Source organism: Chlorocebus sabaeus, chromosome 2 (assembly GCF_047675955.1).
Source record: "Chlorocebus sabaeus isolate Y175 chromosome 2, mChlSab1.0.hap1, whole genome shotgun sequence".
Classification (NCBI taxonomy): Eukaryota; Metazoa; Chordata; class Mammalia; order Primates; family Cercopithecidae; genus Chlorocebus; species Chlorocebus sabaeus.
The window spans coordinates 53,901,104-53,973,192 of record NC_132905.1 but is presented as its reverse complement, the minus strand read 5'-3'; the positions used below and the strand labels follow the sequence as shown (position 1 = coordinate 53,973,192).

General features: G+C 39.2%; 1 protein-coding gene across 5 annotated transcripts; it reads left to right on the top strand.

Annotated features, from left to right (window-relative positions):
* Nucleotides 1-25,100: 25,100 nt before the first annotated feature.
* On the top strand, nucleotides 25,101-61,276 carry BTBD3 (BTB domain containing 3). 5 transcript variants are annotated; one of them, XM_007960220.3, is made up of 6 exons: nucleotides 25,174-25,254; nucleotides 47,411-47,459; nucleotides 53,013-53,280; nucleotides 53,770-53,860; nucleotides 54,400-54,518; nucleotides 57,308-61,276. In XM_007960220.3, the coding sequence occupies exons 2-6, from the start codon at nucleotides 47,411-47,413 to the stop codon at nucleotides 58,338-58,340; spliced, it is 1,560 nt and encodes a 519-aa protein (XP_007958411.1). In that variant the 5' UTR covers nucleotides 25,174-25,254; the 3' UTR covers nucleotides 58,341-61,276. The 5 variants fall into 5 exon arrangements, with proteins under 5 accessions (XP_007958404.2, XP_007958411.1, XP_072864570.1 ...); XM_007960213.3 differs by lacking the exon at nucleotides 47,411-47,459 and having other exon boundaries at nucleotides 25,101-25,254; XM_073008469.1 differs by lacking the exons at nucleotides 25,174-25,254; nucleotides 47,411-47,459 and adding an exon at nucleotides 25,757-25,773.
* Nucleotides 61,277-72,089: the final 10,813 nt, after the last annotated feature.

Sequence of the window (72,089 nt, the reverse complement as noted above, 5' to 3'; positions counted from 1 at the left end):
AAATTACCCAGTTTGTGATATTTTGCTATGGCAGCAAAAACAGACTAAGACATCAACCAATTCTCCAACTCTGGGGACACCAACTGAGTTTCAATTCTGACACTGACTACCCAGATTTACTGTAGATCCCCCAGGTTAAGGACTCAGTCCCACAGGACTTCTCTCAATTTTATACACCAACTGCAAGTCCCAGGTTGTCATCCTGTACTTGTAACCAACTCACTATAAATTAAGGGTTCCCAGACCTCCCACATCAGGTTAGATAATTTGTTGAATGTCTCACAAAACTCAGGGAAATATTTACTTATGTTTACCAGTTTGTTATGAAAGATATTATCAAGGATCCAGATAAACAGCCAGAAGAAGAAGTCCACAGAGGAAGATCTGAAAAGGTCTTGAAAGTAGGATCTTCTGTCCCTATGGAGTTGGAGTATGCCACTCTCCTGGCATATGGATTCTTGTACAAACTTGAAAGCTCTCCAAAATCCATCCTTCAGGGTTATAGAGTCTTAATTAGCTCTGATGGATTAAGCCAATCTCCAACACCTCTCCCCTCCCCAGAGGTCAGAAAGTAAGGTTAAAATTTCTAACTCTCTAATCATGTCTTTGTCTTTCTGGTGACCAGCCCAGTTCCTAAAGCTATCTAGGAACCTCAGCCATTAGTCATCTCATTAGCATAAAAAAAGGCACTCTCATTTCTCTCTGGAGACTCCAAGAGTCTTAGAAACTATTATGTAAGGGACTAAGATAAAATATTATAACAAAAGATGTTCCTCACCCCCTACCATCTTCTAAAGGATTTTAGAATCTCTGTGCCAGGAATCTGGAAGAGATTAAATATATATTTCTTATTATGTCATACCAAGTCAGCTCTAAATCAAATTATATACAATCAAAGTAGAAGAGCCTAATCCTTTTGACAGCACTTAAATTGGCCTACAAAATATTGCATATGTCTTTGGGTAATATGCAATATTAGGAAAAAATAAGCTGATATTAGTGATATTGATAAATTCATATTAACAAATTTCTCAGTCACAAAACAGATCTCACTGACATCAATTTTGGGAAAGATTTCCATCAGGGGCATGAGAGGTTAGTGGAAATCTATGCAACTCTCACTCCCCATGTTTTATCCATCACTAAGTTCTGTAGCTTGTTTTACTTCCATAGGCTTCTTGCTCCTTAAACTTCCAGCGTGCCTTTTATTCCACTCTCGGCTCATAACTCACTTATTTTAATGACAAAATTGTAGCACCCTAAAACACTCTTTAAGTTCCCACCACCTTAACAAATTTAGAAGCAAAAGGGCCCATGCATCCTGGTTTCTTTTCTGTTAATTAAAGATAAAGTTTCTCCTCCTCCCATCTAAGGTAACTCCTCTCCTTGTGCCTTGGATGTTTGCAATTTCTCTCTCTCTTCTGCATCCTGTCTTTACCCTCCTCACAAATCATTCCCTTCAACATTCAAACATATCATAATTTCTCACAACTTAAAAATGTTTTCTGGGTTCCGATTTCCATTTCAGGTAGTATGTCAGTTTTGTTCCCCTTTGTACTAAAGCTTTGTGGAAAAAAAAAAATTGTCTCCTTTTTCTCTATACTGCCTTTAATTTCTCTTCTTCACCTCTTAGGCCATCAGAATTAGACTTTCAGGTCAGGTGTTGTGGCTCATGCCTGTAATCCAAGCAATTTCGGAGGCCAAGGTGGGCAGATTACTTGAGGTTAGGAGTTTGAGATCAGCCTGGCTAACATGGTGAAAGCCCATCTCTACAAAAAATACAAAAATTAGCCAGGCATGGTGGTGCATGCCTATTTCTAGCTACTTGGAGGCTGAGGCAGGAGAATTGCTTGAACCCTGGAGGTGAAGGTTGCAGTGAGCCAAGATCGCACCACTGCACTTCAGCCTGGGTGACAGAGCAAGACTCTGTCTCAAAAAAAAAAAAAAAAAAAAAAAAAAAATTAGTCATTCAGCCCCATCATGCCAACCAAACTGCTATCTCTAATGTAGAGTTCAGGAAGCAGAGCAACATCCAGCAAAAGAGGCTGAAAAGGGCACGCCAGTGTGATAGGAGGAAATAAGTGTGCTGCCCTGGAAGTCAAGGAACAAAAGTAATTCAAAAGGAAGAAAACGATGGCCTGATTCAAACGCTGCAGAGGATGGAATAAGATGAGGAATGGAAAATGGCCATTGGACTGGGCAATCTGGAGGTCACTATGACCTTGATAAAAGTGAATTCCATAGAGACACTGAAATGAAAAACTTAATAAATGGGCGCAAAAGAGAATGAGAAGTGAGGACTGTAACAGAGTCCCCAAGGTCACAATACTCAGGGAGAACGCACAATGCTCAGCATATCGTTGTGTTTACAGTTATGATTTATTGCAGGAACAGGACACAAAACAAACACAATTGGCAAAAGGAAGACGTGTAAGGAGTGAAGTCTAGGGGAAATCAGGCATGAGCTTCCAAGTGTTCTCTCTCAGTAGAATCACATATTTAATTCCCCCAGCAATGAGTTGTGAGAAATGTTACCAACTAAAGAAGCTCATTAGAGTCTCACAACCCAAAAGTTTTATCGGACACTGGTTGTGTGGGCAGTCTTTAACTGATGCATACCAAAATTCCAAATTCCCAGAGTGACAGCAGGTGTCTGACATGAACCATATTGTTTGTGTAAACAGTTTGTATCCAATGAACCACTCTTATGGTTAATGTTGGTGGGAACTCTCCTGAAATCCAAATTCCATTATAAGCAGGTCATTTAAAGTCAGGCTTCTCATATGAACTCTTTTCTGCACAAGCAGAGAGAGTAAGCAGGCAGAAACTACTCTTCTGATGAATTTTGCTACAAAAGAGTTAAGAGAAATCAGATGGCAGTTGGAAAGAATATAGAATGTTAAAGGATTTTATTTTTTATTTCCTTATTTTTAATATGAGTGAGTTTCCCGGATGTTTGTATGACGACAGTAGAAGAGGAAATTTGGTGAGGCAGGACAGAGGGGGATATTTGAGTGGAAAAGGAGAATGGGATTCAACTCAGCATTAAAACATAAGCCTCGCGGGGTGCGGTGGCTCAGGCCCGTAATACCAGCACTTTGGGAAGCCAAGGCCCCCCGCTCTGATCACGAGGTCAGGAGATGGAGACCATCCTGGCTAACATGGTGAAACCCCGTCTCTACTAAAAATACAAAAAAATTAGCCGGGCGTGGTAGCGGACGCCTGTAGTCCCAGCTACTGGGGAGGTTGAGGCAGGAGAATGACGTGAACCCAGGGGGCAGAGCGTGCAGTGAGCCGAGATCGCACCACTGCCCTCCAGCCTGGGCGACAGAGCGAGACTCCATCTCAAAAGAAAGAAAGAAAGAAGCGTAAGCCTATGAGGCAACAAGGTAAGTTCACCCATCATATGAGTAATTATGATTGTCAATGGATATACTAAATATGTGTCTACTTTAGTTACACATTGTATTAACAAGAGAGTTTTGTATGGTGACAACTAATATGATTAAGTATACAAAATCAATAACTATCCTATTTAAAAAATCTAGTGAGAAAGGAAAGATCACCATTCACGGTATCAGTAGGAAAAATACACTTATTTGGTACATGGAGAGCTTATATGAAAAAATGCTGTAAAATATCACGAACGGGCATAAAATAGACAAGAATAAGTGGAGAAACATATCAATCAATGTTCTTGAAAAGAAAGACTAAATATTGTAAGAGAGTATTTTCTCCTCAGATTAATTTAATCAAATGTACTCATTCAAATCGAAACTAATTTCACAGTGAGGAAGGTTAAAATAACGATTTAAAACTTTTTATTAACTAAATTATCCTCAAGTTATCTGAATCAAATTAGGTTTATTGATTCACATCAAAATTAATTGGATTTTATAGAAGTCAAGCAAGTACTAAATTTTTTCCTCAATATCATTTATTTTGTATTATACAAATAATATATATTGATTGTAGAAAATTTTAAAGTACAAATAAGAATGTTTTAAAAAACACAAAATACAACTATCCGGAAATGTAAGACCCAGGAAACAGCCCCTTCCTCTTTACATTTTATTGCATATTCTTCCAACTTTTTCTTAGGCTTGCAGTCCTTGACATGCATGGTTCTGATATGCAAAACTTTCTGTTATCATAGTTCTGTTGTAAGTCAGTCCCCTGCATCTTAGGTTGGAATTTCAGTCACTGCATTATGTTAACTGAGTAATTGCATAAACTACAAACTTTACTTCCTGCTCTTCTGTCCACCAATCCCTTTGCATATAACATATGCACCTCAAAAATCAGTGACCAAAGATAACACCTCTTTCAAAGTCTGTCAGTAATTAGTCACTGCACATTTGTTATTCAGCTCATACACAGATAGCAAAGCTTATAGCTGTGTTGCCTCTGTGTCTCCCAGTGATAAACCCATGTAACATTTTATAGAAATGGATAATTGAAAGAGAGAATTGACCAATAAAGTGAAAGATCAGCAAAGAAACAAAGAGTCATCATGTTGGAAGTGCAATTCAAATAGAATGTAAATGGAATTACAGAAGAAATAGCTAACTCTGGGAACATAGGCACTGTTGCCACTGGAGAGGAGTTTAGTGGGGGCAAGCGTATACACATGAATGAGGAGTGTAGTTGTGACAGGAAGGATGAAGATGTCCCGGAGAGGATGATGCCAGTAAAAATACTTGCATTAAAGAAGCTCTCAGAAATATTTCAGGATATTGAAAGGGCAAAGGATTTCATGTTGGAAGCCCATCCAAACTTAAAGGGAATATGACAATTGGCCAAGGCATAGAAAAGATGCTTGCTCCATGTCATAAGTTATGTGACTTCAAGGCAGGCACTATTCAAACTACTCTTCATAATTTTTTTTTTTTTTTTTTTTTTTTTTTTTTTGAGACTGCATCTCACTCTGTCACCCAGGCTGGAGTGCAGTGGTGCGATCTCAGCTCACTGCAACCTTCACCTCCTGGGTTCAAGCGATTCTTGTGCCTCAGTCTCTGAGTAGGTGGGATTAAAAGCATTTACCACTATGCCTGGTTAATTTTGTATTTTTAGTAGAGACAGGGTTTCACCATGTTAGCCAGGTTGGTCTTGAACTTCTGCCCTCAAATGATCTTCCCTTCTCTCCCTCCCAAAGTGCTGAGATTACAGGCATGAGCCACCACACCTGGCCTATAATTTTTATTAATCAATAAAACATTTTAATTCCTAATGCTTCTAATGTGTTATATTAGAGGGTATTAAATAGACACGGTCATGCCTTGTGTAATGACATTTTGGTCAGCAATGGACTGCAATGATGGTGGTGCCATAAGATTATAGTGGAACTGAAAAATTCCTGTCATCTAGTGACATCATAGCCATTGTACCATTACCACGTAGTGCAACACACTATATTTTTTATGTTTAGATACACAAATATGCACCATTGGGTTACAACTGCCTACAGTATTCAGTACAGTAACATGCTGTACAGGTTTATAGCACAGGAGCAATAGTCTATATCATACAGCTTAGGTGTATAGTAGGCTATACATTCTAGGTTTGGGTAAGTACACTCCATTATTTTCAAACAATGATGAAATTGCCTAAGGAGGCATTTCTCAGAATGTATTCTCATTGTTAAGCCACACATGACAGTATTTCATTTCTGTATATAACTTAGACAGCAAGAAACAATTTGTGTAGTCATTTTTACAGTTTCACACTACCATACCATGCAAGGTGCACCAGTATATAGGATATTATTTCCTTCTTTCTCTTTCCCTCTCTCTTTCTCTCTTTCTTTTTCTCTCCTTCTCTCTGCTTCATCTCTTGACCATCTCGTAATAGTGTATGTACTTTAACAAAAATGGGGCCATAAGGAAACCATTGTTTTAAATTCTACTTTATTGTTTCACATATAATACATTATTTTCACATTAACAAATATAAATAAACATCATTTTACATTTAGTAAATGCAGAATATTCCACTGATTGACTGTGCCAAAACTCATTCAACTACTCTCTCTAATAAACGTTTAAATTATTGCTTTTGTTTACTAGTATGGGCAGAGCAGCAAAGAGCTTTCTAGAAGCTTAATTGCTGAATCAAACAGTATATGTATGCATTTTTAAATTTGATACATACTGTTGAACATATTACTAAACTGAATTTCCAAAAGTTACCCCAATTTACACTTCCAAGAGTGAAGAAGAATCCAATGCTCAGAATCCGTATCAACAGTAGCTATTTTTAGCCTTTTTAATCATTGATAATCTGAAAAGTAAATTTTTGCATTTTTTAAATTGTTCCACTGAATTAAATTTGTGTGGTGTCATGTTATATATATTGGTTTTTATCCACAGTTCCTGTCTCCTAACTTCTACAGTACTTTTTATACTCTTGAGCCACTTTAGGCCTCAGGAAACATAATCTCTCTCTCTGGCCTTCTCCTGACTTCTTTCACCTGCCCAAGGCAGGACTCTAATCTGATCGTGAGTCAAAAGACCCTCATTTCAGAGAGAGTCCTGCCCATAGTCTGGAGGAGGGAATGCTTCATGGAGAGACCTAGAAGAATCTGAACAGACAGGTCTTTCTGGGTTTAGATCATACTGTTTTTGCCCAATCACATTTTGACACAGTTACTCATGCTTCCATCATGGACAACCGATGAAGTCTCCATAAAAGGCCCAAAGGACAGGATTTGAGGAGCTTCTGGATAGCTGAACATGTGGAGCTTCCTGGAGGGTGTGTACCAATGCATCTCTTCATTTGTATCCTTTGCAATATCCTTAATAATAAACTGGTAAACGTAAGTTCTGTGGGCCATTCCAGCAAATTAATCGAATCCAAAGAGGGGATTGTGGGAACCCCAACTTAAAGTTGGTCGGTCAGAAGTTTTGGAGGCCCAGACTTGAGACTGGGGGGAAAGAGGGGGTGGTCTTGTGGGACCGAGCCCTTAACCTGTAGAATCTGATGCTATCTCTGTCAGAACTGAGTTGAAAGACATTGATGTGGTGTCCACTGCTTGGTGTGTGGGAAAAAGACCCACATCTTTGGTCACAGAGGTCTTCTGTGTTGATGATTATTGTGATGTGAGAGCAGAGGACAAATTTAGTTTAGGAGAGTTTTTTCCCAACACAATTTGTATCGGAGCAAAATGAGAGACCGTGGCAAATTTCTGTTTTCCATTGAGAAGCATACAATTTTAGGTCATATGGTTTAAAGTTATTCATATTCAAAGAGACTTTTTTGCAGTTCTTCAAAGACAGCTTTTATAGAATCCGATGTTATCTCAGCCTTTACAGACTAGAAAATAGGGGCTACCAGAAACAGAATACAAGTTTTAGATTCTATGTATTGTTCTTTTTACTGACCTGTTTGCCATAGATGTCTAGGCATTCATCATAATCCACTTGGATGTTGTTGTATGCTAAAAATGCTTCCAACATTGGAATCCCTAGAAAACAATGCAGGGATTGACACATATTGATTTTGACATTGACTTTTTATCAGGAGTAAAAACATAACACTAAGAGTGGACAGAAGTAAGGAAAAAAGAAAGTTAAAATAAAAGTGAGCAATAAATCAAATGTACTTAAATATCACAGGGTTAATTATCAACCTTATTACAACAAAAACATCTTCAAAGTTTAGCAATAACTTTATATTTATTCTGTGATAAAATGATACCCTTGCCATTTATGAGGTTTGGGTAGCATAGTAGATTTTTAGTAGTTGGGAAAATTTTAACACTGGAAATGTTCCAATTTCCAAGTTTTCTTGAATCCTCAAAAATTCTGATAAGATGAGAACTCTCATTCTTACATGGCAAATACAGACAGGAGCTGAAAATTAACTGCTTCCTTTACTAAAGAACAAATTTAGTAATGTCTAACTTAACTTCTTTTTTCAATTATATCACCTGCCTACCCTTTGCTTAAGAAAATAAATCAATCTCGAACCTCCTTGTAAATTTATATTACTAGGAAAAACAAAAGAAAACTCATTATGGACCCTGATTAACCTATCAATTACACTTCAAAGGGATAGCAAATAAGCTTATTATTGTCTTTAGACATTTTATTTCAGGAAATTATTTTTTTCTTCAACATTGTTCTGCTAAGTTCTTTCCAACTACCTGACCAAAGAGATGACCTCATGCTGACATACCCTGAGTAAATGTGCTGTTTAGGGCTTACACAGATTTCCACAGAAGTTTCCATGGTCCTAATGAAAGCATTTATCCAACTTGATGTCACTGGACTCTGCTTTGCAGCTGAGAAACTTAGTCCTTTTATTTATCAGCCCCACAAATATCAGCTCACTTTTCCCTAAGAAGAGGGTATATGTAATCTGCCTAAAGTCACTCTCAATATTTTGTAGGTAAATGTCAATGTCCTCTGAGAAGGTTATGCTCTTCCACTCCAGATGTAAATTATTTGCTTCAGAATTGACTTGGCTCTGAGAAAATTCTTAAAATGTGTGTTTTAGATAAGTAAGTAAACTTATGGCCCTTATTCCTTTCTACCCCCAAATAACCTTCAAATTCTCAAAGGAAGGAAATAAAGAAAGACAGGGTACAGAAATATTTAACCAGCCATCAGGAGGATGATCCTCCTCTAACCCTTCCCCTGGATCTTGCTGAGGCGGGACACTTCACACCCAGGTATAACACACACTGTTGGAAGTGTGCTGAATTTCCCCCCAGCTTCTGCACACTCCCTCCTCCTCCTCCTCCTTCTCCTTCTCCTCCTCCTGCTAGTTCTCCTCCTCCTCCTCCTGCAACTGCTGCTGTTCCTTCTCTTCTTCTCATTTTCCTCCTCCTTCTCTTTCCTATTCCTCTTTTTCTTCTCATCCTTCTCCTTCTCCTCCTGCTTCAACTTCTCCTTCTTCTCCTTGAAATAAGGATCACATAAGTTTATTCCTGTACCTACTCACAAAAAAATCACCACGAATTCCAAGAAAATACAAAATTGGTGTGTTGCTTTGGTCACTTAGTTATCACAAGTTACAATCAGTGTTGTGATTTCCCAAAAGAATGAACATTTCTTGTTAAAGCTCTACAAATAACAAAGCACAATATTCCCTTAACTTCCACTACCATTCCATTTCTAGAAAAATCAGTCTATGCTAAAACCATGCAAAATGTATAATTTGTGTTGATATGTAAAGTGGGGTTAGGTTCTAGGTTAAGATAAGTGTTTTTTTACCTCAGTGAATGTCTGGTGGAATATTAGATTGCCATGCTACTGGGGACTTTTTCACTGTATGATGATGAAAACACCTACATCTTTGTCTCTAGCCTATTAAATGACATTGTTACCTCCTATTCTTTCGACAACCAGTAAAGTCTCTGAAATTTTTTGAGACATGCCCTAGGACTGAGCAGTATTTCTCTGTTGAGAATGATTGCCCCAGACTTTCTCGTTAACAATAGCTGGAAAACCCCCTTCATCCCAATTTCAAGAGTTCTGCTCTCTCAGTGGACATTACTTCTCTCCAGGTCATTTCCTACTACCCTGGTAATGGCAATTCTTTAATTCCAGTAGGACCTACAATTCAGTAAACACACTGCCTCTTCGCTATCCCTCGACCTCCTCATGTCCCTCCTCACACTATTTAAAATCCATTTGTTTCTTACACTTTGCACCTGGGAACTCCTTCCAAAGGCTGCACCTGAGCTCTGCAACCACTTTCCCCATTCATAGCAAGCCAGAAGTGCCTGGGAGTATGGTGTGTTTGCCATAGGCAGTCAAAGACTGATTGGTCCCAGAGTACAAAAACCTCGTTCCTTTGCTCCAAGGCTTGACAAGGCCTAAGGTGTGATTAATTTATTCTCCAGAACTCCCCCACTGAATCAAGGCAAAGCAGGGAGTTCACCTGTAATCACACCACTGTGTGGCTTATTCTCCTTCCTTGCCCTGCATCCTTTACTCCTTTCCTGGTCTTTCCTGGGGAATATCTCTTTGTTAACAATTTGAACATGACAGTTCATCCCAAAGCCTGCTTCTGGAGAATCCAACCAAAGATACTGAACAGAATAACAAAAAACCTCACTTCTGAAGATAGGTGGCAGAACTTCAAGGAATGGTCTTGTACCGCTTTACAAAGCCAAGACAATGAGCACCTGGAATCTTAACTCATCTCTCCCTGAGTCTATCTGCCCAGAGTTAGTTATGCTACCCTAATCTTTCTTAGATAAGGAACCCTTGGAAGATAAGCACATCCCTCAAAGCAACCATCACCGAGCAAAGACACTGTGCTGGCCCAGCCGTTTCTGTAAGAAGATTCTAGAAGAACTCCAATTTTGAGTCTTATTTATTTTACAAAGATTAGAGAGAATAAAAGATAGCTAGCTGGTTTCTCATTAAGGAAATAGAATTCGTCATGACAATGAACAGAGGCAAGAACAATCTAGGGTTAGAATGTTGTTTCTCAGCTCCCTAAAATGAATGCTTGTTAATTAGGTCCAATCACTCTTTTCTCGAAGATCTCGTAGCACATTGTGTGTTCCTTAATAAAGTCTCTTGTTTTGATTCTGTGACATACAGCTACATTTTTACTAATTGCCAGGGGTCTTTATCTTCATCATCTTTATAGATGCTCCACAACAACTAACTTCTTGGTCCTCCCAAAGTAAGCTCTCAGTAAATGTCAGTCTGTTGACTGACTCACATAGTGATTGACTGAATATCCTTTTCATGCTCCTGTTGTGGGAGGGTATAACTCTCTTATTCATCAAGTCAATCACATTCTCCCATTAGCACTAGTGTCTGTTTTATCCACCCTTCTCTCTCACTTCATCCCTCCCGTCATAGCCCAGGATCAGGGCTGCGGTATATCTCACCCAAACTCTTGAAATTTCAGCCCTGTTGTCCTCCCTGTCACTGATCATTTTCAGCTCCAGTCCAACTTTCTTATTGTGGTCCTACTCTAAAATCAGAGCATGCCACTCATGTAAACCCTTTAGTGCGCCCTACACGCCTCTCTAACTTGATTTCCCATCACACCTGTGATCCTCTTATAAATTCCAGCTTTTCTGAACAATGTCCCAACATGCCACCTCTTCCAGAGGCATTTCCACAGGCCACTGCCTCGAATTGGAATGTGCACCCTCTTCCTGTGAGCTTGGGAATGCCCCCTCCCCTCAGTTCCTTTCAGCTCCAAAGTGCCTTCTTTGAAACCTTGTTACTTCTCTAGGAAAACCCATGAAAATTCACTATTATTGGCACATATCTCCAATGCAGTTCTCCAGACATGGTAATGAAATTTCTGTTTGGGAGTGTTTTTCACCCATAGACTGTGAATTCCTCCAAGAAGGAGGTTGTCTCTGTTCTGATTTGCATTCCTGGAACTTAGTAATGACAGGTTGAGGGAGTTTTGCACAGAGAAGGTACTCAATCCATTCTGGTGGAATGCAGGGAAGAATGAGGGTTGACTAGCCATTTCTTGAGAACTTCGTTTATTCATTCATTCATTCTTCATTCATTCATCTCTTCATTTTGATTATTATTTTATTGGGTGATTCCTAAAAATGGGTAGAATATTATAATGGAAGCTCGTGAGAGACCTAATATCATAAAACATGAGGCTACTTGTCAGAGCCAGAAACACTGAAAGCCAAGATCACTTATCTCAGGATTTTGCTTAGAGCCAACCATGTAAATATAATATAAATTTACATTATTATAATATAAATATAAATAATAATAATAACAAGATCTCACATGCATATATCACTTAACAGTTTTAAATTACTTAAATGTTTTCACTTTATCACATTTTACGTCATCAGAAAAATTTGGGAGAGGCTTCTGGGTTATAATCACCCCCATATTATTGACAGCAGAACTGATTACATGACTTGTCTAAGTTTACTTGTGTGATGGAGTGTGAAAATAGCCCAGTTTTTCACCCATTTTGGTGCCTATGGTTCTGGCTAGATAACTTTGCAATACTCCTACTCGGACTCCGGCTCCAGCCACATGACTTTCTTTAGTCCATGGAATGTCAGTGAGTCTGACAGGGTCTTGAGGGGTCTTGAAGAGACCCTGTACAACTAGGCTTGCTCACTTTTGCCCTCACCATAACCACGGAAAGGACCTGACCAGGCTAGGCTGCTGTTAACAGGGAAGAAAGAAAACTACCTACAGCAGAGACCAGCCACATCAGTCATCCCAATCAAGGTTAAGAGTCCAGATATATGAGTGACCCAGCCAAGACTAGAAGAGCTGCCCAGATGACGTCGGACTAAATCACCAGCCCTCAGAGTCATTAGTTAATTGTATCTTATTGTTTTAAGCCTCTTAATTTTGAGGTGGTTCTTTATAAAATATTATTGTGATGATCCATCCATTTAATAAAAGCAAAGGTAGAACTAGAGAAGATAATGACTAAAATGTTATTTTTATAGCAGTATCTCTTTATAGATACTGGCTGCTCTGTTGGCCATTAGTGGCCCAGGCACTGAAGATGCAACATATCCAATTTAAAGAGTTTCTATTTCCCTCCATTTCCTGGAGGATTATCCATCTTGAGTAGCTCTGTGACTTCTCAGTGGGAAAGTACAGAGATACTTATTTACATCATGGACTTCTCATGATTTTCTAACTTCCAAATTATCTTTCTTATTGGAAATGTAATTTTTTAATAGCCAATTATCCCTAGCTACCCTACATTGAGAAATATGTACCTAGTCCAGTTGTGAGTGGCGACCTATGGAGATGATGGCATTCACTCATGGGAGGCAAGACAGAAGTTTTATATGTAAGTTTCAGGGGCAGAAATGTAAGATATGAAGAGATGGATAGAGAGTCTGCAGAGGAGGTTTATTCCAAGTTCCCTCTTACAATTAGGTATGAAGAGCCCAGAGAGAGGGAGAGAGAAGAAGATCACAAGGCATGAGCTGAAATGAGGGATTTGAATGGGGCTTGGCCAGCTGGATCATGGCAGGATTGGGGAAGGAGGCAGAGATAATGCTCTGGAGCCCAAGTAACAACCTTTTTCAGTGGAACATGGGTCTCATGAAATGAGAAGAGAATGGAACACAGCATATGCTTATCAGTAGCCTTGGACTTTAACAGCAGTTGAACAACTGACAAAATCCATTTTGGTGGGGGCACAATACTTACTTATAGGGCTTGGCATCCATGATTCTGATGCAAGCACTTGTCACATGCCTTATGGGTACCAAACACTGATGAAATGAGAAGATTTCTACAGATTCAATGGATAACCCAGAATAACTGCATGACTTTGAAGTGGGCATTAACGCCCTGCATTTATGTAGGTGTGGGCAAGGGGCAGCAAGTTTTGGTGTTAAAATAAATGTTTAACCTACAGGCTGGTGATGTCAGAATATTTGAGTTTCAATTATTAAAATTAAAATTGAAACAAAATATCACCATGATGTGTTACCATATCTAAGAGAATGGCTGTGATGAAAAAGGACAGATAACACCAAGTGTTGACAGGCATAAAATGCAACAGAAAGTCTCACAGAATGTTGGTAGGAGTGTAAATTTGTACAACCACTGTTGCCCAGTACCCACTAATGCAGAATCTATGCATATTCTCTGACCCAGCGCTTCTGCTCTTAGATATAAACTCAATAGAAATATGTACCTATGTTCACCAGAAGATGTATAGAAAAAAAGTTCATGGCACTTCTTCTTGCCATAGGCAAAAACTGAAGACAACACAAATGGCCATCAAATGATCAAATGAATAAATAAATTCTGAAATGGTCATACAGGAAATAGTATAGAACAATGAGAATCAATTTGCAGCCACATTCAATAATCTGAATGAAGCCCACAAACTTAATATTGACCAAGAAGAGAACATCAGAGGACATGCGATATAATTCCATTTATATAAAATTCAAAAACAGGCAAAATGAAACAGAGCTGTCAGAAGTGAAGATAATTGGTTATCTTGAGAGAAATAGGCAGTGGTATCTAAAAGTGGAATGAGGGGTTTTGGAGAGGATGGCTATGCTTTGGTTCTTGATCTGGGTGCTGGTTACGTGGGTGTTTTTAGGTTATGAAAACTCGTAGAGTTGCACGCTTTTGATTTGTACACTATTCTGTATGTATATTATATTGGAATTAAACATCAAGTGAAAGTAATATGATGTGATAAAAATGTGGTTGTCTTACAAAGAGTTGACACTCTGTGTCTTCATTGCTGAACTAGTAAATTATGATCTCTGAGTTTTAGCTTTCTTGTTTAAAAAATGGGGATAATGCTATCTGTTCTGTTTATTCATGTGGTTGATTTAAAAATCAAGTGAGTTAATGGACATTTAAATAAAAGAAGCTTTGTAAACGGTATAAATGTATACACATGGAAGTTATCCTTATTGGAACAAAAGCAAAAGAGGGTTGTCATTTTAATGTTTAAATGATTTTGCACTGTTAAGGAATACCTCCCTTTGGCAAATGATAGTAATTGTACGTGTTTTGGATCAAGTTTTAAAAAGCAGGTTTGTCAATTATATAATAGTCTTTAATGCACCCAGATTGTTGCTTTTGTTTCAGAAAACAGAAAATTACATGATAGCTTGTAAATGGCACACTCAATTTCACACACTGAGAATGCTTGGAAAGTGAAAGGTCCACACATAATGCAGGAACTCAAATTTAATGGCATCAAATGATACATAATTTGAGGCGTTCAACCACATTTCCAGAAATTAATCACTGAGTGTCAGCGTCTTTCCATCCTTCATGACTTGGTACATCAAAAGAAAACTGCCCTTTTTTGCCATTGCACTACTAATCAGTAATAGTTAGTTCTTTCCATTTAGCATTTCAATCCTATGTTCAGCATCTGGAAACATTTTTAAAGGTTAAACTGCTACTCCCTTATTCAATTTAGTAAAGTTTCAAAAACCATAATGAGCTTTCTTTTTGTGCCTCCCAACATGCTTGGAGTCACCTTTAGAAATCAATGGAAACTTTGCATGTTAGAGTAAAAACTGAAAGTAAAGATTAGGAGAGAAAACTGGAATGCATGACCTGTAGTTTCTTCCTCTTCCACTGATGTTCCTTTAGATCAGGGTTTTCCAACAGCATCACAATGGAACTTTGAGGATGGCTATGGTTATGTGCATTGTCCTGTGCCTTGTAGAATGTTTAGCAGCATTCCTGGCCTCTAAGCACCTGATGCCAGTAGCACCTCTCCCCCAACTGTGGCAAGCAAAACCAAATATTTCCAGCTATTGCCAAATATCCCTGGGGCAGGGCAGGTGTTGGATAGTCTGTAAAATCTCCTCCAATTGAGAATCACTGTTCTAGATGAATATCTGCTAGGACCTTTGTCTTCAGATCTGCTTCCTCACATCTACGCCTTCATGCAATTTCTTCCAGACTTTCTGGAAATCATCTGCATCTCAGGTGCCTTGATCAGAGAGTATACACGTAGCCTGATGGTTTCGCAAACCCTGTATTTTTGCCTTGTTCACCGGGCGCAGTGGGTCACTGTCTACTATCTCCACCTTCAGAGCATACTTCTGTTGAAGGTATTAAAATTTGAGAGGGTCAGAGAGGGCAGTAAAGACAATATAGGAAAGAAGGCAATCCTTTAAGAGAATAAGGTAATATTCAGGTGTGCCTGGGAAAGACCTTCATGATGCTATGCTGTGTGTCTCTGCGTACCTGGTGCATACTGGTGTAAGAGTCTCTTACACATTCAGGTGCAAGAGGGATGACTTCCGATTACCAGCAAATAAGATTCTTTGCCTTTTCTTTTCTTTTTTTTTCCGGCCACAGAACCATGTTCAGCTCATGAGCAGGGGCTGAATGTAGGTGCCAGGAAACTAGTTTTCTGAGAACAACCCACAGTCTTCGATAGATGGAAATTGGCAGATAATGATTTCAGTTCTCTTGTCCCTTGATGAATGGGAGTTAGTAAAGAATGATTCCAGCTCCCTCCACCCTTCATCAGGATCATCAGGATATCCCAGCCAGTTCCCCCAGGCAGGATTGAGCTCCAGCTGACCACAGTAACATGGTTGCCTCCTCTTGTTTGTTTCACTTCCCTACTTCACTAGAGTTTCCTCTGATCATTGCAGAATAAATTACTTTCCCTTGAATCCTGTTTAGGAGGTTGGTTCTGAGGAAAACTAAAGCAAGAGCATGTGGTGGGATATGGATTTGTGCTGTTACATTTGCCTCCTGTATGCTCCAAGACCGTGAAGCTCATCTTGAGAGAATCCAAATCCATGGGGCTTCTCCTGGTCCAAGTATTATTTGATCAGAAAGAATACTTTCTCCAGTTATACACAGAGAATTTAGTCTTTTCTTCCTTGCTAGGATTTGCATAACAATACATGTTTTCAAAGGGTAAACAATATAACATAACTAGGTGATGTTTTCTTAGTCTATTTTGTCATTTACTCAGATAGGCACAAAACGTTGCATGGTAATTCAAAGCTCTTTTAATCTTATAAGGTTATATTCTAGGAACAAATAATTTACGATGACTGTATAACGGGGAAAAGATAATTCTATAGGATTCTGAAACACCACAGACACAAAATAAGTCATCCTAGAGGAGGAAATGTACTTGTTTTACTTTGTAAACATAGTTTAGTCGTATTTCCAGTTGATAAAATACAATGCTTTTTACTCTAACGTCCAAGTTTGAGAATCTCTCCATATACAACTCTTTAGCATGTTTGCATCAAAATTCAACCAGAAATGATTTTACATGATGAATTGAGCTGATTGTGAAAGACTGCAGTTAAAAATGTACATGCAAACTACAAATGTTGAATGGACAATGAGTGGCAGGAAGGGAACATTTATCAATACTGCATGCCTATGAGGACTTACTTATTTAATCTTTTTGAAATTAGGTTGTCTTTAAACATTTTTGGAATTCAAGACAAAGCATAAAGTCTTTTAAACACATTGCATCTGTTTACTGACTGCTTACTTGAGCAAAGATTACAGTCATTTTTATTATTTATTCATATACTCAAGTTTAAACAGGCGTTTTAAAAGTACAAAAAAGACTGAATCACAAAAAAAGAAATAGTTCCAAACAACAGGATACTAATAAAACTTGAAGGGAAGATATTTAGTTTGGAAAAAAAAAAAAGATATTCAACACTGCAATAACTAAGATAATGTTTCAGAATGAGAGCAACTGGAATGGACAGAATAAAACATGGTAGGCCTAATTGCATAAAGCACTATGCATAGCAGAGTGAATATGCTAATACCGGTATCCATTCCCTTTGGTAGTGTACTCCCACATTGACTCTGGGCTTGTCCTTGGGAATTGCTTTGGCCAATAAGACAGTGGAAACTTGATGCAATCAGACTTGAACGTGTACTTCCTGCTCCACAGTCTCTCATGCTCCAGCAGGCTAGCCTGGTTTTGTTCTCAGAGCAGTGGCAGCCTTCCAACAGAGACCACATGGAGCAGTACTGAGTTGTTTCATTTGAGGCTGTCCTAGACCAACTAGCCTCTAGGTATCCACCAGCTAAATGTCAATGCTTGAGAGAGCCTAGGAGAGATAAATGGAGACTGACCCAGAAACAAAACTTTCCAGCAGACCCACAGACTTAATGGAAGTAATGAAGATGATTTTAAAGTCACTAAGTCTTGAAGTACTCAGCAATATTAAGTATACCTACTAGGTACAGATAATGAATAATCACTGGAGTAGAAAATAAGATGGGAAATATTTGTTAAGCAGGTGGATTAGCCTTCATACTTATCATTCAGGGTATTGGACGCAAGAGTTAACACACCAAATAAATATAGCCATGATGAAAAGTTTTCCTGACCCACTGTCAGAGGCACTTTCTCTATTAGGAGGTTTGCTAAACAATTACAAAGTTAAAAAAATCTTTGGGACCCACTTGGGTTCCAGAATTGATACAAAAATTATTTTAAAATAAAGATATTTGTGATTCAACAGATACAGAAAGAAGGTTTCCCAGGGCTTCCCTTATCTCAGTAAAAACAAAAGTTCTGGGAATGAGGCTGCTATAAATCCCCTCTCTGAGGGAGTTTTATGGCTATGAAGAAAAAAATGGAGAAGGCCATTTGGATCTGCATAAACAAACAGTGTCACAAACTTTTATCTCCCATTGGTTTTCCTAGAAACCCATTTGTTTTTCCCATAGAAGTCTTTTCTCCACACACCATAAAATTATGTATATAAACCCTCATCTTTAGCTATTTATAGAGCCACAGCTTTCGTGCATTCCCACATGCATATGGATAAACTTTGTTTATTCTCCTGCAAATATGTCAGTTTCAATTTAGTTCACATGTCCCCAAACACTGAACTTAAGAGGGTAGATGCAGTTTTTCCTCCTCAATAGAACACACACAGAAGTCCCATTACTCAACAGTTCAAGTGCTGAGACTAAATTCTCACCTGGAGGCTAGGCATGATGTGGCTCAGGCCTCTAATCCTAGCACTTTGGGAGGCTAATGGATCCCTTGAGCTCAGGAGTTTGAGACCAGCTTGTGCAACCCCGGAGAGAGCCATGAGGAAACCCTGTCTTTAACAAAAAAATTGAAAAATTAGCTGGGAGTGGTGGCCTGCACCTGTGGTCCCAGATACTTGGGAGGTTGAGGGCCAGGTGGAGGTCTCAATAAGCTGAGATCGTGCCACTGCACTCCAGCCTGGGTGACAGAGTGAGACCCTGTCCCAAAAAAGAAAAAAAAAAAAAAAAGGAAAAAATCCTTACTTCGAATCATTCATGTTACATTTGAACCCATGGCCATATTAATCAAAGTGTTGACATTTTATTAGCAATTATTAATTTTATTAAAATATACCAGTGATGTACATATACCATGTATGCTATTTCAGCACCAGTATGTTTCAACATGATTTTTAGATAATGTTGGTTTTAAATAAAGAAAATGTAAGAATAATTGCCACGGATTTCATACTTGCCACAGATTTCATAATATCAAAATTCTGATCATGCTTTTCTAAATATGTAAATAAGTGAGACTAGCAATTCTTAAACGTTGCTACATATTAGAATCACCTAAATACCTTTAAAAAGACTCTCAATGCCCCAGTAGCACCCCAGAACAAATATGCTGGAATTATGGAACTGTGATATAGATATCAAAAATGTTTCCCTTGAACCTGGGAGGCAGAGGTTGCAGTGAGCCGAGGTCGTGCCATTGCACTCCAGCCTGGGGAACAAGAGCCAAACTGCATCTCAAAAAAAAAAAAAATTCAAGTTTGTCAGGTAATTCCAATGTGCAATCAAGTTTGAGAATCAACAACTTAGTCCTAGATCTGTGCTTTCCAATAGCCATGAGTCACATGTGGCTAACTTTAAAACAGTTTTTTCCAATTCTGTGAAGAAAGTCATTGGTAGCTTAATGGGGATGGCATTGAATCTATAAATTACCTTGGGCAGTATGGCCATTTTCACGATATTGATTCTTCCTATCCATGAGCATGGTATGTTCTTCCATTTGTTTGTGTCTTCTTTTATTTCACTGAGCAGTGGTTTGTAGTTCTCCTTGAAGAGGTCCTTCACATCCCTAGTAAGTTGGATTCCTAGGTATTTTATTCTCTTTGAAGCAATTGTGAATGGGAGTTCATTCATCATTTGGCTCTGTGTTTATCTGTTATTGGTGTATAGGAATGCTTGTGATTTTTGCACATTGATTTTGTATCCTGAGACTTTGCTGAAGTTGCTTATCAGCTTAGGGAGATTTTGGGCTGAGACGATGGGGTTTTCTAAATAGACAATCATGTCATCTGCAAACAGGGACAATTTGACTTCTTCTTTTCCTAATTGAATACCCTTTATTTGTTTCTCTTGCCTGATTGCCCTAGCCAGAACTTCCAACACTATGTTGAATAGGAGTGATGAGAGAGGGCATCCCTGTCTTGTGCCAGATTTCAAAGGGAATGCTTCCAGTTTTTGCCCATTCAGTATGATATTGGCTGTGGGTTTGTCATAAATAGCTCTTATTTTTTTGAGATACGTTCCATCAATGCCAAATTTATTGAAAGTTTTTAGCAGAAAGGTTGTTGAATTTTGTCAAAGGCCTTTTCTGCATCTATTGAGGTAATCATGTGATTTTTGTTGTTGGTTCTGTTTATATGCTGGATTATGTTTATTGATTTGCATATGTTGAACCAGTCTTGCTGAATAAAATCTTAAAGGAAAAAGGGAGATAGAACTTCTAAACAATAATCAATATTGTTCCTGCTAGCCATTTTATTAAATTCAGATTTTTTCATGGTCAAATATTTTTCCACAGATGCTCCTCAACTTACAATGGAGTAACAGCCCAAGAAACCCATCATAAGTTGAAAGCATAGTAATTGGAAAATGCATTTAATGTACCTAACCTACAAACATCGTAGCTTAGCTTAGCCTATCTTAAATGTGTTCGGAACACTTAGCTTAGGGTGGGGCAAAGTCATCTAACACAAATACTGTTTTATAATAAAGTGTTCAATATATCATGTAATTTGCAGAATGTAGTACACTGTAGAGTATCAGCTGTTACCCTTGTGATCAAGTAGCTGGCTGGGAGCTGTGGCTGACTTCTCAGCATAGTGAGAGAGTATCGAACCAAATATTGCTAGCCTGGGAACATGCTGTAATTCAAATTACAGTTTCTACTGAACTCACACCACCATAAAGTCAAAAAGTTGTAAATCTAATCATTAAAAGCTGGGGACCATTTGCTCTAAGAAAACCCTACATTACTATTCTCTTTATTGAGTGGACAACAGTCTACCTGCGATACTGATGTGGTTGAATTTTTTTGAACAGCATCAATAAAAAGAAAGACCATGAAAGGGAGAATGCTGCATATGAATAATGTATGGCTAATTCTGTTTTCAGTCTAATTTTAAACCATTTAGAGCTAGTATACACACACACACACACATATATATATATTTATATTTATATATAAAACTCTGGCCCAGGATATATTTTAACTTATTTCACATCTCCTAGTATCATGCTATTATTCATCAGGTATGGAGACAAAAGTGGCTCCATCTTGGATGCTAATCTACAGTGTTAAATTCTGATCAGCCCCAGTCCCGTGAACACCACCTGATTGCTACTTTATTTACTGTCCCTAGTGTAAGAAACTCTACTCCTGCTTTTAGAGTAAAGCAACCTTGATGTTATCACACAAATTAGAGATTGTGACACACATAGCATTCTTTCTTGTTTTGGAGAGCTGCCTTTCATTGTCTTGCTGGAATATGTATACCTTTTCCCTATAGTAGATAAACCTTGGGTCTGGGGAGTAACAGGTACAGAGATCTACTTGTCTTGTGGCTACCCAAGGCCATGCTTCTCTCTGTAAGTCCCCTAATAAATTCATCAACACCGACAAACTGAATTTGTCTGCCTTCTCTTTGGCTTGGCTCCTTTAGCATTTGGGGGTCACTTTGCTTATATGACTCTTTCATGGAACATCAGATGAGAATTATCATCCATGGCTTGAGACCATTTCTTTCAATTTCTAAAACATTTTATTTTGTAGTACAGGGCTTCCTCTAGTTCCAGATACATTTATTTCCCAAGTCACTGTGGCAAAACTTGTAAAATTAATATATTCACAAATTCTCATAATAAAATACCTTTCTCATTATTTAAAATATACTAAAATGTGTATTTTCCCCAAATCATTTGTTTTTGTCACTCCTGGAGTTTGTTTGTACTTATGCATGGTGGAGTATTTCGTTGTCAGCCAAAAGGAAAAAGAAGTCACCTTGTGATAACGCTGGTCATGGGACAAACATGATCGTCATCTTTGTTCCCCTGGTTAATGGTTTCCAGCTCAATCATTCATCACCCTTTCATAAATCCAAGCCCCACCTTTTGTTATTTTCATGTTAGTTTTTATGTATTTTGCTCATAAATCTTCATTAAGTCAGAAAAATTACCTGTATTTTTTGTTTTTCACTCTAAAGTTAAATCTGCCTTAAATGAAACAGCCAAGACAAATAATGAGGAAGAAAAGGATAAACTGTTACATTTGAATGGATTGTGCTTCTCCTGCTTCACCCTCTGAATGTGAACTCAGAAGTAAAAGAGTCAGTGGAATGAGAATGTTGACTTGATATTTACCAACTTTGCTCAAAACATATTTACAAGATGCTTATGCATTTCATTGGCTTTCACCATAAGAAAATATGCAAAGCTGGGAACCACTGTGGAGATATGATTAGGAAAGTGAGCCCTCAGCATTAACTACCTGAGCAAGGTACAATTGGCCCAACCATTTATGTTCCCCTGAAGGCACTTGTCACATTCTGCCTTAAATTATAGTTACAGTTATGCATTTTTCTATGCTATTTGATAAATTCTCTGAGGGCAGGATGCTGCCTAGTACATAAAAACTGGTAATATTTGTAGAATAAATGGAATATTTTAAGCACTTTTGCATGCTCCCCAGAACAATCAGCTCATCCAGAAGCCTATTCAACAAACACATTGATTGAGTGCTCTAGCATGCACCTACTCTGTGACATTGGGAATTATTTCAAAAGTAAGCTCCTTCCAGGTTTCTCCTTCCTAGTAGCAAGCAGACTGAATTCAACTGGAACTCAAATTGGAGTAAACTGTTTAGATATGACTTCATATCGCTGCTTTGCATGTTTGGTGTTGGAGAGTACAGCTAGAGTCTATCTTTAGTTAATGGTTCTTAAGGAATTTATTTGCAAGTAATTGTAATATTTATCACATTTTTAGTGTGTCAGAGCTAGGGACACTAAAATTTTCTTTTACCTCTTAAATCTGTTTTTTACATATTTATTACCCAGTGAACTGAGAAAAGGCTTTCAAAGTGCTAATATCTATCCTATCTCTTTGTCTGTTTTTTCCCTTCAGTGTTCATTCACAAGTAATAGTAGCTGTCATTTACTCAGGTTCTGCTATGAGCTGGGTGCTTCATGCACTTGTGTTTAATTTTTTACAGCCTCACAAATTAATGATTATAATGCTTGTTTTTCAGATGAGAATTAATTTACATAATTTTCACAACCTTTCAAGGTGTATTAGCCAGAGTTCGCCAGAGAAACAGAGGCAACAGGATGGATATGTATCTGTGTATCTATTTTAAATATATGTCAATTTAAAAAATTCACCAAATTGAGTTTCAAAAATCTGATTGGCTTTTATTAGCAATTCATGAACTGGGCAGCATCCAGTCTACAAACTAGAAAGAAACTGATGAGCTAAACAGAGTGGGTGAGTTTTATCAGCAGAAAAAAGAAGAGGAAAGCAGAAAAAAAGAGCAAATAGATGGTTGGTCATTTCAAGGTTACTTTTCTTCTACAGATGTAAGCAACATCTTGTTGGTCTAATTGGATTTCACTGTTATCTCTCTTCTGATTTCTCACAAGGTCAGATCTTGCAAAGAAATAACACAAGTTTTGGTTTGGTTAGGTGACACTAGTATGAGTGACTCCATTTTGGACCTGCTGTCTGTTTTTTTGTTTCGTTTTGTTTTGTTTTTGCAGTTTAAGAGTGAGAAAAAGAGAAGGAGAAAGGTATTGGCTTGTATGATTGTGGCTTATTTTAAGGTATTGGCTTACATGATTGTGGAGGCTTGGCAACCCCAAAATCTGCAGAGTAGGTAGGCGGGCTGCAGGCTCAGGCAAAAGGTGCAAGTCAACAGCTGTTTGCTGCCAGTCTTCCTTCTTGCTTAGGGGAAGTCAGCATTTTTCTACTAAGGTCTTCAGCTGATTGGATGAAAATCATACACATTATTAAGAGTAATCAGCTTTACTCAAAGTCTACTGATTTCATTGTAAATCTCATCTAAAAAATACCTTCACTGAAACATCTAGACTAATGTTTGTCCAAATATCTGGATACCATGACCTAGCCAAGTTGACACATAAAACTTACCATTATACAAGGTAAATATCATGATCTCATGTTACAGATGAACACAGGAAGGCTCACAGATAATACTAATTTGGACAATGTAATTTATTATGAGGTATTTGGACTTTATCAGAGGGGTTTTTGTTTTCCAAAGCCTAGGTGTCTTTCACTATATATGTTGTCTCTCAAATTAATGGTTTTCCAACTGAGCAGAAATATGTTCTCCCAGGGCCAAACTCATGCTAAAAGAAGCATCTACTGGTCCTAACAGTATTGTATAGGTCTAATTTATCCACTGATACACATTTTGCCAAGGATGATGATCTAATCTAATGAAGTAGGCGCCTGTCATGATAAACATCTCAGCAGTGACATAAGTAAGGGCATCATTCTGTCCTTCACAGTCTCTGGAAACTTTTCGACCCTTTCCATGCCTGATACCAGTCCTTGAACTTAGGACCCTACTACTTCTTACCTAGAACATATACTACAGCATTTCATATCTCTAGCCTTCACTTTATATTCCTAAATTTTGCATTTAATCAAGCCACCACCAGGCTCCCCTTCTCCCCTTCTTCTGTGCCTCTCAATTATCCACTGAATAAGGGTGAAGTCGTGCTAAGCATTAAAGATTATTTCCAGATGAGCTGAAACTACCTTTCTGGCCGCCGTTTTCATCTTTCACTAAGAACAATACACTCAGATTAAACTTGTCCCCGACAGGGTGCATGGATTCATATGCTGTTTAAGTTTTCATGATTAACCCAACCAGCAGCTACTCCCCATCCCCAGATCACTGAAGAGTGTAGTCGTTAGGTATTACAAGACCTCTATTTATGCACCCTCCTTATCTGTTAGAGAGAGGGCTGGCATCAGCGCCTGAAAAGGAGCCCCAAAGCCAAATGCATTCGGCCCCCTATTACCGGAGGATGCGCTGTATCCTGCACATCCGCTCTGCCAATGCAAGTGTTCAATAAATGCTTAATACATTCATTGATGAATGCCCCAGAGAGAAAAAATGCAGTTTGTGGGACAAGGACGAAGTCGCCTCTCAGAGACGGGGGCGTGCTGGCTCTCCTCCACCCTCCCCGCCTCCTCCAGGCCAGGGTTCCCGCCCACCCCTCATTCCTACTTTAGGAAAGGGCAGACATTGCGCATGCCCCGTATCCAGGGCCGCCTCCGGGAACACCGCCCATGTTGCCCCGCTCCCTCCCGGTGCTCGGGGACGCGCGCTCGCTCCCGCAGAGCGTGCCCTGCGTGCGGGTGCCCGCCAAGCCCGCCGGGCGCTGGATCTCCGAGTGCCCCGGCCGGGGCCTGAGGAGCGGGCACAGGGCAAGGCGGCGGACGGCTGCGTCGCCCGAGGCGAGGAGGAGCGCGGGCGGTGAGTGAGGGCGCCGCGGGCGAGCGGGCCGGCGCCTCCGCGCGTGCGCAGCGCGGGACCGCCCGGGCAGGGGCGTGCGCCCGGCGGCTGGCCGGAGGGGCCAAGCGAAGCGAGGAGAAGCTGGGCGGGGGGCCGCAGGTCGGCCTCGGACCCAGGGGTCCAGTGGATCCCATATCCGCCCCCCGGGCTCGAGAGGCGCTCGCCGCGCGGGTTGGCTTCCCGAGGGGTTCCCAGTGGGGCGCGTCGGGCCCGTGCGGTGGTCCTGGTGCCCGGGGCGGAGGGGCAGGGCCGCCTCAGCCGAGGGACCCCGGGAGGGGCGCACGAGCCCTCCTGGCAGTGCGGACGCCCGCGGGGTGCGCGACCCCGGAGGTGGCGGAGGTCCAAGCAGGGGGCGCGGTCGGGAAGCCTTGGCGCCTAGCAGGTGGCGGGGGCCGCGCCCCTCTCCCGGGGAGGCGCGCGGTGGGAAGCGGAGCAAACTTCCCCTAAGTAACTTTCCTGAGGCGCTGCCGGCGGGGCGCGGTGAGCAGGGTCCGGGAGGGACTCCGGGGACCGACGCGCCGGGTTTGCGCGGCCTCAGGCGCCGCGGCAACCCAGCGAGTGGCGGCGGTTGATGGCGGGGGCGGCTTCCTCCTGAGGCTAGAACTCGTCCTCCGAGTTCTGAGTGGCATTCGTGGCCCGTTTGCTCTTAAAATAGACGTATAAGTTTGGTGTTCGGGAAGAAGGATGTTTGCTGTCTTGGGAAGTGAAGGCTTCTACCTCCTGGCGTTTTCAAAGAAAGTATTGTTCCGGCCTGCTGGGGATCCCTATTTATCAAGCAGCCCATTGTCCTGTGTGTGCCTGCTGAAAGCGAGCTAATTCTATTATTAGGCCTCAAAAGACCAAGGGAGATCACGGTGCTTTTTCTTTTTTAAACATTCCCCGCCACCTCGCCAAATCCTGTAATACGGTTTCCCCAAACTTGGCTGCACAGAGGAGTCGCTGGAGAGTTTTAAAACTCTTCATGCCTAATCGCACACCAGACCAATTAACACAGTGTGTTTTTTAAAGATCCCCAGGTGATCGCGCAGCCGAGTTTGGAAATACTGGTTTTATGTAAGAAAGTCAAGAGTTTAGTTTCACATAGTAGGTAGCATGCGGTTTGTAATTGGTGAGATGAAACTCAAATTCATTTTCCTAGACAAGAACTCACAAAGAGGGGTTTGTTTCCCACCAGGGAGGGCGGAAAGTGTCTCTAATGGTTCAAACTTTATGAACTATAATGTGACTCTAGCACTCAAAACAATTGTTCTCAGTGCTGTTTTGAATTTCTGTTGGGGTTACTAAGCCTGCTTTCACTGACCCCATGCCCAGCCAAGGGCTTTCCCCTTCTTTTAACCCTACCTCAGTCCTCCACTCAACCCTCCGCCAGATCCCCTGTTTTAACTTTAACCTCGGGGAGGATCTTCTTCCCCCGTAGGTTACTGGCTTTACAGGGTTACTGCGGGTTCCCATAGCAACGAGTCCTCCAGGGGAAGTGGGCGGGTCCTCTTACCCTTGAGTTTCTGAATAGGACTCTTCCTTTTCAGAAGATTTTTGAATCACCCTTTTTCATTTCTTGGCCTCAGCGCAGGTAAGGGTGAGCTTATACAGTTCCAAGATTTTCTTTCTAAGATACTTACAGATTAGTTATTAATGCCTTTGTATGGGATGACAACTACTGGCAGCTATGTTCTTTCTTGATTTTTCGTTCTTTTCCAATCCTTGCATTGATAACTTGTTTAACAGACTTCCAAAATGAAGTGGAAACAATGTTTTCTTTTTTTTTTTTTTAGCACGTTTTCTTGGAGGTGCACATGCCTAAAAATTGTATGCACTATTTCTCTAAAGTCCTAAGTTACACCTTATATTTAAAAATTTAAAAAGTGAAATATAACCCCACATCTGTGCGGAAAACTTTCGATAATCTGTGGCAAAAATGCTATTATTAGCTTTTAAATTGTTTTGTTCCTAGAAAGTACTCTGCCCGATAATCTGTGGCAAAAATGTTGTTATTAGCTTTTAAATTGTTTTGTTCCTAGAAAGTATTCTGTCAACATTCTTTACAAAATATTAAAACTGCTTGTAATATTTAACTTTAACAAAGGAAAGACACAATTAGGCTACACATTCTCCTACTTACCTGCTGAAACACATGCATCCAAAGATCAATTTGAAAAAGTGTTCATTTTTTTTAATGCTCAAAATAGGTCTTCTATACACATCTAATTCCATTTTGCCTTGCAAGGAACTATTAAAACTCTTCTGAATAAAATAGTACAGAAATGGTCATTTACATATTTGTTTTTAATTGTTTTTTTTTTAAAAATCATTTAAACTTTGCTCTGTAAGTTACCAGAATTTAGTCAATTCCAAAATGCCTTTAGGATTCCAATGATTTTTGAGTTTGTGTTGGGAGTTGAAATGGTTTTCTCTTACTAAAATCTATTTTATGTGCTGTTTAAATTTCTGTTAACTGGGCTATCAAGCAAATTCTGTAAGGTGAATTTTTCCCATTTACTATGAGAAAGGAATAATGGTGGAAACCCCTCTCATGTGATGGACCTTGTAGTTCCAGCAGTGATGCTGGGCTGCTAAAATAGTAATCTCTCACCTGATCTTCCCTTCTTTCATCACACATTTAAAAATTACCTTTAAGCCTTTTCAATTTAGTGTCTCTCTTTCAACATAGTTGTCCAGTCTCAAATTCCTTGAAGGTGTGCATTAATGTACATTTATCGACATGTCCTTTGTTTATTCAAATTAAGCAAATACAGTTGAGAATTTCTGTTGTTGCTTTGTTTCCTTTAAAAAATTAAATAAAAAAGTATTTCCTGTTGGGAGACATTTTGGGAATCACTGAAAAAAATAAAGTAAAAATCACCATCACATCATCCAGAAAGAAACAACTGGTAATTAGATGATGTGCTTCCATTTTACCCTTTTTGTTTGTCTGCACAGACATACTTTTAAACAAAATTGGCTTTTAATTTTATCTGTAGTTTTAAATATTCCTCTCTTATTTAGTATGAAGTAAATATTAGAGATGTTTCCTTTTTGCATAAACCCTTTGAAAATAAGGTGTTTAATGATGAATATACACAAGTTTATTGAACTAGTTTTCTGTTGTTTTACATATTATTTTTATTTGTAGTGGCTGAGAATACAGTATTAAACCCTCTGGTTGCAAGTCCTACCATGGCCACTTCCTAAGTAACCTTAATTACCTCTTTAATCGCATTTCCTTGGAATAAGGGTCATGGTGCCTGCACCATAGAGTTTTGGTGAGATGGAATGAACTAAGCAGAGGAAGGCCAGCAAGGTCGCCAAAGGATGTAGGCTCAGTAAGTAAGAGTGGACACACAGGTGGAGCTGAGAAAAATGCCCTTGTCTGAAAGTTTAAGTATTTCAGACTTACTCAGGTTACATTTATAGCAGTAGAAATCCTGGGGCAGAGGTGAACTCTGTTATGACTCTTGTGGCTTGTTACCAAATTGCTTATGCTGTAACATTCCCTTACAGAGTGTATGGTCTACCTGTAGTGTGTCAACACTCCAGTGTTCATCATCTTTCCTGATTTTTCTATAAAAATATATTTTAATTTATTTTTTTCGTAACTATTGAAATTGATAATCTTTTTTTTTTTTTTTTTCTTTTGGGAGCTCTCTCTTCTGGTATTTTGCCTACTTTACTTTTAAGTGGTGATTTTAAAAAAATGACATACCTGTTTTATATAAAAAAGTTTGTACCTTTATCGTATTTTTAGTGTTTTTTTTTTTTTTTCTTCACAGGCCATTATTTAATTCACTTTTTGGCATTTTTCAAACAATAAAACACTTTTATTTCTATATAAACAGGTCTCTACCTTGTCCTTTATGATTCTTTTCCTTGTATTTGTTCATGCTTGGAAAGCCCAGAAAGACGCTGCAAATGGCCCCAGTGAAAAATTCAGGAGAAGGAGTAAGCAGTCAAAAGTGGCTGCCTCTGGGGAGGAAGACTAAGGCGATGAGGAAGACCACTCATTTTACAATAGGGCTTTTAGACTTTAAAACTGTATGCATGTATTAAATTTAATCATCTTTATCTGAAAGGTGAGATAAATGAAGCAACATTTTGGAAATATAGTAGATCTTTTTACATTTAATTCTATAATTGTACGTGGATATGAAGCACTCCTATACCGCCGCCGCCTCCTCCTTTTCCCTAGTTAGTGAGTTATACCAGCACTGTTTGTTAATTAGTTCCTCCTTTCTTCTTTGCTTTGTGGTCTTTATTGTTTTTTAAGATCTTGACTAACTGGGGTCTGCTTCAGTTTTAGGTCTGCTCATTTGTGTGTTGATCTCTAGTCTTAATGCCACATCTTTTTAATCATAGATTTAGAATACTTAGAAATATCTGGCAGAGCAAGTCACTGTCCTTTTAACATTACAATTATATGCACCTGTCCTTTCAGATAAGGATTATTGTATTTAATACATGCATGGCTTTAAAAGTCTAAGAGGCTTATTGTAAAAATGGTCTTTCATCTGCCTCTTCTTCCCCATCCCTTACTCTCCCTCCCCAGTGGCAGCTACTTTGGACTGTTCACTGTTTCTCCTGAGTTTTTCACTGGGGCCGTTTGTAGGGTCTTCTTGGGCTGATCAGAGAGTGGTCTTCCAGTAAAGTTTTGCACTGAGGAAAGAGTGTAGGTTCCATTGTTCATGGAGGAGTCTGGCTGGGGTTTCACCATTCTCTGTGTAGTCACTTTGGAGAAGGTTCACCATGCAGACTTACCTATTTACCTACTCTTCCAAGAACAAATCTCTAGTCTTGCTGGGTTCTGGGGTTGTCTGCCAATGGTCTACAGTGAGGAGGTGGGGAAGGCATCTTGGAATTTTAGAGCTTCTCATACAACTTTTACTAATCTTATTTTAACCTGTCGCTCTTTTACCCTCAGTCTTTTGAGTAGACTGGAGTGAGTTCTTCCCGGCTTTTCTCACTGTTAGTACAGCATTCCCTCTCTCAAGTTGGCTGAGACAGTTGCCACTTGTCCATCTGCTTTCTACTTTCATGATTTGTAGTTTCCATTTCAGTTCTTTAAGTCTTTGGGTCTCTATGTCTTCTAGAAAGATCCCTTACTGTCACTTAAGTGGAGTTTAGGGGAAGGGTGTAATTGGATATGTGTGTTAAATTTGCCATCTTAATCTGGAAGGCTTGGAAGATGAATCCTTAGAACGAAAAAAATACCGGATCATGTTGCATTTTGTTTGGTTGTCAAGGACTGCCATCTGTAATCAGTATTTCTTTTAAGGGTCATGAAAGATTATTCAGACCTTTTATCTCTCAGCAGAGTTGTTTTCTTCATCTGAGTCCTAATGTTTCCTGTTAGAGTTCTTCCTAGGTATCTGTTTTTGTTACTTTGTGATGGGCTTTTCAGATTGGCTGTTGGTAGACTAAGATGGTGGTTGATTTTGGTGTATTTATTTTATAGCTGGCACTTAATGCTAAAAGCTTTGCAGTTTATTTTTGTATGTTCCCAAGTTATATAATCAGTAGCAGATAATGACACTTTTATCTACTTTTAATAGTTAAAACTTTTATTTTGGTTCGGTGGCAGTTTGCATTAGATTTAGCTTTCTGTAACGTTATAACAAGTTTCTGGAACACGTTTCTGGAACATTATGGAATGGTAATGGTGGTAATGTACAAACTTGTTGTTGTTCTTTATTTTAGTAGGAGAAAGAATAGTAGAATATTGGCTTTTTGGTTTATCATAGTTCTTCATCAGGACAAAGAAAATCTGTCCTTTCATTTCCAAGTTGCCTAGATGTAATTTTATGTTTTTAAGACATGGGAATTGAATATTAGCAAGTGATCATTAGCATCTGCAGTTTATCAACTGGTATTTCTAAAAAGTCTACTGATTTGAGTCCCAAATACTAAATTGGATCAAAATTTTTCTTATGGATGGTTCTTTAGAAAAATAAGTTGAATGCCTGAGAAGAATGAAGTATAACATATTCAATGCATGAGCATATTGTCTTGGTTGTGGTGGTATAGGAGATAGTCACTAGGGATTTTTCACGAGCAAATATTCCAAGTTATATCTGACACTCAAGTCACATCTTTACCTGTTGGCAGTATTTGATGTAATTTGTTATTCCTTCTGTTTTAATATTCTCTCTTCATTTGTTTCTTGAGGACACCACACTGTGTTGCCTTTCCTTCTATACCGCTGTCCTTCTGGTTTCTTTTCAGTTGTTTTTAAATTTGTGCTGGTTTTGTCTTTTTACCTGCCTATGAATTTAGAATGTGCCAAGGCCCAGTTCTTGCCAACTTGTTGGCACAAATAGTCACAGGGCTTTAATAAAATACTGTGCAGCTACTTAAAACTCCTAAATGTATATTTCCACCTCAGACACCTCCAACTACTGTTTTGACTTCTTAACATGAATATGTGAAAGGTACTTCAACCTAAATATGGCCAGAACAAAATTTCTGATCTTTCTCTGCAAACCTACTCCACCTGTAGCCTGCCCCATTTTATTAGGTTGGTGCAAAAGTAATTGTGGTTTTTTGCCGTTAATGGCAAATTACTTTTGCACCAACCTAATGGGTGTTAGCTCCATTTTTTTCAGGTTATTTAAGCAAAAACAAAACAAAACAAAACATGGAATCCTCCTGACTCTTCTCTTTCTCTCCAACTCTATTTCCAGGTTGTCAGCAAATCCTATTCTATCTTCAAAATGTCTCCAGAATCAGTTTAACTACTTTTCCCATCTGTACTACCAGCGTCTTTATCCAAGTCTCCAGCATTTCTTGCCTGGATTATTGCTGTGGCCTCCTAACAGATCACTGGTCTCCTTTTCCTTCCCTGGCTTCTCTTTAATTTTCTATCAGCTTAACATCAGAGTGATCTTTTAAAAACACAAGTCACATTATGCTTAAAACCCTCCAGTGGCTTCCATGTCACTCAGAATAAAGGCCGGTTTTCTTATGATTCATAAAACCTTACATGATCTGGGCCGGGCATGGTGGTTCACGCCTGTAATCCCAGCACTTTGGTAGGTCGGAGTGGGCAGATCGCTTGAGGTCAGGAGTTCAAGACCAGCCCAGCCAACATGGTGAAACCCCATATCTACTAAAAATACAAAAATTAGCCGGACGTGATGGCATACACCTGTAATTCCAGCTACTTGGGAGGCTGAGGCAGGAGAATCTCTCGAACCTGGGAGGTGGAGGTTGCAGTGAGCCGAGATTGTGCCATTGCACTCCAGCCTGGGGGACAGAGTGAGACTCTGTCTCAAAGCAAATAAGGAAATAAAAATTAAAAATAAAGCGCTACATGATCTGATTCTCACTAACTGACCTCTTCTCTCACTTGTCTCCCACTCAGCGCTTTCCATTCCAGCCGTCCTTACTTCCTTGCTAATCCTTGAATATGGCAGGTACATTTTCATTTTAGGTCTTTGCACTGGATTTTTTCCTCTGCCTATAACATTTTATCCTACCCCCCAGCTCCCAGATATATTCATGGTCAACTCCCTCATCTCTTTCAGGTCTTCACTAAAATAGCATTTTGTCTGTGTGATTACTCTAGTTATAATTGCAATCTGCATCCCGTATGTCTCTTGCAGTGCTCTGCATTTTATTTTTCTATCGCATCTATTACCTTCTAAGTTACTATGTATATTTTTATTTATTTATTTATTTATTTATTTTGTGAATTGCCTCTCTTTCCTACCTCTGCTAGACTATAAATTCCTTGAGGGTGAGTATGTTTATTAATGTGTCCCAAGTGCCTAGCACATAGAAGATGCTCAGTAAATACTTTTTGCATAAATGAACGTAGTCTATCTTCTCCATTTTTTTTCAGTGAATTTCCCATAAAGCAACATATGCATAGTGTTTTAGCATTTGTAGATCTAACATTGACTTATCCCACCAGCAAGGGAGAAGTTCAAGAACATTTATAATTCATAATGGAGATGATAATACAGAGAGTGGTTATGAGAATTAAATAGGGTGCTCTCTGTGAAGTACTAAACTGTACTAATGGATAGGTCCAGGTCACTTAACTGACAAAAAAGCCTAGCCAAGTGCCCTGATTCACATCTGAATTTTGTGAATTGTATTCTAGAATCTTCTCTCTTTATATTTCAGTTTTTAATCAAGAGTAGGCATGGCATCACCTGGGAGGTTTTCAAAACATACCTGGTTCCCTGGTAAATATCAGTGATATACTGTTACTCTATTTTGTTTTTTAACCGGTCTGCAATATTTTGTCCCTTAGTGTGGGCAATAACCATTTGCTCTCCCCTTTTTAATGCCTTCTTGCTGTTTGGGACATCTTTCATGGCCTTTTTAATGCCTTCTTGCTGTTTGGGACATCTTTCATAGCCCCTTCTAGCCTTTTTACCTATGAGGTTCTTGCTGAAATCACTTCTAAGGTGATTTTGAAATCCTCAGCGCCACCTGGATGCATATAATTTAACCTTTTACTAAATCCACAAAATCGAAGGATCTTAGTCCTTTACCTTCAGTTTTCCAGACAAGAGAATGTTGTAGTCATCCCTACAGCAATCCTTATATCAGTCATTTTATTATTTTAAAAATACCTGATTTTTATATTTTTCATATGAATTATATTAAATAATTATTATGCCCCCTGTAGTCCTCACACAAATCTGAGAAGTGGATGAGCACTGTATTTGATCTCTTGGACACTTCTCGTTATTTTCCATGGCTCCTTGTGTCTCAGACCCTTGAAGTATTTGCATTCTTTTCTTTTCTTTTTTTTTTCTAATTATATTTTATTTTAACTTCCAGGATACATGTGCAGGACATGAAGGTTTGTTACATAGGTAAATGTGTGCCGTGGTGATTTGCTGCACTTATCAAGCAGTTATTTTCAAGTTTTGCTTACTGTGTTTCTAGGCTCCTTTTGTGTCCTTCAAATCCAGGAATATCTCAAAAACAGACTCCCTTTCCTTCTCTTTCTTAATAGAGCAAGAAATATTTGTAGATTTTTACTGTTGGAATTTACTGTGCAAGCAAGTGGTGTGATTTGCAAGAAAAGAAGATGATTATTTTAGAGATTGTTTATGCAACTGAAGAATACACAATGAACAAAAACCATGATGTATGTTGTCTTTAGAAATGGATAAGCCCAATAGCTGTTACCTATACACAAAAATGTGAAAATTTTCTTCAACTCTACTGTCAAAATAATTCAAGATATACCTAGCTCCTTGTGTATATTTGATCTCTCCTTAATTTTTCTATGATGCTAGATAAGTAAGAACATTCCCCATATTTAATTAGGTGTAAACATTTTAGCAATGATTACCATGCACGTTAGAAATAAAATTTCACAAGTTCCATTACTTTTAATGCATCTATCCTACCTGATGAATTTGCCTTGCCTTTGTAACTCTGACTAGATCTACTTTTTGTTGTCGTGAAGACTCATTCTTTTGAAAATAGTACTGTCACAAATTCATTTTATACTGAACCCTAAGTATTCAGTACTGCTGGCCAAAGCTGAATGGAAAGCATTGACCTGTGTATCTTTCTGATGATAATCACATTGCCCTCAGTTTAGGCCATTAATGGACAGCCCAGTTGGAAAACACGTCTTGCTTAAAGTTCTACACCTGCTTTGGAGACTCTTGTAAGTATTTGTTGCCTTTGTGAGAGTTTTTGCCTTTTAATGCCACCTAATTTCTTCTGCTTACCTAGTTTTTTTGAAAGCGGCGGTCTTGCCTACCCATCACCAGCAAACATACCTACTCTATAGTAAGCGACTGATTTTGGCCCTCTGCTATTATTTTGTACTTTAGGTCTCTGTGGATAGAGAAGGACTTCTAATGTAGACTGTCACCTATTTTCATACCTTTGTTCATGGAGAATGTAGCAAAAAGTCAGATATAATAAAGTCCATCTACTTTTTATTTATTTTTATTTATTTTTTTGAGACGGACTGTCACTCTGTCGCCCATGCTGGAGTGCGGTGGCGCCAACTCGGCTTACTGCAAGGTCCGCCTCCTGGGTTCATACCATTCTCCTGCCTCAGCCTCCACACCATTCTCCTGCCTCAGCCTCCCGAGTAGCTGGGACTACAGGCGCCTGCCACCATGCCCAGCTAATTTTGTTTTTGTATTTTTAGTAGAGACGGGGTTTCACTTTGTTAGCCAAGATGGTCTGAATCTCCTGACCTCGTGACCCGCCTGCCACAGCCTCGCAAAGTGCTGGGATTACAGGCTTGAGCCACCGCACCCGGCGAAAGTCCATCTACATTTAATGTGTTGTTGGAGAATGATCTGTATTCCTAGAAAACCCGGAAATTGGTAAAATTCTTAATTGAGGTTATATCAGGTGACTTTTCCCAAAATAAATCTTATTTTCAATGGAAAAAAATGGTGAGAAGCTACCCAGAAGTCCCTCCTTCTGCTCAGGATGCAGGGTCAGGCTACAGGGAGCTATTGGTAGCATTCTCTTGCATAGCCCCTCCCCGCTCCACCACTTAGACACCAGTGTTGGTGGAGGTGCATTCCAGAGTGCTCTGGCCCTTCCTGTGGTTTTTTTGTTCACTGTCTTTTGTGGCCTTGGGAGACAGGATGAATAAGTGCTTGAAGCTGGAGCTCATCTATTGGAGGGTGGGCTGTTACTGAAAGTGGTGGGCAGTGCAGGGAGCGTGCACATGTGCAGTCACTTGTGCAGTCACTTTTGATACTTGTGCAGCCGCAGTCAGTCTCTCATGGCAAACTTCCTCACCCCTCCCCAAGATGATTTCAGCACCTATTGAATAAATGCTGTATAATTTCTTTATTTAAATTAGTAGATTGTGTAGTTAATTTAATACCATTCAACAAGTATTTCTGTGGGATCAGTGGGGATCAGCTCATGCGTACTTGAATTTTTTTTTTTTTTTTTTTTTTGAGACAGAGTCTTGCTCTGTCCCCCAGCTGGAGTGCAGTGGTACGATCTCAGCTCACTGCAAGCTCCGCCTCCCGAGTTTACTTACGCCATTCTCCTGCCTCAGCCTCCCAAGTAGCTGGGACTACAGGCTTCCGCCACTACGCCCAGCTAATTTTTTGTGTTTTTAGTAGAGACGGGGTTTCACTGTGTTAGCCAGGATGGTCTCGATGTCTTAACCTCGTGATCCGCCTGCCTCGGCCTCCCAAAGTGCTGGGTTTACAAGCGTGAGCCACCGCGCCCGGCCGCGTACTTGAAATTTATTACTTCGTTAGCTATTTTCTCTTATCAGTGATCTCCCCAAAATGTCAGAATGAGTTCTGAACTCTTAGCTAGCGAATATCTCCTAGCAAATACTCAAAATCGTCACCAGGCAGTGACGGATTTGATGAGGTGGGTGTGGGTTAAGGATGTTAATATATAATGGTGTTTGGGTTGGCTTATAGGAAAATGAGATGCTCAAGATAAGGACAACCTATATTTATTTTGATTTTACGGTGTTTCTATAGTATTATATAGTTATTGAGTGTGAAGTAGTTGTGAGGATCAGAATCCTACTAAAATGTACAACCTCTTAAAATTTTTTTAAGAGTTAAGATGGGAAAGTGTTTGGAGACTAGCTCTAGTAAAAGACTTGAACAACTTGAGCATAAAGAGGCACTGATGCCCCCCCCACCGCCACCTCCCACCCGCACAGTTGAAAATCCATATGTAACTTTTGACTCACAAATGCTTAACTGCGAATAGCTTACTGTTGACCAGAAGCTTTATTGAGAACATAAACAGTCAACACGTATTTTATATGTCATATATATTATATACTACATTCTTACAATAAACTAGGGAAAATGTTATGAAAATCATAAGGAAGTGAAAATACGTTTATAGAACTGTACTGTATTCATCAATATTGTGAGTTTACATCATCTGTTTACAAGATGAGTCATCTCTCTGAAATGGTGAGTGACCACAGCTACAGACCTCAATCTACCATACGTATCAAGCAATTCAGCTTTTTTCTTGTAATGTATTTTCTATGCTTCTTGGAAGCACTTCCAGCATCACTAGTGGCACTTTGTATGGGTCTCGTGGTGTTATTCGTGGTTTACTGTATTGCACTAAACATGATGAGAAATACGCAAGAACCACCAGAGATCACATTTTACTGCCATAAGCAATATATTGGGGAGCAAAAGTGCTCATGCTGAGATGATTAGCATCATACGGCATTTTAGGCAGATACTGGCGACACTTGAGTTCACCACACGAATAACAGGAGATGACTGTGAAATTATTACAGTAGAATAGTATGTACTACAGTTAATTTTATGCCTTTGTGATTTAATACTGCATTTTTACATTTGTTTACATTTCTCTGGATTGGGAATGGCACTATATACCGTCAGTATGTGTTTGTGTGCATAAATTTTGATAACTCTGATAGATGTGTGTATGTTTTGTGGTAGTAAATGATAAAACAGATTAATAGCTACATGTTTTATCCATTAACAAAATACAAAACTTAAAAAAAAAGTTTTGATATATCTAGGCTGTGCAGTTCATCGGTTTTTTTTGAATTGTTACACAAATCTCCCAACTAATTTTCCAATATAGTTACTGAAAAAAATCTAAATATAAGTGGACCAGAGCAGTTTAAACCCATAGCATTCAAGGGTTCCCTGTATTTTTAAATGAAATGTTATTGCTGGTCGATTAAGTATTTCTTTTGGACTTTTACAAAGTCCTAACCTAAACTTTATTTCCAACAAACCATTTTCTTCTACTTAGTGTGTAGGAATACTTTGGTATTGTATAGTATCAAATGCCATACTCTGTCTGTAGATACAATATTAAAATGGCCCTGTAGGAAGAGGCAGTTTCTGCCTGATATGTCTCTCTTTAAATGAAAGAAAAAAGTTAACAAATTATCTTAAACATTGGCAGCCATACTTGCTTTAGGAGAACACCAAAGATCGCTACCCCCGATTCTCCTAAGGAAATACGATGTAGGAGAAAGCAAATTTTCAGAGAAAGATGTTTGTTTTCTTACTGGTTTATGTGAAGTTTGTAGGTGTACTTGTCTACCTCAAAGCTCATTTACAATTTTTTTCTTAATGTCTTCAAAGAGGATGTCAATTAATACAATCTTGCACCCTGTATTTTGTGAGTTTTCTGAGGTTGGAGTATTAACGAGATGCCAACCAGTGCCATTGAACAGATGGAATAGTAGCTCTTTGACTGCTTTTAATTTTCTTTTTTTTTTTCCGAGACAGAGTTTCGCTCTTATTGCCCAGGCTGGAGTGCAATGGCACGATCTCGGCTTACTGTAGCCTCCACCTCCTGGGTTCAAGCGATTCTCCTGCTTCAGCGTCCTGAGTAGCTGGGATTACAGGTGCCCGCCACCACGCCCAGCTAATTTTCTGTATTTTTAGTAGAGACAGTGTTTCGTCATACTGGCCAGGCTGGTCTTGAACTCCTGACCTCGGGTGATCTGCCTGCCTTGGCCTCCCAAAATGCTGGGATTACAAGCATGAGCCACCGCTCTTAATTTTTGTGGCAGAGATTGGTTCTTGTATCCTTCATTCTGTCTATAATGTGCAAAAATATATTTTGGAGTGAATGGTTGAGAATTGTGCTCTGAGAATTAGTTACTGTTTTCTAGGAGAATAAAAGGGAAAAAGCAGGTATGTGTAAAAACTTGGCCCTGATCTTGTATATAGTTCATTAAGAATTTTTTTTTTTGTTAATAGCTCTATGAGTCCATTCTAACACTGCTATAAAGCAGCTACCTGAGACTGTTTAATTTATAAAGAAAAGAGGTTTAATTGGCTCACGGTTCTGCAGGTTCTACAGGAAGCATGGCTGGAGAGGCCTCAGGAAACTTACAATCATGGCAGAAGGTAAAGGGGAAGCAAGCACATCTTCACGTGGTGACCAGAGAGAACAAGCAAAGGGGCAAGTGCTACACACTTTCAAACAACTAGATTTCATGAGAACTCCCTATCAAGCGGGAAATCCACCTCTATGATCCAGTCACTTCCCTCCAGGTCCCTCCCCCAACACTGGGGATTACAATTCAACATGAAATGTGGGTGGGAACACAAATCCAAACCATATCAAAAGCCTCTAGAGGCTTACTGTTATGCTTACGATAAAACCAGACTTCTTATGAAGCTGGGCATCAGCGGTTCTCATACTTTTTGGTCTTGGGATCCTTTTATACTCTTAATTATTTTCGAAAGCCCAGAAAACTTGTTTATAGGGGTCATATCTATTAATATTTAGTCGAAATTAAAGAAAAAAATTAAGTGTTTATTTAAAAATAAATGTTTTCATTGAAGCATATGAAGAAAATCTGGCCTCATACAGATGTATAGCTGGAAAAGAGTATTTTAATAGCATTTTCAGATGATTGTGGATATTTGATACCTCACCAAAGCTTCATAAATAGTAGTTTCTTAAATTGCCATGTAGAATCTAAAACCATATCAGTGAATGTTTTGTACGCTTGTTATACTTTAAATCCGTTGGTCAGTCTTGTACTTTGGATCTTTTACCAATGCATGATTTTATATTGTAATTGCATTCTTATTAGAAAAGGTTGGTTCACTGAGTTATGCAAATCTTTCAAGTGTTGACACATTTCATTATACAGTATCAAAAATCATGTTCATTTAATATCACTACTCTTATCAGAACAGTCTTTTGAGTATCGGGAAGCTGTCAGGCTCGTGGTGGTGTAATCAAGGTTTCCAAATTCTAATTTTTGCTTGAAGCCTTGAATTTTATTATCAGCGATAAATACTGTCAGTTTTCCTTGCAGTGACAGGCTCACTTCATTCATTTTTGAGAAAATGTCTGCCAAATACCTTAGTCTGAATAAGCATACTTTGCTTCTTCTGTCAAGTAACAATGGTATTTCAAGAAGAAAGCTGCTGGTTTGACTTGTAACACAAATAGTTGTACACATGTTTTTTTCTCAAGGAAACCGTTCTATTTCAATTTCCCCAGAAATGCTTTGTGCATACTTCCCAATTTCATGATGTAGAATATTTAAAAAGTATGTACTCAACAGCTGAAGTTTAATAAAATCAATAATTTTTACTGTTGCATCTCCCAGAGATTCCCCATGAAACAATACATTGATTATTGCAAAGGGGAATGCACAGTAACTATTTTACATTTACCCAGGCCATGTTACCACTATGCCTAAATCCCCCATCATTCAGGTGTGGGTGAGGAGGACTGGGGAAAAGTAAGGTGACTTTACTGCTCCTTTGGCACTGTTCATTTTTGCTCAAGAGTCACTAGGGTGACCTTCAGATGGCTTAGAAACCAACAGCATCAATAGTAAGAAAAGTTACAGAGCCAACTATGGGGCAATTTCTATGTTTTGTAGTTCCTGGAGAAACTCTTGCCTTTTCTGTTAGGAGCAAATGATCCCTATGGCAGTCTTTGTTCTGCATCACCACTAGCAGATGTTGCTGGGAGGTTGCAGAGGGATTTGGTCACTTGTTCTGCTTAGATATTTTCTTGACCAGTGCAAGTCAGAACTGCTTAAAAGGCTTCATACTTTTAATTCATATACACATCAAACGACAGGCACACATGGAATGAATTTTCCTCACCCTGCCTTCTAAGAAATATACTTTTATAACCAGTGAATTCGTTATTGAAAAATTCAAGCAGATTTATTTATTTATTTATTTTGGCCAACATGAGTTTAAAACAGTTTGTTTACATTTTCAACACTCTTAACGGTTTTTAAAATCATTGCTGGTGGTAAAGGTTCCATAAACACACTGGCCCAGCAGGAGACTTTCCAGCTTTGGCCAAAAATAAGTTATTCCACTACTGATACCACAATTTCCATTTATTTTTACTCCTTTTTTTTTTGAGACGGAGTCTCGTTCTGTAGCACAGGATGGAGTGCAGTGGCGTGGTCTGTGCTCACTGTAACCTCTGCCTCCCAGGCTCAAGCTTTTCTCCTGTCTCAGCCTCCCAAGTAGCTGGGATTACAGGCACGTGCCACCATACCTGGCTAATTGTTGTATTTGTAGTAGAGACAGGGTTTCACCACGTTGTCCAGGCTGGTCTCGAATGCCTGACCTCAGGTGATCCCTCCGGCTCGGCCTCCCAAAGTGCAAGGATTACAGGCGTGAGCCACCACGCCTGGCCTGTTACTTCAGTGTTGTAAGGGAATGTATAGATGGAAGTTGAGAATTCTTTATTTTTTTGTAAAAAAGTCAAGCACCTGATTACTTGTCTGATTCTCCTTGGTGAAGTGAGACACAGAGACTTACACATGTAAGCAGTATACTTTTCTGCTTGTGCTTTTGCTCTGCAGTAATCTGAAATGAGACATTGCCCATCTTAGAATTGTGGTTTATTTGCAGGGGAGGCATGCATTTTCCTACTGTCCTGTACACACAAGCCCATTTTATTACTTTGTTTGAAGATTGGGTATGTCTAATGTAGTGGAAATTCATCGATTCAATGTTAAGTACAGATGAAACACATTTCAGGACCACATTAGTAAGTCTTTTTAATTATCCTTTTTTTTTTTTTTTGATTATTCATATGACTGCTTTCCTCTTTTCACGTGAATTGCTGAGAATTTATCATCCTTTCCAGTTCATTAAATCATTAAAATGCTTTACTAGCACTATAAATAAATATGCCAGGCCATGAATTGGGACTGGTTGATAAAGGCAGCTTTGTCCTGTTAACAGTTCTTGTTCCTGGTTAACCCACACTTCCCTGTGAATATCTATATTACATTAAATTTTAGGCTTTTAATGTTGCAAAGCCTTACTCTAAGCATGTAGGAACTTGCTTTAAGTTGAGCTTTGGTGTTTACTGTTGGATTAGCTGTGAGATTAATGTAGTAGTATAATACTACATTTGTGTTTAGACATGTTCAGGAGAGCCCCAGGACACATTTAATAGGTATTCAGGTTCTTTGCTACTCTACCTAGTCTAAGCTTGCATTTCAGTCAACTAGAAACACCGTACACGTTAGTTTCAGACCATTTTGATCTAGGACCAGTTGCACTCCACAAGTGCGATCTAGAGTTCTCATTGGACTTGGAAGGATTGGGCTTTAACCTCCTTTTGTATAAACATTGAAAGCCAGGTGTGTGAGCATGGCACTGTTGCAAATATGGAGATGCAGTCCTCAGAGAAAACACACTTTAATCAGGCAACATAAGGCAAGATAGAATGTGAGAAAGTACTGCAGTTGGGCATGATGAGTCTGGAAGCATCAGGAAACTTTCCTTGCTGAGGTATCCTTTGGACTGCATCTTGAAGATTGGGTGGGTAGGCTTTTGATAAGTAGGGTTTTACAGAAGAAAGTGCAGTGAGGATGGCAGGAAGCAGTGGACCCATTTGTAGTGTGGGAATAGTCTGGTTTGCAGGGTGGGTGAATGAAGAGGATGAGTCAAAAGATCTAATTGTGAATTGAGCCAGGCCGTGGAGCTCTAAAATGAATTGCAAACCATGCTTCCTCTCACTGGTAAAGGTGAGGTGGAATTTCTTCCCTTCCTCTGGGGCAGATGCTTGCATTCCTGTGGCATGTAAGAAGAGACCTTCCTCAGTTTAGATGCTAGCCCCTTAGGGAAGAGCGTTACAGAGTACAGTTAAGATTTGACCACATGCCTCTTTTTGTCTCATTTATGATGCTATATTTTAAATTTTACAAGAGGGTGTTACTTCAATCAAATACTGACATCACCCAGGTCTCTTAGTAGACCTGGAACTACGTAGACCTCTACTACGGAACTCTTAGTAGAAATCATGGCATTTCCACAGATGACAAGTAAAATCCTTATGCAGAGAGACCTGACTCAGATGTAAATTGTGATCACCATTTTCAGAGATTGTCCTCCTTTGGTCTGGTTCCAGTCATCATCACCATGGATATAGTATGAGTTCATATCTCTGTTAACTGTGGTGGAGTGATTGCTTCTCTATGTATTATTTTTTTAAAAAATTAAGGTACTGATGGTTGAGTTGCCACTCTTTGAAGATGTATTTTGGCTTTAATGTTTTTAATCTGTTTATTATGGTTAAAGTTCATATGTATTATAAATGCTGTCCTCCCTACTGTTAGGTGGTGCAGAGATTGAAGAAACTCAAATTTAAGAACACGTTTTCATGAATAGTCCCCACTTTAAGTGAGACTTATTTTAGCATTATTTCATGAGCAGTTAGTTTATTTTACTCTAAATCTCTGGGCAGTTCAAGTACTGACCTACTTATATAGTAACTCTTAATTAAAAAAATAATTATTTGTATTTTCGAGAATATTATTAGAGAATTGAATTATTTTGACATACTCTATTTTCTTAGTTCTAATACATGTGATCAAGCTAGGTATAGAACTACGATTTTTGTTCCGATTATAATAGCATGAGAGGTTGAAACAACAAAGAAGTACTTTATCAGTGTCAGATTATTATTTCCTGCAGCAAATGGTGGTAGTCTGTGAATGTTAGTTGGTATTGTTATATTTAAAATTATACTAACATTTAAAGTACACTGTGCCTTTCTTTCTATTGTGTACTTCACAACAGTTGATGGGGATTGTATACTTTTAAGCTAATTAAAAGTAGCATAAAACGGCCAGGCGTGGTGGCTCACTCCTGTAATTCCAGCACTTTGGGAGGCCTAGGCAGGTAGATCACACGAGGTCAGGAGTTTCGAAACCAGCCTGACCAACATGGTGAAACCCCATCTCTACTAAAAATACAAACTTAGCCAGGCATGGTGGCACATGCCTGTAATCTCAGCTATTTGGGAAGTTGAGGCAGGAGAATTGCTTGAACCCGGGAGGCGGAGGTTCCAGTGAGCCGAGATTGTGCCATTGTACTCCAGCCTGGGCAACAAGAGTGAAACCCCCTCTCAAAAAAAAAAAAAAAAAAAAAAAAAGTAGCATAAAACATATCTTTTAATTTGGTTCTAGAAGAGCTTTTACTTTGAGTTTTTGCCAGAAACTGGTTTCTATAATAACGCTCTGTAACGGCCTTCTAATTCTACTTGAATTTTTTGTTAGGGAATATTATTGTTACTCATTTTAGAAATGTATGTGCCTTTTTTTTCATTTTTATTTGGTGATATCTACTCGAGAGGTGTGTTAGAAATTGAGTGTGAAGCTGCATTGTAACTTCATGGATGTTTATATTTTCCCACAGCAAGATTTCTCAGATTTCACTCAGCATAGCAGACCTCTTAGTGTTAGATCTTGTATTGTTTGCCCAAAATAACTATATTTCATTCTGATCATATATATTGTAAAACAAAGGAAGGCATTTCATTAAATAGAATTAATTGAGACCTTGTGGATATGTGTATAGTGATTGTCAAAATGTGAAATTGTAACTGGTCTTTTCTATGTGGTTTTGCCAAAAAAAGAAAAAAAAAAGTTTTTTCTGGCCTTGCCTTTCCCAACCTGTCCTGTTCATTTTACAGTGAGCACAATTTAAAATCTAAGATAATTGATATCATTCAGGTGTTTTGGTGTTGATGGTTAGGAGGCAGTAAATTGTAAGGACAGGGGACTTCATAAGCACTGAGTGACTAAAGGTATAGAATTTACACTTAGAACCTCACCTAATAATCAGGACTGACGTAGAGTATCTGGTTGTCTGGATTCTTTCTTCCTATGCCATGTGTTCCTTGGAAAAGATGTTTTTCCCAAATAGAACAAGATATTCTGGTAACCAAATGAGAGAAGCGTTGGACTTTGATGATTTGATTGAGGAGATGTTCTTGGTGACTATCTTTCGAATATCAGAGAAAAAAAAAGCTATTACTAGCCAAAGTATAACATATCTTTGGAAACACTTTTCTTTTTCTTTGACCAAAACATATTATTTTCTTCTTCTGTTTTTTAAAGCCAACAAATGACCTGCAGAAAGCCACAGCAATGGTTGGGTGAGGTTGTTCCATTCCAGCATTCCCAGTAGGATTGAAGTCTTCTATTGGAACAGCCCCATTCAAGCCTTTTTGAAAGGGACCTGCTGAGCCTTGATTTTACTTTTCTTTGGATAGACTATTTTCAAGTACCTAGTAGAGAGTCATATATATATAGGGATCATTTTATTATGATAATGTTTCTCTCTCTTAAGCTAACATGTTAATATGGATTCTATTTGTTTGAAAGTAAGCAGTGTCTTCTAAGGAGTCATTTAGCTCTAGATTTAACCTATGTATAAAGTAGTTTTAAGTTAATAAATTTTGAATTGATTGATAAAATATCTTTAGCAAGTATTACCCAGAGAGTTACAGGCTTATACTGATCAGTTTTATGCACATTTTATGTACAGTTTTGTGTACAATTGCGTGGCATGAGAAAATATTAGAAATGCATTATATTAATGCTGGAACTCTTACCCGTCCTGGCAATGCAAATTCTCATTTTGAGATTTCCATCTAGATATTCTACCATATCAATGGTTGTCATAGTAGCAGTCTCAATTGAGAATTGTGATTATATACTTTATCAAATAACTACTTGATGAAAGCTCAATTATTCTAATGTAGTTCAGCCAGAATTCTGAGCCATCATCTTGCCTGGTTAAGGAAATAATTAAGCAACCTAAAAAAAAGATTTCTTTCTTTCTGTTGAATTTTACAGATTTTACCGTATTTCACTGACTGGAGGGTGCCATCAGGTGTAAGACATGCCATTTACTTTATGTACCACTAAGAAAGGAAAAAAAAAAGCCTAATAGTTATACTCATGAGATGGCATCGATTAAAAAACACAAGCCAGTTTTAGAGATGTTAAAGTGGCAAGGGTGGGGGAGGCACAAGGAATGTACAATCCATAAAATACAGCACATATATACATATAGAGTTTTAGTTGGCTATTGGTCATAATCATATTAAAATGTAAAGAAAATTAAGCAAATTGCTATTTCTGCCAAATATTGTACAGATTTTTTAAATCCTAGAAACCTATAATTGGAAAAGATAGGCGATCGTGTAGTCAATACTTACACCTGAGGAAAGGCACCATGAGATCATCTAGAGCAGAGCTGTCTAACCTTTTCGCTTCCCTGGGCCACGCTGCAAGAATTGTCTTGAGCCACACATAAAATATGGTAACACTGATGATAGCCCATGAACTAAAAAAATCGCAGAAAAAAAAATTCTCATAATGTTTTAAGAAAGGTTACAAATTTGTTTGGGGCGCATTCAAAGCCATTCTAGGCCTCTTGCGGGGCTGCGGGTTGGACAAGCTTGATCCAGAGTATGTAAAATTTAGCAATTGATTGCCTTTTTATTGACATACCTTCAACTTTACAAAAGAAATTATAATATTCCTTTAAATAGCCATCTTCAGAGTATCTCCTGGTAAACTTTATATACCCCTTTTCAAGATCACTTAATGTATGGAAGAGAATAATTTGGGATTTAGATGAGTTGTTTAGTATTCCAAACGAGGTGCACACTGAGACACAGTGTGTATGTAAGAGCTAGAATCGTCAAATGTCATGGTAAGTGCCATATGGAATTTTAAAAAGAATCATCGTTCCCTGCCTTCTAAGAATTACCACATTCTACCTTTGGGCATTCCCCCCCACCCCCTGCCCACCCCAAATCTAAAGTACAATTCAAGGTTAACTGGAGCTCTATGTGGTGAAAAGGTGACTTAATGAAACTGACCATGAACCTTATCCTTGTGGACAGCACTGAAGTATGCCTTGACCAAATACTTGGCCTTAGTTATCACCCTTAGTGCTGGAATTCAAACTGGGTCATTGTCGAGAGAGGCCAAATTGAATTGCTAGTGAGATATGGCTGGGTGACTAGATGGACTGCTTGCAGGAGGCTGTCTCAGGAGGTGGGTACAGCAGTGTATCAGCCAACAGGTGGCCTCATGGAGGTTTGAAGTCCACAGTGGGCACCCAGCCTGAAGTGTGGGTTCAAGTGCAGGTTTGGAAATAATACTGTGGGATTTGGACATTGGGTGTGGACCTGATCACAGTGCACAGCACAGATCTTGATTATTATTGAACCTTCCCTGCAAAATCAGATTCACAGCAAAATGGGACCTGGTTGGCCCACAGGTGGGGCTAGAGGAAGCCTGCAGATAGGATGAAATGTCAGTAGCTGTACAGTCTGAATAAGTACAAGGATGAGGAGCTAGATTAATCTTTGAGTTTTTGTGTTTTAGATGATTGCATCACAGACGTTTCCTCCTTTGGGTACAACTGCTGCTAATGGTGAGAGCTTACCTTTGTAAAGTGTTTTTGACTAAAGTGCTTTCACAAAACGTATAATCTTGCCTTCACAATAAACCTGAGGGAGAAGCTGGGTCTAATTACCCCATTTGGCAGATGAGGAAAATGAGGCTCACAGATACTAACCTTAAGGTCACTTGTTATTGGCTCTTGCTTTTTTCACTATGCTATGCTGCCAGCACTTGACTCTATATTTGTTTCCAAATTTAGAAAGCATATATAGTCTGTTTTCCAGCAGCTGCTGCTGACTTTGGGGACTGCCAACATTTTGTTGCTTATCTTTTTACCTCCCAAATCAAAAGCATAATTTTTGCTCAGTATTGAAGGGACAAACAAGCAAAAACAAAACACTCTTCCCTCATAACTTACCAGGTTAAACTACTCTTCTGTGAGGTGATGTTACTCACTTTTGGATGTGGTAGGTATTTCTTCAGTCTACCTTACCTTGTTTAAACCTCTGTTAACCTCACTGCTATTACTTTTTATTTAGGTGTCTTGTAGTAAACCATGTACAAGTCCAGACAAGGAGTCCAGAGTTAGAGCAAGTTAAACAAGAGTTGCCAGCATTATTAGTTGTTGACATAGAAGTTGGTGTTAACCGTGAATAGCTGGTTTCTAACTTTATTTTACCTGGAGAGCCTCTTCTGTTTCCGAGCAGTGTCCTCACTGCGATTCCTTCCTTCCATCTCATTCCACAAGTATCCTTTCCGCATTCTTACCTGTAGTGTGCCCCTACAGGGGTGCAAACTACATATGTTCATGGTGTTCATCTTTGTAAACTTTAAAAGAAAGCTTTTTATTTTAAAGTAGTTTCAAAATATAACAATCGAGCATTCTGTAAGTATGTGAGGTAATTACTATGGGTGAATATTAGAGTGAATGAAGCAAACAACATGACAAGCCAGGAGATCTGCCTTGTAATCCAGGTGTTGCCCCACTTCTTTACTGTGGAATTTTCACAAACCCCTTAAAGTTCTGACACCCAGTTGCCATACCTGTGAGAAAAGAGTTGCATTAAATGATTTCTGGAATCCCTTTGTTTCAAACCTCATTCAAGTCTGCAAACTGAATATGTAAGATTGTATTAAATAAAGGTAGGATTGCTGACAAACCTTCCAGTGGTGAAAAGGATGATCTAAGTGAGCTTAAATTCTGTTGATAATTTTGTTGTGATTGAGAATTGAATGGAAATAAGTGAATAGTGATTCAGCTTTCTGGCAATTATAAAATCAACTGAAACCCACTATTATTAGCTAACCTTTTAAGTTTGGTTTCTAATCTTGCTCACCACTGTATGCCCAACACCTAATACATGGCTTGGTCGGTATGTTTTATTTTGGGAATACTTTCATACAAATTTGATGGGCTTCTTGGCCTATATTTACCTCATTAGGGCAGACAGCTCTAAAATTCAGGAGGTCTAGAAACAAGTGATAAAATGCCAATTGGAAAGAAATTTTAGGAGTGAATTGTGGCAGTAGGCATCAGGCTGCTATCCTTTTTTACCCGTCAACCCAGTGGGTGATGTTTCTGGGTTACAGACTCAACCGATGGAGTTTTAACTATTTATATTTAATCAAGGAGGAAAAGAAGCCATAATTTGTATTTAATGTAGTAGACAATAGAAATGAAAGAATAAAGTGATACCAAAATTTTGTATATTCAAATAAGTCTTAAAGTTTTATAACATTTTAACCCTAACATTTTATTGTATTCTGGGTTGCAATTACTCAGGGCTGATGAAAGCCGTCACTTCTCTTTCTAGAAAAATAAATGCACACATACTGCCAATTTCACATGAAGTTTGAAGAGTTTCATGAACTTGTCGTCATCTGGTGGTCCCTAGTCCAAATTCTTGATAGAAAAGAACCTAGTGTGTTAAACCTTAAATGCCCTTACAAATAACCTAGACCAGTGTTTATTAAACTGTTGTCATGAGATCAGTTGAATGGATTATGACCAACATTGAAAAGAAGAAAGAAGAAAATAGGAAATATCAGATTGTATATCATAACACGCTAAGAGTAGGTTTTGTTTTTTGAACCACCTCTTTCCATTTGTGTGCCTGTATGTGTGTTTATGTTTAGTACTAAGTCAGAATATAAAATGCATTTCTGACTGTGGATTGAGTGTAAAGTTTGAAAAACATTCATTCTGGGTGAATCTCTTCCATCTTATAGCTGAGGAAAACTGAGGTCCTTAAAGGCTAAATGATTTGTTCAAATACTCCCCTTTCTGTATTTTAAGTGGCCCAGCCAGGACTGAACTAGATTGATTGCTGATTTTACCATGCTACATTGCTAATTTGTTGAAATAGAATTGTGAAGTAGACCATTTTAAAATACTAAGTGATTTGTCTGCTTCATAGTTGACATTTTTTAATTCCTTATTTTTCCGCCTGAAATCATCACTGTCATTATCTTTTAAAATAATTGGGGCCTGTGCTTCCTTTCCAGAAAATATCTTGGTCCCTCTCAGTTGGCTGTCTGCACACTTCAATCCTGGAATTTGACATTTGGGGCCTAATCAGAAGAATTTTAGAACAGGATGTGAGGGGTTGTTAAGTTTTTAATGTCCAAACCAAATTAAATTATTTTGAATTATTTTCAATTCACTTAATAGTTGAATGCAACATATGGCACCAGATGTTGGTACTGGATCATTGGGAAGACATCTAGTAGTCGGCAGTTATCTATGTGAGGTTTTTTTCCAACCTTGAATACCATATGAAATGCAGATTCTGATCCAGAGTCTGGCTGAGATTCTGGGTTACTGACAGGCTCCCTATAGATGCTGCTGCTGATCCTTCAACTGCATTTTCAGTAGCAAGAACCTGTATTACCTGCCTTATTACTGTGGTAAGAAAAAGTAGCTGTCAGATAATTTTTCTCTCTTGATTTTAAACAGCCATGCTCATCAGTCCTTACATACAATGGAGTAATAATGCCCCTCTTTGTAGCACTGTTGTAGATGATTCACATTTAGCACTACTTCATTTAACTAGTATTGCCAGAATTTTCTACAAAACTTACTTTTCTAAATAACTGAAATCTTTAATTTTAGAAAACTTGTTCTATAATATTGTGTAATTCTCTTTCTCATAAAATTACATGCACTTTACTTTTTTTTATTTAACTTAGTGGTGTAAGAGCCATGTTTTTTGGAGACTTCTTGGTGATGGATATTGAGCTATATGCAAAATGAGTAAAGATCACAAACCCTTCTAAGTTCTTGTATCTGTGTTTTGTGTTTTTTCTCTCTTGTCTGCATCCAGCTACCAATTAATAGTATGTCTGCCTCAAAGCAGCTGGTTTCCCTTTCCATTCTAATTGATTACTTCTGACCTGAAAAGCCAGATACTAGATTTGTTAGAAATATTTATGAGATTAATCCCAGTCAGAAAGGCCTACCTGGCATGGGGGCTTTCCTGTGAGGAAGCGGTCAGGAAGTTCAGTAGCACTTGAGCAGGAGAGAAATCCTTTAGTATTAACCCTATTCTGAATAATTAGGTCAATAGGAGCTTACTTGTTCGTGACTTTCTCTATGTGCTTTTTAAGCTGGTTTCTAGATCCCTCTCTAACATTGTGTGTTAAAGTGCGTGTGAAGATGATTTGGAGGTGTCTGTATGTATGTGTGTGTTCTGGTATTGAGAATATGATAAACATAATAAATAAGCAGTGCTTCAGGATCCATCTAAAATGGAGACAGGTACCTGCTAAAGGCCGTGGTTCTCTTACAGAGGCTTTGCAAATGGTGTTAAGAATAATAACAACAATAAAGAGGATATTTCTTGGTTCAATTTAGTGTTCTAGGGATTTAAAGACTGATTTCTGGTAACTGACTTTAGCAGATTATTAATTATAACAATAACAATCATAACTCCTGTTTGCTGAGCCCTCACTGTGTCAGGCAGTCATTCAGACAAATGTTACAACAAGGAGGGCTGTGGTCATGAAGGGTGCATTTGCCTGGGGGGTAGCAAATGGCTGCTTTGAACAAATGAGAGTGATCCAAATAGATAGGGATGAGATTAAATATTTCCATTAGTCCCTCTTTACAATAAATAAGCATATGTAGAACCTGTAGCAGGTGTTTTTTTGTTTTTTTTACTCACCAATGGTAGAAATTGTTGGAGGGTTCACACCCATAAAAATCAAATAGTAGCTTATATTCTTCTAATTCAAAGCAGAGAGAACCTGTTTGCATTTTAATTAGGTAGAATCCGAACATTTATTATTTTGAATAGCCTTGTTATTGGTTCTGTGTTAGAAGTTGTGGATTATATTCTTTAAAATTAAGACAAAACTAAATGTAGCCTTAACAGTTAAGTTGAATTTTGAGATCCTGAACAGGGCCCCATCTGAAATATTTTTAGTGAATTACAGACTTTAAACATTGATCAACAGATTTGTTTTTACTTGAATCTTATTTTTACTTCTAGAATTTATCTTATGCTTCAGTGTGCTTAGGTGTACTGGTATAATCTTAATCTAATTAACAGTATTTTGTGACCTGAGACTACTGTCAAAGTCCATTATGGAAGCTAGAAAACATTGGGAGGTAAACTGAACACATGGCCTCAGTTCTCTTATTTAGCACTAGACTATGACTTACACTCAAAAGAGGCTAAGAAAAAGAAGAATAACATCCTTAGCCTTTAAAGTGTAATAAATGTGTTTTGCTATTAATAACGCTTTTCAGTTTATAGCCTGGAGGATTTTAAGTATTTGAAACTAAATGCTGCCGGGAAAAAGATTTTAGTAGAAATATAGAGTTGATATCTGTCCCTACCCTTTGTTATTTGATGCTGCTTAACTGGGAATATAATGTATGTCTACTGAAGAGAAATCTGTGGGCATAAACTCCTCCCTTCCTGTTGTCAAATATATTTCATATGTTATTTATCTTATTTAAAAATACAGTAAAGGAGAAAATGCAACTGCTGTTCCTTTAATATCAGAACTATGCATGTTACAATAGGTGTCACTGTTTTGCTTGGTCCAATCATGATTGGTGACTTCAGCTATTGGCTCAGAGCACTGGCTGTCTGACTCCATCTGCAGGGCTGTAATACCTACTCTCCTCCGATCCATTCACCACACAACTTCAGCCGGCTGAACAGACTCACGCAGCTCCAGCCCATCTTGCTAACCTAATTCAGAAAACAAGTGCTACAGCTCTGTGCCTGTCATCTTTGCAGTGTAGCATTTTCAGGTGATCTAGGAAACAGTTATTTTTATGAGCAAATAAGAGAAACAGGAATCATGATGGGGATATATTTAACAGACCCAGTACTGGATAAAACTTAAAGCCAGTTTCTATTCAACATAGTGAAAAGGTCACCTTGCCTGGCTGAGAAAAGCAGCAAAATATCAGCTTTGTTGGTTTCAGTTAACCTCTTAGCTCGGCTAATCTCTTTTCCTTGATGCTCAAACCAATTTGGGATATCTAACTCTAAAGAGAGACACACTGTACTCATGGTAGATGACAAGGAAAAGAACATGAAATGTCTCACCTTCTTCTTGATGCTTCCAGAGACGGTAAAGAACAGGTCCAAGAAAAGCTCGAAGAAAGCAAATACCAGCAGCAGCAGTAGCAACAGCAGCAAGTTGCCGCCAGTTTGTTATGAAATAATTACCTTGAAGACTAAAAAGAAGAAGATGGCTGCTGATATATTCCCCCGTAAAAAGCCAGCCAACTCCAGCAGCACCAGCGTCCAGCAGTACCACCAGCAGAATCTCAGTAACAACAACCTTATCCCGGCCCCAAACTGGCAGGGTCTTTATCCCACCATTAGAGAGAGGTAAGTGTCGGGCTAGTCTATTTACTTTAAAAGTTTTCCTGTGTTGAAGTTTCTGCTTTTGCAAAACCTGTAATGTATTTTAACACAAATCTGTGTTTCCTCTTTTCCCGGAAGCTTTTTATTGGTAATGGAAAATTGCCTTGTATCTTTTCCAAAACAGTACAGCTGTTTTCCTCTTAGATAAAAATGTTTTTGTAAGCTGCAACATTTAAGTGACAGGGTTGTCTGTGGGCCATAGAAAATAAGAACCTTTTATTTGTCCTTAGCTTTATTAAAAGTTTGTATAACTTTTATTTTAAACTTTAGTTACTTCCCGTGTGTTTGCAATGATTATGAACAGTTGTTTAGTTAGAACCTTTATTTGTTGTTTTGCCTTGAAGTTACTGAACTGTTGCTTAGCTTGCAAGTCTTTTGTGGGTTTTGTATATTGGGGAAGGGGGTATTAAAAATGCAGGCTGCTGTGAATTAATGAGTTGCCTCTGTTTATAGAAATGCGGTGATGTTCAATAATGATTTGATGGCAGATGTACATTTTGTGGTTGGGCCACCAGGTGGGACTCAACGGTTGCCAGGACACAAAGTAAGCAACAGCTGCATGACCGGTTTAGTCCTGATGTTTACAAAGAGGGACCCTCTCCATAAGCCTGTAACTTGGTGTGGGCAGCTTGCCGATGTCAGGCAGTGCATGTTTTACTCGATTAGGGAGAGAGCGCACCCTCTCCAGAGGGCTTTGCCACGCTTAATTTTTTCTTTGTTTCCTTCTATACTGCTTTATATCTCACACATCCCCTCTTAACCCTCCAGTCATGGGAAGTTGTTGTGACAAGTCATGAAAGTCGTATGTTTACCCTTCTCCTAGAAATCAGTTATGTAAGCTTTTATTGTATGTATTTAGTAATGAGGGGACGTGTGCGTTAATCTCTTAAAGCTTTGAAATAATTAGCAGCATGGTCTTATGCTTCCATGGCAAGCTACCCTGTGTACCTTGGCTTTTTCAAAGCAGTGGGTTTAGGTACGCTATGTTTACTAAACTTGATTGCCTAGGGTTGTTTTTCTGCATTGATTTGCTGGAAATGCCTTCAATTTAGTGTATAAAATAAGATTTCCCTTTCTACACAGTATGTTTTAGCTGTTGGGAGCTCTGTGTTCCATGCGATGTTTTACGGAGAACTTGCAGAGGACAAAGATGAAATCCGTATACCAGATGTCGAACCTGCTGCTTTTCTTGCTATGCTGAAGTAAGCATCATTCGTGTTTTTGGAAAGAGTTTGTTTATGCTGTATTTGTACCCTGCTGGTTTCACAGTTAAATTTAAGTTCTGCATAACAGAAAAGAAGACTGATGAAGAAAGAGGGTGCTGCTTACCTTATAAATGTTTTTGGAAAAAAACACTTTATCTTTCCGTGGAAAGCATATGGAATTATGCAGCATTTATAATCACACCTTGACAGAATTTGGGAGCAAGTGGCATGTGTAGTGTTCATTTTTAACAACTTATAATTAAAGACAAATAACTTTCTGGTATTAGCATTATCTAATAGAAGATGTTCTCTCTGAAAGCATTGTGTGTGAAAAAGTCTTTGAAGAAGTAAATGTTCTTGCTTCACAATTTCAGAAATTAAGTACCTTATTTAAGTACCACCAGTTGGGAGATTTCTGAGTATTCTAAGAGTTATTGTCTCCTAAGAGCAAATGAAAAACTACTATCTGTTGAAATAATCTGATCTTTGTGTATACATACATATACATACTTATATAAAATCAGACACTCTCAAGGTTAAAAAGTATTTGCATTTGATATTAGAGGGGAAACCTTAGAAAGATATAGATAGTCTCGTACAGTTTCATGTGGATTTATACAGAAAAACTTTCATTTGTAATATAGAAATATGAAACTGTAAGATATGTTACATATTTATAAAAAAGATAGTTTTCTGTCTGGTGGATCTTCTGCAGGCTCCAGTTGATGTTAACCACGTTATAGAATCAGCTTCTTTATCATATACGGTACTAGACAATGTGGTAGTCCACCAAGTGATCAAAATATTATTATTCTAAATAGTATTTATATGATTTTTCCTAATCTTTATTCTAGCACAGCAAAGTGTATCACTTTAAGGTTATCGTTATCTGTTGCTCTAGGGATTTCAGTTCATTGGAATAACTAAAATGTTTGTTGAGAAAAGTATTCAGTGGGTCAACAAGTTGGACAATACTCCTACATATAGTTAAAATGTTGCCATACATTACTGCCTCCTGAAAAATAAGTACTATAGTTAGTTCTAGAACCTAAAAGTATTTAATTCCTTATTCATATTACAGTATTGAAATCTAATTGTCACTGACAAGAACTTTCACAGTGGGAGATAGGGAAATTAAAGGCAAGTGAGCATGTGAAGTACCAAAATGTAAACTAATCTGCTACTTTTAACCTTTATAATCTTTTGGAGATGTATGTACAGAAACCAATTTTACCTGCAAGGATCCCCACTGCGTGAAGTCAGCTTTATATTTTTTACAGCGTTTTCTGTTGCTGAGGAGATTGCTAGCACTAGTTCAGCATTTTGTCTTCTCTGCAGTCGAGTAGGATGTTGTATCATTCCTGATGTATACATAATTAGGAAACATGAACAAGAATGGCAGAGAATTACATCTCACCTAAGTCATTTGATTAATCATTTGACAAGTATCTTTTCCTACAGATGCATTGCCTACAGTATATGTTGATACAGCTTTATAAAATTATACATGCAGTCCACAAAATGTAAGATCAGAAATGAGTCAGGTGCCATTTGCTCTAATGCTGTAGTTGCGAAAGTGGTGGCCTGCTTCATCGAGTATGAGTAGCCAGTATTCCTGGGGTTGTCAGAAAAAGAGAACAGCTGCTCCCCCTTGACAGTTCCAGGTTAAGAGCTCGAAAGTGCTGACCGTGCTCTAGGATCCTCCCCAGGGTCCTGGCTCGCGGTCAGAGCATCACTGAGTCGCAGGTGTCTTATCAAGTGGCCTTGCCATCAGTAGGTGACTTAGCCTATCATAGAAGAGAAAGGTTCCTGTGAGCAAAAAGGCAGGTTTCATTTGTGATCGTGGACATTTTTCTCATTGCCATCCTTGTGTTTTTTTACTTTCTTATAGAAGCTATTGCTAATTTCTTAAGTTATATGTGTTTCGCTAAGGTGAAATACAATAACTAAAGGAAAACTCAAGATAAAGTAGCTGTAGACCTCAGTTACAAGAGAAGCAGATAATGACTACCTTTACATGCCTCTTTGGGAGACTGCTACTGTCTCCCAAAAAGTATATCCCATGAAGTGTTTTATCTCCTGAAATAAGGACAGAAGCACAGGATTAATACATATTTAAGCTTTCCTACTTTGTCTTTAAATATATCTGGAAATAATGTAATCTTTAATTCTGAAGGTAGAAGGAATGTGTGGAGAAGGAAGAGTTTTGAGTTTAAAAAACAAAAACAAATAAAAAGTCTATTGCTTTCTATGTAAAGTTAACTGGAAGACAATATTGCAGTCCATACTTGATAATCCTTTGAACTTGGAACTATTTGGAAAATATTTAATCTCAGGTTTTATTTTGTGTTTAGGAAAACTCCAAAAGCATGAAGATGCAATAATTGCTCTTAAAATATAATGAGACTATTCTTGATTAAATATAATATAGTATATATAATAGAATTTTGCTATTTTTTTGTAATGTTGACTATTCAATATGCAGTTCTTTTTCAGTTTCAATAGCTTCTGTTTTGTTGAGATGACACTGATTGCAGCTTAGAAAATAGAGGCTAGAATGGTAGCACAAAGTTAATATCTTTACTTTACAAACTTTACTACTGGGTTGAAATATTAATGATGTATTAGTATGTTTCAGATGTTCCTTTACTCTCCAAATATATTTGTAATAACTGTCACATAAGATGATGTTCTCAGAACAAACTTGAAAGTGGTTGTATCTTTTCAAATGAGTGGTTGTACTCATTTTGTGAAAATTCCACTTACATGTTATGTACTTTTTACAGATATATCTATTGTGATGAAATTGACTTGGCTGCCGACACAGTGCTGGCCACACTTTATGCTGCCAAAAAGTACATTGTCCCTCACCTTGCCAGAGCCTGTGTTAATTTCCTGGAGACCAGCCTGAGTGCCAAGAATGCCTGTGTGCTCCTTTCTCAGAGCTGCCTGTTTGAGGAGCCAGACCTGACCCAGCGTTGCTGGGAGGTGATTGATGCCCAGGCTGAGTTAGCTCTCAAGTCTGAGGGATTCTGCGATATCGACTTCCAGACACTAGAAAGTATTCTCCGTAGGGAAACTCTGAATGCCAAAGAAATTGTGGTTTTTGAGGCAGCTCTCAACTGGGCTGAAGTAGAATGCCAACGACAAGATCTAGCGTTGAGCATTGAAAATAAACGCAAGGTCCTAGGAAAGGCACTTTACTTGATCCGCATACCCACAATGGCCCTCGATGATTTTGCAAATGGTGCTGCACAGTCCGGAGTATTAACTCTCAATGAGACCAACGACATCTTCCTCTGGTATACTGCAGCCAAAAAGCCTGAGCTGCAGTTTGTGAGTAAAGCCCGCAAGGGCCTTGTCCCCCAGCGCTGTCACCGATTCCAGTCATGTGCCTATCGAAGCAACCAGTGGCGCTATCGGGGTCGCTGTGACAGCATCCAGTTTGCAGTTGATAAAAGAGTGTTCATTGCTGGCTTTGGGCTGTATGGCTCCAGCTGTGGTTCTGCAGAATACAGTGCCAAGATTGAACTTAAGCGGCAGGGCGTTGTCCTGGGGCAGAACTTGAGCAAGTACTTCTCAGATGGGTCCAGCAATACCTTTCCGGTATGGTTTGAATACCCAGTGCAGATTGAGCCAGACACCTTCTACACAGCCAGTGTGATACTGGATGGCAATGAACTCAGCTACTTTGGACAAGAAGGCATGACAGAAGTTCAGTGTGGCAAAGTGACTGTCCAGTTTCAGTGCTCCTCAGATAGCACCAATGGCACTGGGGTACAGGGAGGGCAGATCCCCGAACTTATATTCTATGCTTGAAAACTCACTTCCTGAAGCAGCGTGAGCTCCAAAGTGCACATCTGGTTCCAACTTGCTTGATGCTTAGCTCATCTGCAAATATGTGATCAGTGCCGGTAATTTGTAATGAATGAAGCAGTAGGCAGATTCTAATTTCTTTTAACCTTTTAATTATGTACAGGCAAAAATGCAGCATTCCGCTTTTAACTATATGCTTAAAAGAGCTAACGTTCTTATTAAGGCTTTGTGGTTTTTAGAGTTGCGTCTATGAACCTGGGGAGATTATGTGCTTTCCCAAGCGTTCCACCATCCTCTCAGTTTTGTCCCTCTGAATATAATTTTGGATCACCTTGAATTTCCTTTTGGATGCTATTTGATGAACAGAAATAAAGTGATAACAAGAGTTATTTTTAAAAAGAACTCCTCTTACCCCCCAAAACAGATAAACCTCAGTGTACAATTTTGAAAGAAGTTTTGCCTTGTAATGAGTAATAATTTAGAAAGTAGACAGTGGTCATGTTTGGCTTTTGTTTTATTCCTTTTATATTTGTTGCTTCTGGGATTTAAAAAAATTCTAAATTCATAAGATTGTTGGGTATTAAACACTTCAGAGTATCAATGTAAAATTGGAAAATAAGGAATTGGGGGCATTTGTTTAGGCCATGACTTCTACAAGCAGATTTATTTTCTTTTAGTTTAGAAGACAAAAAATTTCAATACGGATACTTCTTTTAGAAGTAAATTTTTAAATTTTATTGTCAGTAGAAAAAAGTTAAAGTCCTACTTATTTAAACTAAGACAGTTTAAAAAGGAAGCCTAAAAAAGACTCAGACTACAAATAATTGATGGCACATAAGAATATGCAATTTGAAAAAGCCAAACTCTTCTCTCCACTTAGCTTTTGATCCCCACTGTTTGCTTATTTGTATAAGTCATACTGTGTAGAATTTCTATTTTCTTTCTCCCCATTAAAAGAGGACCAAACAATTCTTTATACAAATGGAGTAGCAACTAGTTTTGTAGCACTACATTTAATGTAATGAGATACCTTTGTTCATTTTTTAAAATTTGAAATATTACTTTACCTGATCCACTTTGATTATATTCTATATTATTTGTTAATTTTAATTTTGTCCTGTTCCTAGACTGCTAGAATCTGGCCCCTGGCCATCTTAAAGTGCCAACATATGCCTGCAGGGTTTATAAAAAATGGTCTGGAGTGACACATTTGATTATACCTAATATTCACTGCATCAGCATCCACATCTAGCTCTCTTACTTGTCCACAGATAATGTAAACAAAGGAGGGAAAAGCTTATTAAAAAATTCTCCTTCGCTACTGGCTTGTGCTGGTTTAGTGCCTGTGTCCCTGGCAGTGTCCAGTGTGTTCACTTCCAGTTGAAGTATCCATGTGTTTCTGGGCAGCATTCCTGCTCAGTGTGATCCTGAGATGGCTTCCCCCCCGCCACCCAGAGTGTGGTCCTTGGCCGCCTCCTGCTCCTGCTCTGCAAGCCTGAAACTGGCTTGTCTGGAGCCAGGAGTTAGTCCTGGGGTGTGTGTGTGCCTGCGCACCCATGCGCATGCAAGTGTGTTTGCCAGCTCAGGAACTGTCTCCTCTATACCTGGCTAGTAAGAGGTAAGACAGTAATGGTCCTCCTGCTGGCCCCAGCAAGGCCCATAAGTGACTGCCCTTACTTATTCACTGTGCCTCTGGGCCACTTTTTCCCCTGTAGATGTGGGCTTGTTGCCTTCAGCTGACTTCCCTGAGGGAGGAGAACACTGGATTATTGGAAATGTTTTAATCACTCTTGCCATTACCTACATCTATTAGCATTGATGATGAAAAGCTGTTACTGATGATTATAAATTAATATTTCCAGGACAACTTTCTAAAGTTATAATTATTTCTTATTAGGGAGCTGACAGGTCGTTTGGCAAAGCATTGATGTACAAAGGTACATTTTCAATTAAAAAGCATAGTTCTACAAAAGATTTGGTTTTTAAATTATGGTTAAACATTTCAGTAACTCATAGCTACCATGCAAGTTGGTAGACCTTACAAGAAGGCACTTGTTTTTAAGCCAGAGGAGAAGAAACTTTAATTGCATCCTATCAGATTGTTGAGGTGGGTGTGATAGTCTTCGAGTGCAGAGTGTTCATTCACTAACACTCACTGTCAGTGCCCATGTTAGCTCGCTGCCTCCATGTGACTAGCGAGCTGCTGGTGAAAGTCGTGTGAAGTCCTGTACACTGTGTATAATGTAATTTTATGTTAATTGTTATTACTTTAAAAAAAATCTACCATCTGATTGGCTGGTACTGAGAGCTGTGGGTAAAATTTGAAAATTGTGTTTAGAGTAAGAAGTTTTACATTTTAAACCCTGTTCTCCTTTATGCATTTTCAATGAAATGGAATGAAGGCTAATGTGCTTGCTTTATTTTCTTTTGTAATCTTGGATTTTGTGGCTTTTAAAACTAGAAACCATTGTTCTAACAAAGCAGGCAACTCTACTCTATAAACACAACTTTATTAAGCAGAATACACTGTAGATGCTTTTCCCCAATGTATCTGGCTGACAGTCTTTGTCGTTGTTCATCCTGGGGATAAAGGGGAACTAGGCTAGCAGTTCTAATGTGACATTCTTTAAGCATATCTTAAAATAGTATTTAAGTAAATGGTCTAATTTCTACATAATTATTGCACTGAACTGTCTTTTCTGTTTATTAAGGTGTTTAAATAAGCTCAGCTAATTCAAGACACTGTAGCCACTTGTGCATCAGCGTGCTTGAATTTAGTAGCTTACAGCATTATTTATGAAGGAAAAAATACATAAATATGAAGTACCTCATGTTGAATGTTATTGTACTGTATTTTTAATGTAACAGTGCAGATCTTGTTAGACACATGAATGTGTATAATCATGTTAAATGCGAATAAAATAAAACTAGTTCATAGATTTGTTTTCCTTAGTGTTTTTGTCACACCCTTGAAATAGTCAAAAATTCATTCTGGCACTTCTGATGCCACTACATTTTGCAGAGATGGTTTCGCAGAGGCATTTGTTAGCTAAGTGTTCAGATATCTTTGATCCCTAAAGAAGTAAAAATTTGAGGCAAAAGGATAGCAGAACAATGAATATGTTAATGACTTGCATTGTTCAAAGCCTGACTGTTAATGGGGAGTGAATGGATGCATTTATATTTCTGTTATGGAATTCGTGATTGGCCGGTATTCTGAAGCTATAGTTGCTCAAGTGTCTGGATCTTCCTGTACTAAGCAGGGTGTTAATACTGAATGACATCTGGCTTCTGATATGACCAATGCTGCTTTTTCCTTTGTTACGGTAGCTTAAGTCTAGGAATTAAAAAAAAATGGCATGTAAGAATTTTGAGTATAGTTTTTACATGCTCAACTAGTTTTCCATTATATTTCTTTATATCAAGTATTTATATATACACACATCCACATATACATAATTACACACATACACTTTTTTTTTTCCTGCAGTTTCTGATGCTTTTCTACTGCAGTTTAGTGTGAAACCCTGTATATTTGCTTAACTACTTCATCTATTCAGGGTTCAGTTTCCATAGCCTACCTGCTCAGAGGAGTTTTGGAATTACTCCAAAGAACAAAGACACTGGAACTCCCCACTCTCATCAGTTTAATCACAGTTATAACCTGAGTTACAAAGATCTTTAATCTCGGAAAGCCTTAGCCATTATCTCTTCTTTGTTGGCACTTAATCCATATATGTTTATTTTCATTATGCCAAGACAATTGGGAACAATCCTCCTTCATTGTTGGGACTTGGGATCTACATGTCAAGGAAAGTACACTGTCTTCCCAGTTGACTCTATAACTTGCCTGTGAAAGCCAAGGGCTTACACTTGGAAGAAAATAGGAAGGAGAAAAGCATTTCTGAGGAACTAAATGGTATAAAATGTGGAGGCCAAAACAAGCAAGTTGCCCTGAAAACCTGTCGTTAAGTGTTTATTAGAGCAGGGTTTTGAGTGCCTTTGAGGTGCTTCAGTGAAGATGAACACACTTTGTGGATTCCTCATTAGTACATTTCAACATTTTTATGGAACCATTTACATTTATTGACCAACTATTCCCTTTGCTCTACGCTTCACTTACCCTCTTCTTTTCAGAATATGTGTTCTAAAAAACTAATACCAGGGAAAATTTCCAAAAATAGCTTCTTCATTTATTTCCATAACCAACATAAACACTGGTGAAAAGTTTCTCAACGAAGAAATTGCCAGGGAGGTGAGATGGAAATACCTGTGAAGAAGAAGTGAAGACTGTGGCCAACCCTGCCACACTTCAAGCAGTGTAAGGCACTGGCAGCTACGGATTGGTCTCCGGAGAATGCACACTTTCCGAACTTGGGCATCTCCCCCTGATGCCTCTTAAACGTTTTTTGAGACATGAAGGGCAGTAGGGAAGGTGTAATTCCTATGTTTGCCGACCTGAACCATCCTCATGATCATTGTTTACATGCCCATCTACTTCAGTGTCCGGTGGATAGCAGTTTTACTAGCAGATGCTGCTGTTTTATGCTCTGCCATCCAAAAAGTCCCTAACCTCAAGACAGGTAGTGAAACAAAACAACCCACTCTTTGTCAAACCTGTACTTTACATACATCTGCGTGTAGGACATAATAAAAGTTACCTATTAGACTACTAGCCCTTAAACAATACTCTTAAGATCTCCCTTTAAGCTGTTGGTAGTAACCAGAGTGGGCATGTGTTCAAAGTTACTATAAGGATGATGTCCTTTTTTACTTCATGTGACAACAGTATGGAAAGTTACTTCAAATTAAGACATATTTTTGTTTTTATGACTGGTGGGCAGTTTTATATTTAGTAAACTCTCTTTGATTTCAATGGTTTTAGAGTAAAATTACACCTGAAAGAAATTAAAGATAAGTCATACTAGTGGTCTCCATGTTAGCTTTGACGTGGAGTACTGCAGCAAATCTGTGAGCAGCCTGGAGTATGAAGACTCTTCTGTGAGAAACTAGGAAAGTCTATAAAATATTTTGATATGTAGCAGCCTTTACTGCGGCTATACAATATGAAGTTTCTTTCCTAAACTATGTTCAAAAAGTCAAAAGAAAGATAGTGACTATTTAGGGAAACACAAATAATCTTTCAAAGCTTGAAGCAGAGGGTACATTCTGCTATACTGTAGGGTATGTAAAAATGTGCTTTTGAAAGACATTCTAGTTGTCTTTGGGAATTTTCATTTTGTGCTTGTCTTAAACAATACTAAACTTTAAATTATTTTAGCACCCCTTATAATTGTGTTGATACAGTGCACTGAACGTTAACTCAAAATTAAAGGCTGTCATACATCTTCAGTCTTCAAGAAAAACTCCAAGAACATTTGGAGGCATTAATGGAATAAAGAATATTTTTTAAATTTTGTTGCATAATTTAGCTCCCTAGAAGAGATAGAAGGTTTAATGAATCATTCAAGGGATCAACCCACCGTTCAGTCATTCACCAATCATTTATTGATCCTTTGCTTCATCCCAGGCAGTCACAGAGGTGCCAGAGAGTCAGTGACCAGTAAGAGGTGATGCGGCATGCCTTGGGGTAGAACAGGAAGTTTCCCGGAGGAAATGATGCTTGAGCCGGGTTATAAAAGATGCATTAGAATGATCTTGGTGAAAACTGGTGATGCAAATTGTCATGAGGGGGAAGGAGGGGGATGAAGGGAATTCTGGAAGAGGAAATATCAGTGGGGACAGAATGGCAGACAGCTTAATACAGTTCAGTAAAGGGAACCTGTGGAAGAATGAGGCCACCTACTGTGTGCCAGGTTTGGAGTAGGATGATCAACTGGGCAGAGGCGTGAAGTAAGCACTTTGTGGATTCAGCTAAATTATCTGGCTTTCATCCACAAAATAAATCAGTGACATAGAGATTCGCGTATATAGAAAACAACAGTTTGGTGTTTTAGAAACAGCTTTGGGAAGGGTATACCGGATCAGGCTGGAGGAAAGGAGCAGTTCGGGCTGAGAGATCCATGCCAATGCCAGTGAAGGCCAGAGGGGCCGGGGATGGAGAGAAGGATGGAGGTCCTAGAAGTGTGGAGGGGAGATCCCCAGGGTGCAGTGGGGTTTTCAATATCCAGTCAGAAAAGGGCTTGCTGAAGTGGGACACAGCCTCTTGCCTTCCATTTATCCTATGGAGAGGGAAGGCAAACAGTTTTTTCTCTACCATCCTCTGTAGGGAGTGGTATGTAGATATCCACCCTTGATTGTGTCTTTACAATCTTTTAGGAAGAAGGTAAAACAAGAGTCCACAGGGTAGAGGTTAGTAGCTCAGACCCTAGAGCCAGACCACAGCCTGGTTTTGACCATGGCTCTAATCGCAGGTGACCTCGGAGAAGTTACTTCACCTCTCTGAGCCTCAGTTCCCTCAAGAATGACGGCAGTAACAATAGTGCTTTCTCAAAATGGTCGTCATGACTATGAAATACATTATTTCTAAAGCACTTACAATAGTACCTGGCAAACAGGAAGTGCCACATAAGTGTTCATTAAGTGAAACAAAATGTTAAAAGCCACAGATTAAACCCATACACTTGCCTCATTTGCATTTATGAGAACCAGTTTACTTATACATTTAACAATTTGGATCAATGCAGACAATTAAAAAGTGATTTTGTTGCTTTTTAAAATTGCTATGGTCAATAGGAAGAATATAAAGCTACAGAGAGCTGGGTTATTGAGGAATCTCATACTCTAACCAAACTTCTTATCAATATTTCAATTTTGTCATGTTAATGAGATAGGAATGATTTATTCTGATTAGATGGATTCTAGCACATCAGACAGCTTCTCTGCTAGAGAATTGTGTAGGATTTCTCAGAAAATTACTTTGTAAAAGCTGAACGTGTATGTGCATAACAAGTTTTTGAGACATTTTCCAAGAAGAGTCTATTTTGCAGGAAAAAAGTATTAATATTAATATCACCTTTACTAGTTATGCTAGAGTCAAAATAAGGTCTTTTTGTGGCCTACAGTCTTATGCAATTTTAGATACAGCCCCTTCTCCAAATATTTTGAGATTGAAATCAGTTTTAGCGTTGACATTATTATGTGTTGAGGGCAGGTTTGACCTTTATTTTAAGTAATGTGAATGTTACAGGGAATATTTGAATGGCTAATTGTTTTTATTCAAGTAAACACAGGTGTGCCCGAAGCACTCACAACTTTATTTGGGTGTACCCATGGTTGTTGGCACTTCATCTCTGTCTTCCCCACGAATGTCCCCATCTGCAGTCTCAGTTCATGAGCCAGCACTTGGACCTCCTTTCCCTAGGGTTCTATGATCCCAGAAGCTAATTCTCTGTCCCCTTTTCAGGACCAGATTCTCCTCTATTTCGCAAAGTAAACCTGTAAGAGCATCCTCCAACCTTTCCCCAGAGATTCTCATTTAGGAGGTCTTGGGTGCAGCCAGTCCCGTTTGTTTATATGAAGCTGCTGACGGGTAGTCAGGTTTCTGCTAATGCGCATGAAAGGTTGAGAACCCTGATGTAGACAAATCCTGGAACCTTCCTTTGTCACCACACGGACTTCCAGCTTCAGCACTGTGATTCTTGCTGGGGACCCTGGCATCACATACTTTGGGAAATCAGTCTGGTGCTTATACCCTGAACCCATGACCCTGGAGCCAACTCCAACAAAACCACCATCTGCGTCTGGGAAAAACAGACTGGATCATGCTGGAGGCCAGAGGAGCAGTTAGGGCAGTGAGAGCCATGCCAATGAAGACCACAGGGGTCAGGGGATGGGGAGAAGGATGAAGATCTTGGAAGTGTGAAGATGAGATACCCAGGGTACAGTGGGGCTATCAAAGGCCCAGTCTCTGACTCTTAACTTTTTGATCCTGATCTCTGCTAGGTGACCTGGCTCCTGCCTGTTCATCTCCCTATACCCTCATCCTTCCGTTTGCTTCTCAGAAGCCCAGAGATTCCGTCTGATCAGCAGTGTGCTGATTCCAACTCATGCACTTGACATGCCACCTACTTAATGGTCTGATCACCATGAACTGGTCTTATTGCCTGCCAATGCTTGGGACTGTCTTGGTAACCATTGCACTTCTTCCAGATAGGTGCTGACTTGCAGTGCATCCTCTCCCAGCCTCCGAAGCCAAGCTGACTTATCTGCCCACTAGGCTCCACAGGGCCCCTGTCCAGCCTGTTCTTTAGCCCCAATCTCTGTCTTTTTCCTTCTTGCCTCTGACCTACCACCCAGAATGTCAAAATTAAAATATGTTTGTGTCAGCTTTAAACAAACACAACACCTCAATCGCATATTGCAATGCGGTTGTGCTTCCACAGGTTGTCTAGGCAGCTTTGCAGGTCTTGACTGAGCTTACTCACACATGTGATGGTTGACTGCCTTCTGCTAGGGCAGGTTTAGTCTGATTGTCTCTCATCCTCCAGCGAGCTAGCCCAAGCACATCTTCATGGCTGTGGTGGAGGCACAAAAATATCACATGAAACAGGAAGAAACACATATGGCCTCTTGAGGCTTTGGCTCAAAACTCATAAATTGTCACTTCCGCTGTATTATATTGGCCAAAGCAAGTCACAAGGCCTCCCAGATGCATGGGGTAGAGAATTAGACTTCTTTACTGAAAAGGGCTGCAAATCACACAGACAGGGCTGTGGGTACAAAGAGGGATGGCATATTTAGCCATATATACAGTCAAGCAGCCACAATTTTAACCTAGGCTTGGAGAAGCCTACAGATACTCACTCTGCTCCTTTTCAACCTGGACCCTAGACTTAACGCCACTTGAAATTATCCACAGAGACTCTACTTGCAAAAAAAGCATTAGTGAACTGAAGATTTTACTGAAGGTTTTATAGAGGAGAGAGGAGAACTCTCCCTCATACTCAGCATAAACTGTCCAAATATCCATGTGGCAGTTCTCCTCCCATGTAACTAGTTGATTCTGCTGATAAGAGTTGCTTCTTAGGCCCCAACCCTCCAGCCACAGCTGTAGCTTTTCACTGGACTGTGTCTCACCCCCAAGCTCTGACTCCTGAAGCTGGAACTTGCATTTGGAGTTAGTAAACTCCTCATTAGATATAATTTTTATCTTGTCACTTATGACCTTACTTCCATTCTCATATACTGCGCTGCTCGCATCACTGCACAATTTAACCCAGGAAACCTGGCCCTAGTAAAGCAAAAAAAGGTTGTGGAGTGAAGAGGAAGGATCTTTTCTCCTCTGTGTTTTATTACTGTTCACAGCAACACCCCAAAGGAAACCTTAGATGGTCCATGCTTCTTCCGGGTACAGGAATATGGGGCAAGACTGTGTGCTTTGAGAAAACAGTCCAGCCAACCCTAGGAGTCAGAGAGAACTGCAGAAGGAGGCTTGGCTGGAAGAGGGAGGAAGGATGGGGCTCATATTAGTGAGAAGCCTCACACAGCTTTTTGCTTAGAACTTCTCTCCCATTTCTTCTCTTCAGGGTTCCTTGGCATGGGCCCAACTCTCAGTGTTCAACCTGGGAAAGCTCAGCACATGGGGAAAATCTAGATAGGGCTAGTTCACGAGCCACTGGTCTGGGCACATCACCCTTAACTCCTAAGCAGTGTTTGACAAGGAGTTCCTTAATCTTCTCTGCATTTTCTGACCATATCACCAAGGGCTCCTCAACAGAATAGGTTTCTTATGTGACCTTCCTACACTAGTGCGTCTTGTTTCCCTTTGATAGTTTCCATATGCATTTGCACGTCAGCTCCTTGCTCTGTGGTCTTGGGGGAGGTACAACAGTGCCATTGATCTTGTTTGTGTTTCTTTCCTTTCTGAAGCACCCCCCTCTGCCAATGGCCCTGGAGGGAAGCCCTGGCTGCTTTCTCACTGTCCTTCTTCCACAGAACCAAAAGTTTTAACTTCTGGAGTGTCTCCGATCCTGCCTTCCTTACTGTCCTAGACAGTTCAGCCTATGATGACAAAACAACTAGGTGGTTGATAAACAACAGAAATTGGTTTCTTACAGTTCTGGGGCTTGGAATTTCCAGATCAAAATGCCCGCAGATTCAGTGTCTGGTGAGAGTCCACTCTCTAGTTCACAGGTGGCATCTTCCTGATGTATCCTCACAGGATGAAAGGGACAAAGAGTCTCTCAGGCTTTTTTCTAAGGGTACTAATCCATTCATGAGGGCTTCACCCTCCCGACCTAACTACCTCCTGCTACCTGAAGACCCCACCTCATAATACCATCACATTGGAGGTTAGCATTTCAACATACGAGTTTTGAAAGCACAGAGACATTCAGGCTATAGCACTTACTGAGGAATCATATTTACTTATTAAACAGCCAAAAAGTCAACTACAGAGTTGCTAAATACTCCATTCCTTCCCCAAATTTGAGATTTTATTGGCCACATAGGTTTACCAGAAATCGAGAGAGGGCAGCTCAAGAAATTTAGCTTGTTTGGGCTTTGAACACTTATTTTATCTATCTTAAGTGAAGCTATATTTAACACTTATCTTAAAGATATATTAAAACAGAGCAATCGTGATATAGTATAAATATTTTCAAGTTCACCAATGAGTGGTTTTACCTCCTATAAAAATGCCGTGACTGTAGGTATAGCTTGCATTGGTGGTAGCATTCAATGTGAATGGGAGTCACATGCCACGGTGGCTTCTCAGAGACTGGCTCCATCACTCACCCCAATCAGAAAACTAGGGCTGCAGTTGAGGACACTTCTCTTCCCAGCTGCGGAATGTTAAAGCTTCTCACCCGCTTTTTGTTACCCTCTCCTGCTACATTCAGGAGGAACCCATCTTCCCATAAAGACAAACACCCCAAGAAAGCATAACCAAGCAGAGGTAGTTACATCTATTTCTGAAATGGTCCAACATATACACATAATATATGTGCAGGAAAGCTCTACTTGGTATTTTTTGGATGTTTGTGGTGGGTTTTCTTCTCATTCTTTAATGCCTCATTTACGGAGACAGAGTCCGGGTAGTAAGTGGACTGAACTTTTTCCTGTAGTTGCAAAGAAACACCCACCATGTCAGTTAAACAGTTATTAGATCAGTAAGACCATATCTTCCATATATGCAAGTCACATTGGCCTCTGACTCAAGAAAAGTCCAGAAAGGAGCATGGATGTGGCCTAACTATAAACAGGATAGCACAGGTGTCTTAAGTTTATTTTCTGTTGCTATAACAGAGTATAGTAGGGTGGGTGATTTATAAAGAAAATAGGTTTATATAGCTCATGATTCTGGAAAGTCCAAGAGCATGGCACTGGCATCTGCTCAGTTTCTGAAGAGAACCATATGCTGCATCAAGACACAGCAGAGAAGCAGAAAGACTAGCAGGTGTGTGCAAAGAGGGACCACAGAGAAAGAAACTTGCTTTACAACAACCTGCTCTTGCAGTAATTAATCCATTTCCGAGAGAGCAGGGACTCACTCATTCTCACAAGATGGCATTAATCTATTGGTGAAAGATCTGTCCCTGTGACCACAAAATTACCCATTAAGCCTCACCTTCTAATGCTGCTGCACTGGCAATTAAACTTCAACATGAGTGTTGGTGGGAGAAAACCATATCCAAGCAATAGCCACAGGCAAAATAAATCATGAAAGGACTGGGGGTGGAAAAGGGAGTGAGCACAGAGAGAGAGGAGAGAGAGAGAGAGAGAGCAAGAGCCAGACCATTTCCTCTGAGATGCAAAGCTGTTGGAAGAGGGATGAAGGAAAGGAGTCAGCTTCTTTTGGGTGAAGTGGGGGGATGTCGCACAGTGACAAGCTGCCAGGGGTAGGGAGGTGTCTCTGTTAGACCTTGGTGGCCTACTGCCCAAACTCTATAAGGAGCCTTTGTGGATTTGCCAAGCCTTGGCTGGAGTCCCGTGAATGATCTTTGTAGATCTTTTCCTTGGGGGTTTTTCAGCTGCTGGGCCTCCAACTAGGGCCTGGAGTGCAGGCCAGATCCACCAGTCATTCAGGATAAAGAGAAGAGGTGAGAAACCAGGCCCCTCCTGACTCCTTCCACGGAGCACTACCCTCAGGTCTTGCAGCAGCTGAAAAGATCTGTGGACTTTGTTGCTCACCAGAAAGTGCCTGGTCTTGCTCACAGCAGCTTGAGAAATACCCGGAGTCCAGAAGATGGTGTCAGTTTCTTTCCTGTCCACTTTGCTTGTCTCTCAGGCTGGGTAAAGCCAACCTCACATAGGGAGCTAGAGGTCCTCTTGGATACCCTCACCCCTCCTTTCTACGCTTCCTGCCTCAGGGGCCTCACCGGTGCTGCTCACTGACCTCCCGTTATAGCCTTTGGACTTGGGCAGCCTATCCCACTTCCTGCCCCATCTTCCTCCCCACATTCCTCAGCAAAGATTGAAGGTGAAAGAACATTTATCTTGCAGAATGGCATTCACATCTCAAGCTAAAAGACCACTTCACAACAGGTGGGAGGGTAAGGAGGGACCAGGCTGGTGGACGAGTCAGTGGGGACCATGTTGTCACAGTGATGGAGATGGGTGGGAAGAAACAGCTTAATGTCACCAGACACATGACAAGTGGCTTCTTACAGCCTAAATAAATAAAATGAGCCAGGTGTCGGGCTTTGCCATGTGACTGTCACTTGCACAGGAGCCATGCGGTTTACCCAAACCCCTGCTAAGTCACCCTGGTTAGAAAAACAAATTATCGTGTGCGGTCAGAATGCAGTCTTTCATAGGTCATTATCAGAACGGGTCTCTTGTCAATAGCATGTCTGATTGGGAGCAGCTCTCTGAGTCATTTAGCTTTTCTTGTCAGGGGAAGCTTTTTAACTGCTTCCTGCTGTCCTGTCATTTTGTGCTAACCCCAAATGGCTTTGTTAAATTGATGTCACCTTTCCAATTTCTTCCCAGAAGCATTTTCCTTTCTGGTTAACAATGGAAGCATTTATGCAATAATCAGGGGAGAAGAGTAGCCAAACATGAATGCTGTGAAAACCCATACGTGGAATGAATGCACTTATTTATCTGTAGATGTTCACTGGGGAGCAGGTCCCCATCATTCTGGTTGACACAAACAGGAAAGATGAAACTCATTCAGATAGCTAAAGAAAAAAAAGAAAGAAAGAAAAGTAACCACAAACCAAGAAAAAACCCCATTGCCTTCAGTCAAAAAGAGGATATTCTACTTCAGACTATTGTGGAAAGATCACCAAACAAAAAATTGAAGGAAATGTTGGTGATTGTTGAAATGGGTGAGGGGTACATTGTTTCATTTTACAATCTATGTTTCTTTATCTTTGGAAATTTTCATAAGAAAAAATATTTTAAATTGTGGTAGGGATTGAATCAAAGAATTCATACATGGCATGCAATTCCTGAGCAGAGACAATGTTTCCCCTAAGTTTAATTTGCATTGCTAACAGGACCCATTCCAATAACTTATAGCTGAAAATATGTTGAAAGTAAACTTGGCTTGTTACAGACACTTCTGTGAACAAAGGGGTCTCTGTGATCAACCAAGCTCCAGCATCTTATAACATAGACTCATGTTTTTACAAACACTGGACTCCTGAATTTTAAAACTTAAATAATACATCCCATTAAATGCAGAGATGGAGATTTATGCATAGCTGCTTACCTGAGGACTCCTACTTCATAAAATCCCTAATTAAATAGATAAGCATTCTCGATCTTTGTTAATCATATCTGGGAGAGGTCTGGAAGTTTAGATCATGATTTCATTAGAGCATTCTCACAGTTCCCTTGATG

What these genes read in the sequence shown, in the direction of transcription:
- BTBD3 (XM_073008467.1), top strand. Translation starts at nt 52,955, where the DNA reads ATGGTAGATGACAAGGAAAAGAACATGAAATGTCTCACCTTCTTCTTG. An exon ending in AACGGTTGCCAGGACACAAA is followed by an intron (nt 53,861 to 54,399) that starts GTAAGCAACAGC and finishes CTTTCTACACAG; the next exon opens with TATGTTTTAGCTGTTGGGAG. An exon ending in GCTTTTCTTGCTATGCTGAA is followed by an intron (nt 54,519 to 57,307) that starts GTAAGCATCATT and finishes TACTTTTTACAG; the next exon opens with ATATATCTATTGTGATGAAA.